The sequence below is a fragment of the Coptis chinensis genome, chromosome 6 (genome assembly GCF_015680905.1).
Source record: "Coptis chinensis isolate HL-2020 chromosome 6, ASM1568090v1, whole genome shotgun sequence".
NCBI lineage: Eukaryota > Viridiplantae > Streptophyta > Magnoliopsida > Ranunculales > Ranunculaceae > Coptis > Coptis chinensis.
The window spans coordinates 58,807,315-58,876,607 of record NC_141461.1 but is presented as its reverse complement, the minus strand read 5'-3'; the positions used below and the strand labels follow the sequence as shown (position 1 = coordinate 58,876,607).

Here is a 69,293-nt window from a genome sequence, read left to right as displayed (position 1 = left end):
CAGGCATTGGATTGAAGGTTGATAAACTCAAATTTGCAAATACCACAGGGTTTAATGATGGATATGAAACAGCAAAAAAAGAGACATAATGTTGATGAAAAGGACCTTGATAGCAGTTGTCAAAGTTTCTCCAACAACCCCTGGTTCAGCCTTCCAAGTCCCTAGTCCAACTGATGGCATTTTCGCTCCAGTATTGAGCTCAAAATATACCGGTGCTTTGTTGCCTTCCATCTTCTATATAAAGCAAACGTGGTGATATAAAACTAAAACTTAGCACCAAGATGGTGAAAAAGCATATTCAAACAAAAACACTACTAACATAAACTCTAGGATCAAATGGTACAAAGATGACAGATAACAGATCACTATGTAATACCTGCTATTATTTTTCTTTTCGTTTTTTTTTCTCCTTGTTTTGTTTTTGTTTTCTTCTACTTTTTCACCTCTGTTAGATATGCAGGGGAAATGAAGTAGCTTGTTTCCACCAAAGGTCACCTCATGAAATAAGGACAAACCACAGATATATTACGCACTAGAATAGGCTTTGGACTTGCTCATAGTAAAGGAGGGGCGTTAATATCTTCCTCAAGATATCCTCCTACTACTTAGGATCTTATTTTATGTATGAGGTAGAGACCACACCATTTGTATGGGTGTTAATATCTACCTCATACAAATGTTATGGTTTTTAATTTGTACACTAACTGAATATCCACACCAATGTTGTGATTTCAATGATCCTACTGCCATAGATTGAGCACACTCAACGCCCATGCCTTCAGACGAACTCAGCTTTTTTCTTGGCTGGCACAAGTCACATAATACTTTCCCCCCGATGTTTTTTCTCATTTGAATAAAATATATAGTAATTCACAAGATTAAAGAGCATTGAATCACACGTCTAAGCAAGTATACATATCCATAGGATCCTCAGTCATTCATCAGAAAAATATGGAGTCCATGAGAATTCAAATCTTAAATCACAGTAGACAGTTGGTTCTTCTTGGAGAGAACATATATTAGTCAAATAATTACAAAAATTTACGCGTGCCGTGCTTTAAATGGTTGTATCTTTCAGAAATGATTGCGGCTTTACCACACCAATTGTAGAGGTTTGGTGTTTTGCGGTGAACAACCTGATGTTCTGTTTGATAAGGAATGGCTGCACTCTTATTGGGACAAGAGTTGCCTACGTATCAAATTTCTAGGGATAAACTTGAATAAAGTCTTACGTAGTTCATCTCTCTCTACTTATAGATGTTTGAGTTGACCTTCCTTATTTGCTCCAGGTCGTTGTCAAGGGTAGATCCACATTGTGTGCTAACTTGATGATTCGTCATTACTCCTGATGTTACAAAGTAAATGTCTCTTTGATTGGTGCGGTGACTGAACTCTAGGATTGCGCTAGATGATTTGCTTCCATATATGGCTGTAATTGCTGTTTGGGACGACCTGGGTTTAGGTCGTTGGTACGTTCTAATGGCTTGGTACGAGCTGGTGAGGAACAACCTGGTGTGTGGACACGTGTGTTGTAGTAATATGAAATGCAGAACGGAGGGTACTTACACAGTCCCCTTTGTTTTACTTATTGTTTGGATAGCTGTGGTATGAAAATAAAAGTTAAAACAAAGCTTTTTAACACGTGTCCGTCTGATGGGTTTTTTTTGTATTTTGGAAAAATGTGCAGGAACAATTAGATCTGACCCATGGGCCCAAAATCGCGACGGTTTATGGGCAAGTTATGATTGTGTTTTTGGGAATACGAAACGTTTGTCTCTTCTCGAGGTTTGGGCAGCTCAGGGGTTTTGGTGTGCGAAAGGTTTTTCACCTCCTCATTCTATCAACCAAGGAAAAGTAGAGCGAAAGAAAGAAAGAAAAGAGAAAAAACTTTTCCATCCTTTGTTATCAGGTGCGTGCTTTCGAACTTAAAAATTTGATCTTTCTACTTCTTTTGTTTTTGCAATGTCTATGACCAGTGATGGTTTGAGTGGGGAAGTTGAGGTTGATCAGTGGAGAGAGAGAACTTTGAGTGAGGATGATGAGGTTATTAGGGCACGTAGTGGAGGTGAGGCGTCATTGTCCACTTCATTGGAGATGACGACTGACGTGGCTGTATCTAGGTCGGTGTGGGACAACTTTGGGGATTTGATAAGGGAGTTTGGGATTGATAGCCCCGACCTGATGATATACGACCTGAGTGGTGAGCAGAATGTGTTTGGCTGTGATTATGTGCCTCGAGATGGTGGGGTTGTAATTATGTATGACCAACTGAAGGCGGGGTTGAGGTTGCCATTCTCACGTCTGACCTTGGACGTTCTGAACTTCTGTGGTAAACCACCCTTGTAATTTGTGGGAAATAGTTGGAGGGTGCTGCACGTGCTAGATTTGTTGAGACTCAGAGATTATAATATCTGTTTGTCTGATGTGCTGGAGCATTTCGCTATAAAAATTTCTTTTGCTTTGAATTTTGGTTTTCAAGTGATGAGGGGTAAGTCACCTATGATTGTTGGTGTGAGTAAAGAGGAATGGTGGCATAGGCATCTGTTGATTGTGGGGAATTATTGCCCTCCTGGGTGTGAGGTGCAGAATCGTAGTGTGAGGACTGATGGTAGGTCGTTTATTTGATGTGGGTCGTTTTTATGTTGTAAGGTGTAGGCTGTAGGTCGCTTGTTTTGGTTATAAGTTTGATATGATGACGTTTTGATGTTTGTTTGTTTTGCAGAGGTCGTAATTCGAAATTGTACGTCCTCGGGGGCGATTGAAAAGTTTGCTAGGCTGACTTTGGAAGAGAAGGCGTCTTTGTTGGGGGAGGTTGCGCACTACTTCAATAGTCGAGGCGGTGCGAAGATTAACAAGAAGAAAGCTGAGCAGAAGAAGGGGGCTCTTAAGCTTGTTCTTGATATCTCTGATTTTAGCTCGGACACTTGGATGGAGAGGGAGAGCCAAAGGAGGCAACTTGTTTCTGGAGTGAGAATGGTTGGAGGAGCTGCTGATAGCCGTTCTGCTTCAAGACGTTCTGAGGGGGGTGATGGTGGGCGAGCTGGTCGTGGTGTAAGTGTTGGTGGGAGTGGTGATGCTCCTGGTCCTTTCCGGAGGCCTCAGCTGAAGAGGCGCTTTGAGGTGGTTGAGCCTGAGGGGGTGAAGAGGACCTGAACTGAGTCTGGGAATGACCTGGTACGGTGGAAGGTCGTACTTATTCAGGTCGGGCTCTTTTGAAGAAGATGAATCTGAGGGAGTTGGCTGTTGATGTGGGGGTCGCTGATGCCCGGGGCAAGAAGAAGGGTAGTGAGACTGAGCCTGCAGTCCAAAAGTGCAAGGGGTCGGGGAGTGTGGCCCTAAGTGACAAGGCTACTGAATCTGACGTCCTGGACCGGCTGGTTAGCTACTACGACCCAGTAAGTGGGTTGACCAAGCTAGTGAAGAACTTGGATTGTAGTTTCAAGTCTTCATTAGTTGTTGGAGGGCTGCTAGAGAGTATTGCCCTGGATGAGGACAGGCTATAGCTGGAGACTGGGAAGGATTTGGGGGCGAACTTGAGAGATATGGATCGCTCCTTGTGCTTCGTAAGTGTCCATCCGATCTGTGTTTGTGCTTTGCTAGTATCTTTCCGATATGATTTTTTTTTTTTTTTTTTTGGTTTGTCAGGTTCTGGCCATGTACAGGAAGTTGAGGGAGATGGCCACTATCTCCGACCTGTACAAGACGGAGCTGGTCGTAGCCAAGGAGGCTTATGGCAAGTAGGTAGATGTGCAAGAGGTGGAGAGGGCTAAAATGTCGGGGGTAAGGTTGTAGGTCGGGGACCTGGCTGGGAAGGTGGCTTTGCTGCAACCAACAATTGATGCTTCTAAGGTGGAGGTTCAGCATTGGGTTAATGAGACCAAACGAGCGCAAGACGTTGCTGAAATAGCTTAAAAAGAGTACAACGACCTGGTCGATTTGGTAGAGAGTGGGGATGTTTACGTTGTAGTGGATGACTACATGGAACTGGAACGTAAATACAAAACCCTCAAGAGGTCGGTCGAAAGTGGGGCTGCAACAGCAGATGTGGATAATGTTGTTGTAGATGCTAGTAGACGACTTGATCTACCATCCGACCTTGGTGTTGCTCCAACCGTTCAGCCAACTAAAGAGGTCTCCACAAAAGTTGTGAATGCAAGTTGTGATCCAGCAAGTGGTCCTGTTGGTGAAGAGGGCCGCCGCCCACTGGATCCTTTGAATGTGGAGAATCTTCCTTGTGTGAATTGATTGTGTTTATAACACCCCGTGTTTTTTTTATACGTATTTTTCTATTTAATTAATTAATTTAATTGTTTATTTTAAAAATTCGTCGGATTGGACTCGGGATACGTGAGCTTGGTTTTGGGCCCGAGTCGGTGTTGGGCTTGGGTTTCGGACCCAAGTATATAAACACATTGTTCTAGAGAATAGGGTTTTGAAGATAATAAAATATAAAAAATGGAGGCAGAGAAAGAAGCTGGTTTGCTGGAGAGGTGGAGCACGACGATTCGGGCTAGGAAAATTCGTCGAGCTGTTAGTTAAGGTGAGTAGATTTTATCTTTCACTGACTACTAAAACTATGATTTTCGTCTGTTTAAGAATTTACGGATTTACTGTCTAAAATATATAAGTTTTGTTCATTCTTCCGGTTCATTTTATAAGATGCCGAAATATTCTGCCGGCTGTGAAAAACCAACTTATACTGATAAAAAAATGGAGGCGACTACTAATTAATTTTAATTAATAATCCACATATAATCAACTGTTAGTGTGAGTATCGTTGTTTGGGTTATCGGTTTTCTTAGTTTTGGGTTGGACTGTGTTGATTGGTTGTCGGGTTAGAATTGGGGGCTGGTGGCCGGACTTGAGCAGTGGGAGGTAGCTGTGGAGGAAGGGTCGATACAATTTCAATTAGAAATTTGTCTCGATGTTGGTTGAGAACTGATGGATTGGTGATGGGGCGCGGATGTTGGTTTACTGGGCTGTAGAAGCTCGGAGAAACCATTAATGGCGTCGGTTTGAGATTTTCGCAGTATAAGGAAATCTAAATTTTTGGATATCGGCATGTAGGGTTTTCGGAGGAGTGGAACCGATATGATGGAATTGGAGGAGGAGGAGAAATACGGTGGTGGCTGGCGGTGGAGAGGAGCTGCTGGAGAGAGGTTGGAGGAAGAGGACGACCTGTTGGGCAAGTTGGGCTTTGGGCCGGTTTCTTATTTTTTTTGTGGGCTTAAGTGTTGTGGGCTTAAGTTATTTTGGGGCTTAGGTTATTATGTGGGATTAAGTTATTTGTTTTGACTTTAGACTTTTGGGCCTCGATTTTGGGCCTTGGTTTTTGGGGCTGGTCCATAGTATTTTAAGTGGATCTTCAGGTTGGGCCAAACCAGTTTATGGGCCGGGTTAAGGCTTAAGTTATTGAACCTGGTCAGCTTAGATAAATCGGTTTTTGGGACTGGTTGACTGTTGTTGACCCTTGGCAGGTCGACTTTGACTTTGACCAGAGTTGACTTTGACTTTGACTAGAGTTGACTTTTGACTAGGGTTGACTTTGACCAGTTAACCAAATTTGATCTTTTAACTCGGTTTATGATTTGGGCTATTCGGATAGGTCTAGGGCTATTAGCATGCTTGGCTTTAGGCTAAGACCTGTATATATATACGTGTGTACGTGTATTAACTATTATGTGATATTTCAATCCCTTATGATATACGGCGTTATGACACTTATACATCCATGAAATTAATAACGCGTAAACCAAAAATACATGAATAAAGATACTCTTTCGTTCTCTGAAATAATATATGAAATAAGGTTCAATAATGCGTAAACAAATTACCGCAATCTTTTAGAACTCTCCACGCCTAAAATTTCATAATTTAGTTTTATGACTGTTGATGTCATATGTTAGGTGGACATTTATTGAATGTGCCATAAATGGCCCGTTAGCGTTATATATGGGTATTCATTGAATGTGCCATGAATGACCCGGGTATTCATTGAATGTGCCATGAATGACCAGATCGTTTGGACTGCCCTAGAGAGGAACTAAGGTATTCGCCTTGCGGGTTAGTGATATTAATTTGATTATGTGAGTGTTTGGGTTTTCTTTTGAATACCTAATATAATATCTACATATGATATATAGAAGTTCTAACTTTCTTTTGCAGGAGGGTAGGACTTAATAACATTTTGTCTGAGGGGCCGGTCCTACCCTTATACAAAGAATGGATATCGGGTAAGTTTTAATTAAATGATTTAGTTATTAAAAGCGAGTGATTTGAATGAGTGAAAATAAATGGAAGTCTTGCTTGGGAAGAAGCTATGCGGTTGAAATGACGGAACTACTGTCTTCCAATTTGTGAATGCTTAAGTTATGGGAAAAATATAAAGTGATTGTTTGGAAAATTAAAGTATGATAATGTTTATATGTGGTTAGTCTACTCATACCAGCAAATTCTATTTTTGTGACCCATGTTTGTTTGTTTTGTTTTAGCGTGGGTGTGTTCTTGGGAACATAGGTGGAAGGCGAATGGAACCGGGCGTGTGATTGGGATTCTTGCCTGGAGCCGTCTGGGAGTTTAGTTTATTAGGTCTGATCTTTTGGGAGGATGTAATAACGTAGGTTACATTTTTATATGACATGAGAATACGATGTTGGAAATTTTTATTCTTAAAGTTTGTTTATGTTTGCATTGGGATGGAAGAAAGTTTTTAATAAAGTGATGGTTGAGGAATTTTGGAGATTTTTGTTGTTAAGATTCTTTATGATGTGGGTTTTAGGTTTTGACACGTGTTGTATCCACCCCGTCATAGCCTGGGTTTTTAGACAATTGAACCAAGTGATGTTTGAGATATTTATATTTCAAATATTCATTTATTTTAATTGTTTAGAAAATCGGGCTGTGACAGTGTTCCTCTTGTAATGTGTTTGATTGATGATGAACTATATTTTCTTACTTGCTGTGGTGGATACTAATAACTGATATTAACAATTTCGATTTTTGATGGGGGTACTGAGGTCGTTTTCTCAGGATAACCTGGGGGCCTCTAGTATCTAACCAAATTTTGTAAGAAGTAAAATATTTAAATTACTTGTTCTGCATTGATATTGTCTTTGAATTTGCATGTGTGTGATTGTTTTTCCTGTGTTTTGACTTATTGTTTGTCGCTCTGTGATGTATAGTTGTAGATTTTGATGACCTGTTGAACTGTGGTAGACCGTCTAATGTTTGAAGGTCGTAATTGTTTTTTTCACAACCTGATTAGATGAGCATAGCTGTCACCTAGGTCTCCTCGTATGTGTTGATTGGGTCGTTCTTTTTGGGGGAACTTCTTATTGACTGATAACTAGCATTTGAATGGTAGTTACAGTTGAGCTAAACTTAATCCTTTTCAAAGGCCTTAAGTTGGCTTTGGGTCCTTTTGGGGGTCCCTTATGTTTGTATTTGACTGATAATTGCATGACAATTACAGTTGAATCATGCTTAACCTTGGCGTTGGTGTTAAGTTGATTTAGGGTCCTTTTGGGGGACCTTTGGTTGGATTTGATTGATAATTAACTACTGCGTGGTAATTGTAGTTGAGTTGTTCTTAACTCCGGCTTTGATATATGACCTGACATTGTGATGTCCCAGATCATATAGCTTAGTGCAAGATGCGTAGTACTCATGTAATGCAAAGATGACATTTGTACGCGAAATGCTGATGAAATTTTATTCATGTTGAATGATACATCTGGAGAAAGATTATTGATAAAAACGCTTGAGGAGAGATGTATTCCAAGTTCGGAGAAGCATATCACCGAGCTAAGTTTTAATCCAGTATGATCCATTTTCAACGACTTTGTCAACAATGTAGGGGACCTTCCATGCATGTTGGGTCGAGCTTGGCTGGAGCTAGTGTCTTTTTGAGGACTAGGTCGCTAGCTTGGAAAGATATTGGGATGACCTTCTTGTTGTAAGATCGTTGGATTGTTTCGTGGCATCGAGCTAGGGATATTGCAATTGTTTCCTTTTGCTCTTCTAGGAGATCAACTTCTTTTGCCAAGATGTTATCATTTTCTCCTGATTCGACGATGTCAGATCGTGTGGTTGTGATTGTGAGCTCTGATGGTATGACTGCTTCTATTTTGAAGCATAGTGTGAACGGAGACTCATTGGTACTCGCTCTGGCTATTGTTATGTATGCCCATATAATGTTCTCGAGTTGTTCTGGCCATTGACTTTTCTTGCTCTCCAACTTCTTTTGGAGATTTTCTTTGATTGATTTGTTGATAGCCTCTGCCTGACCATTACTTTGTGCATATCTAGGTGTAGAAAATGCTTGAATGATGTGCCTTTTTTGTAAAAAAGCCTTGACTTGTGAGCCCGCAAATTGGGTTTCGTTGTCCATGACAAGGGTGTGGGGTAGACCAAATTTTGTGATGATATTGGTCCATATGAAGTTGATGACGTAGACTTCTTTGACTTGAATTAGTGGGATTGCTTCAACCCATTTGGTGAAGTAATCTGTGGCTGCTAGGACGTACTTGAGTCCTGTTTTCTTTTTTGTGGAATGAATGGTCCCATGATGTCTAACCCCCACATATGAAAGGGCCATGTGCTGGCTATGTTGATCAATTCTCATTCCGGACTTAGATGGTTGTGTCCAAATGTTTGACATTGGTGGCATCTGAAAACATACTTCTTTGCCTCGATGTGCATACCTGGCCAATAATAACCTTGGGCGATTGCTTTATGAGCCAGAGATCGTGCTCCTGCGTGGTTGCCACATTCGCCTTTGTGAATTTCGTCGAAGATGAGTTGGCCTTCGCGTGAAGTTATGCACCTTAGGTGGGGTTCTCTTGCGGATTTACGGAACAGTCATCCGTTGATTACGGTGTATCTGGGAGCTCACCATGTAGGATAAATTTCAGAAATGGGCCTATCCAAGATTGAGCGATCTCTTCTTTGGATGGGGGCTGAAGGTTTGTGAGGCTATTGACACTTTCTTGCTGGTAGGTGGGCCTTTCTAAGATGTCAATGTAGATTGTGCTGGGACATGCCTCTTAGGTTTTTTAGGCTAAAAAAGCCAAACTGTCTGCATGTCTGTTGTCTTCTCGGGGAATGTGTTCCAAGGAATTTTTTTTGAACGAGCTAATGATATCATTGACGACCTGAGCATATTTGGCTAGGTTTGCTCCGTTTGTGACATACTCCTTGGTGATTTGCTTGACGATTAGCTGTGAGTCACTCTGACCTTTGAGTTTTTGGACTTGTAGCTGTTGTGCCATGCGAAGGCCTATGATTAATGCTTCATATTCCGCTTTGTTGTTGGATGTTGCAAAATCGATTTTGATTGACTTCTGTAGTTGTGTTTCTTCTGGTGAAGTTAACACAACCCCTAGTCCATTACGGCTATTGTTGCACGCTCCATTTACATAGAGGTGCCATATGTATGGGGTGGTTGGTTGATGAAATGAAGTAATTGGCTTGGGTTCCCAGTTGACATCTTTGACGGGGAAGTCAACAACGACCTGGCCTTTGCGAAATGTTATGGGAACGAATTCGATGTGATGCTCATCATGTTCTTTAGCCCATTTGGCCATGCAGGCTATTTTGTTGTTGGAACTCAAGGCCTGTTTGATGGGTACATCTGTGATGACCTTGATGCTATGAGCCTGGAAGTAAGGTTGGAACTTTCGAGCAGAGTACAGCAAAGACAACATCGTTTTCTCCATCGGAGAGTAATGCTTTTCTGAATCTGTCAACGTCTTGCTGGTGAAGTAGACTGACTTTTCGAGTTCCTCGCTTTCGTGAAAGAGGACCGAGTTGATAGCAAAGTCGGTAGTTGCAAGGTAAAGCCCCAGTGTCTCTCCTTCAGTTGGTTTGGATAGGACGGGCGGAGTTGATAGGTAAGCTTTCAGGTCGTTGAAAGCTTTGTGTCATTTGTTTGTCCATGTGAATGTTGCGCCTTTCTTCAGTATTTGCAGGAATGGTTTGCACTTGTCAGATGCACGTGAGATGAATCTATTGAGGGCTGAAACCATGCCAGATAACTTGTAGATTTGTTGTTTGGAAGTTGGTCTGACATTTCAAGGAGAGCTCGTATCTGTTCTGGGTTTGCTTCGATGCACCGTTGTGAAACGACGTATCCTAGGAATTTCCCTGAGGCTTCCCCAAATACACATTTTGCTGGGTTGAGCTTCATTTTGTTTTGGCGCAATCTTTCAAAGGCTTCTTGCAGGTGAGAAATGTGATCTCTGTCCTTTTCGGTTTTGACTACCATGTCGTCTATGTAGACTTCCATGGTGTCGCCCAGCAAGTCTTTGAACATCTTTGTGACCAGTCTTTGGTAGGTTGCACCTGCGTTCTTTAAGCCGAATGGTAGGACGTTATAGCAGAACGTTTCTTGTTCGGTTATAAAGGACGTCTTTTCTTGGTCTTCCTCTGCAAGTGGTATTTGATTGTACCCACTATATGCATCTATGAACGATAGGAGTTCATGTCCGCAAGTTTGATCTACCAGTATATCAATTCTTGGTAGGGGAAGCTGTCTTTGGGGCAATGCTTGTTGACGTTGGTGAAGTCTATGCAGAGTCGGACCTGGCCGTTTTTCTTAGGAACGGCTATGATGTTAGCTAGCCAGGTCGGGTATTCGACTTCTCTGATGAATCCAACATTTTTGAGCTTTTTTATCTCTTCATTGATGGCTTTTTGAAATTTGAGTGCAAGCTTCCTAAGTCGTTATTTGATAGGCTTTATATTTGGATTGACATTTAATTTGTGGCAAGCGACCTGAGGGTCGATTCCTGGCATATCGGTATACGACCAAGCAAAAACATCTTTATTGAGATATAGAAATTTGACAAGTTGCTCCTTGAGCTTGGGGTCTAAATCAGCCTCTACATAAACAAATGTTGGGTCATCATCTGTGCCCAGATTGACTTTTTCTCCTAATTCTATTTGTGCTTGCTTCCCCTTGAGCTTGTCTGCTTCTGATGTTGGAGGGCGGGAAGCTTGAGGATCTTGCAGCTTTGGGTTTTCTTTTGCTTGAACAACCTGAGGTTTGGCCATGGTTGTTGTGCTGACTTGATTGCATCGATGAGCCTCTAGTTGGTTGCTTCTGAGCTCCATGATGCCTCGGGGTCTGGGGAACCGCAGGACTTAGTGTAGAGTTGATGGAATTGCTTGGATCTTGTGAATCCATCGGCGTCCTAAAATGGCAGTGTAGGACGACTTGACATCGATTACACTAAAACGTGTTGAAGCTCTGACAATGTCTTCTTTTTCTCCAATGGAGACTGGTAGGATGACGTCCCCAATGACATATGTGCGGTCTCCGTTGAACCCATAGAGTGGTGTATTTGATTCTATCATCACCGAGTCTGGCAGGTGCATGTCCTTGTATGTTTGATAGAAAAGGATGTCGCAGGAGCTGTCTGGATCAATGAAGACTCTTTTGACTGTCCAACTGTTGATTTTGATGTGCACTACTAGGGAATCATTGTGGGGTAGGCACACCTTGTCTAGATTTTTCTCGGTGAATGAAATTGTTGTTGTTGTTTGAGGGTTGATAGGATTGATCACCTCAGCGTTGTGGGAGAGGTGGTAGATTTCTTGAAGCGCTCCTACCCGTCTGCGCTTTTCCCAACTTGAGATTTCGTCGTTGGAGATGTCTGTAATCATATTGATTACCTTTTCCTTGTCGTGGTTGGAAGAGTGTTGCCTCCTGTTATGCCGCAACCGACCTGGAGATTTAGATCGTCAGGCTATTCTGCTCCTGCTTCTATTGTTAGTAGGTCGTTCATGGCTTTGGCTCCTGCTTCTGTGGCGGTTGGCATCCAGCTTATGCCTAAGGTCGCTTTCTGGCAGAAACTCTTTCAGTTTGCCATCTTCGACTAAGTCTTGGAGGTAGTGCTTGAAGCTCCAACATTCATTGGTGTCATGGTGGTGGAGTCTATGAAAATAGCAGTATGGACGTTCTAGTATGGCGATCACCTTGTTGATGTTGGGCTTGAAGTATGGTGTTGTATATATCTTCTTCAGGATTTGGCTTAGCGTCCTGGAGAAGTTGGAGAATTCCCATTTTGTGTAGGAGGGCTTGTGGGAACTGGAGCCTTTGTTGTTGTTGTTGTTGGTGTTGTTGCCTGAGTAGTGATTGTTTTCTTTGGGTCCTCGCTTGTCGCTTACTGCGAGGACTTCTTTGCAATTTCGCTGGGCTAACCATTCTTCGTACTTGATGTACTTGTCAATTCTGTGGTACAGGTTGTCTAAGCATTTTGGTTTGTTGCGCATTAGAGACCCTGCTAGGTCGGAGTTGTCCAGGAGAGCGTTGGTGAATGCAGAAGTTGCAAAGCTGTCATTTAGGCCTGGCTCCATTGAGAGGAGTTCCTTATTGAAACGTCCTAGGAAAACGCAGATCGTCTCGCCATGTGCTTGCTTGAGTTGAAACAAGGAGTCCAGGTCGGCTTGTTTCTTCCTATTGCAGACGAACTCTGCTGCGAACGTCTCAGCTAGCTTGTCGAAGTTGCTGATTGAATCAGGGGTGAGCGTGTAGAATCATTCTAAAGCTCCATCCTTCAGGATGTCTGGAAAAAGTTTGCACTTCAGGTAGTCATACTTTGGGATTGTGATAGTGTGAGGATCCGGGTGAAACGAAGTTACGTCTCGGGCTGGACACGAAGCTACCGCCGTCAAATGGGAACTTTGGTTGGATGAATTCTGAGGGAGGCTGCTTGTCCCTGATTTCAGTGGTGAATGGTGACGCTTTGTACGTCTGGAGTATTTTTGAGCGATCTGGATCGCGTTGGCTTTGTCGTTTGACTTCTCTAACCTTTGGGCAAAGTCTTCTAGTATTTGATTGGTGGTTTTGGTGAGGGTTGTGACCGCGTTGTTCTCTATTGCGTCTGGAGTGCCATTGTTGGTGTTGGAGGTAGCTTGTTCGCGCATCGTTTGGTTTTCTTGTTGCAGGGTGATGAAGGCCTCCTGGAGTGTCTTCATCTGATCTGCTAAAACTTGAAGTGATTGGTCCATGGTGGTTTTTCTTACCAGCTTCGTGGGCTTGAGAAAAGAGTGTGTTCTTTTCTTAAGGAAACGAACCGGCAGACGACACCAATGTAGATGTTTGGTGTTTTGGGGTGAACGACCTGATGTTCTGTTTGATAAGGAATGGCTGCACTCTTCTTAGGACAAGAGTTGCCTATGTATTAAGTTTCTTGGGGTAAACTTGAATCAAGCCTTACGTAGTTCATCTCTCTCTACTTATAGATGTTTGAGCTGACCTTCTTTATTTGTTCCAGGCCATTGTTAAGAGTAGATCCACATTGTGTGCTATCTTGATGATTCGTCATTACTCCTGATGTTACAAAGTAAATGTCTCCTTAATTGGTGCGTTGACTGAACTCCAGGATTGCGCTAGATGATTTGCTTTCATATATGGTTGTAACTGCTGTTTGGGACGACCTGGTTAGGTCATTGGTACGTTCTAATGGCTTGGTATGAGCTGGTGAGGAACGACCTGGTGTGTAGACACGTGCGCTGTAGTGATATGAAATGTAGAATGGAAGATACGTACACCAATAAAAATAAATCATCATTAGTTTGTATATAGATAACAATAAAGTTTTGCTTCATTGATTTTCGTAGTATAACACAATTATTTTTATATAAAACAATAAATATCTAGGTTTCCTGTGGATCTCAGTAATGAAAGCTGTTTAGAGTTTGGATCACTATTTGTGATTTGAATAACAATATAAAATACAAGGTCAACGCAAATTGCATTTTCGTGAAGCCATAAAAAACTTGTGCTTGAGAAAAACAGCAGAAATCATCACGCAATGTTAAAATGTCCTTAGGCTGAGTCCAATAGCTCCCTATCCCTTTAAAAGTAGTGTTAAAGTCAATAAAGTAGAGCTAAAGTCAACAAAATAGAGCTAAAGTCAACATATTTTACTCTCTATTATTATTTTTCTATGTATATATACAAAGGATTTTACTCTCTATCTCTATTTTACTCTCTATATATAGAGAGTAAAATAGAGAGTAAAATAGAGATAGAGAGTAAAATTTGTTGACTTTAGCTCTACTTTTAAAGGGATAGGGAGCCATTGGACTCAGCCAAAGTCCTCAAGACGTCCTCCTTTCACTAGCTAACTTTACCAGAATTTTTTTCTCAATGTGCCAGTAAACCAAGCCCGCAAAAAACTGCACACATTTATCATTCTAACGTTCTGGAAATATATAAAAGGTTGGACCATTTCCGCAAAGATAGTGACTTCTGTTGAAACACACCTAGGCTATTCTACTGCATTAGAAACTAATCACCTATTCGATGGAGATCTCCTTGGATTCAATAACAAATTGAAGGAAGAATATAGGATAATTCATGAGGAGGAAAAAAAGAAAAAATGAGATTTAGATTTGTAAAATTGAGCATGCCATGAGTATGTGCAGAATCAAACTCTCAACATGACACTTGATCATATTCAGATTGGGCTGAGGGTTATCTAATGAACTGACCTGGTCACCTGGTTGAATGAGAAATTAACAAGCAGGTCTGAACTCTCAACTACTTGCTGTTGACATCATCTCTGACGACTAGCGTTTCATCCACAGAGAAATAGAGAAACCAGATGCTAGGGAAAATAGATTAAAAGCTGACGAGTATGAAGTTCGTACAGTTTTGTGCATATAATTAAATTCAAGAAGCAATATATGTATAATCAAATTAAAGAAACAAATAGAAAACAAATTGACTATCAATCATAAGTTCTATAAGGAAGGCATACAGCAGTCTGATGTTGGGCAAAGTTCTGGGTCTTCTTTACTAACAAGATACGATTCTCTTATAATTCTCCATCCCACACATCTTGGAGACTGCTACAGTCATCTTCCACAAAAGATATTTCAACCAAGGCTTTGTTCCCCTTAGTTGTAGACATCCCACCATATCCACAAACCGGTAGAAGATGCAAGTATTGTCCATCGAATTCAATTTAACACTATCCAGAGTGGTATTCGCCCTCCATCTAAGCTGATGGCTCAGCCCAGGCCCCTCCCCTGCTCTGGAAGGGAGCCTTCTTCACCCTCCACCTCCACCTAAGCTGCGCAGGAAAGGCCTGCAAGCAGTAGATTCATAGTGTCTCATTCATTCAGGAATAAGAATAGAATCAGAACAGATGTCATTCGCTTGAGAAAATAAACTAGCGAACAGATCTCATAATGATATAATAACTCTTGTGAGTTTCAAAGGTGTATTCTAGATTGTTACATGTGCTCAACCCACACTACTGAAATAAACTATAAGATAAACGTCAGAAAACATGTAAGCTAACAGTAGCCACGAAATCTGTCATACTCAAAGAAGGTCTATTTCTCAATGAACTCCTTCAGATTCTTCAACCACAACAGATACTCCCTGGTGTCCTTGTCGAGCATGTATTCATACAGGTAGTTAGTCACGCTCGGTTTGATTCCTCTTATCTCAAGATACTTGTTAAACGCCTTTTGCAAATTTTCATCCAGATTCCTTAACAAAAAAGAAACGACATTCAACATAAGAAAAGATGAAAAAGCAAATCTAGTTTGAGACACATGAAAAATGATAGCTTACGTAAAATCAGGCCCTTCATAAGGAATCTCGTTTTCAGGATCATCTGATGGTTTCACAGACATACTATCAATAGCAACCTCATCTGGGAAACCTGTGCAAGCAAACTCCAAACACGGTCCAGTTGGTTTGGAAACAGTTACGACAAGAGGAATGCCGGATTGGGTAGCCTTCATATTACCATCATCAGCATCATCAGGATCTACACCGTCGTCACCACCAGTAACAAGAGTGGGCATCATCACTTGGACTTTGATAGTCTCACTTTGGTATTGTCTTGTTAGCACTAAAATTTGCTGTCCAGGACTATCTTCAATTTTAAATGGGAAGCCATCTGGAATGTTGCTTTCCTATCATACAAGTCAAGAAATTGCTCAAAAACAGTCAATTTCGAAATCACTCCCACGACATTTCTAAAAAACCTGTAAATAAAACAACACATATCGGAAAATATCAAAGAAATATTGAGGGAAAAACTAACCCGGGAGGGATTAGTGGAATCTTGGGTACACTGAATTTCAGATTTTAATATTCCAACTACAGTTTCATCCCAAGGAAGTGTTGCAAACTTTTTATGCTGATGATGATGATTCAGAGTAGATAGATACGAAGGGGCATAATAGTAATTTTTCTTACACCCAATAGCACCAACTACTACTAGTGATCTACGCAAAACTATTCTACAAAAATACAACGCCATTTTTTTTCTTTTCTGTAGCAAAAATTTTAGACTGGTCTTTGCTTCTTTGGGCAAAGAGGTTTTACCGTTTTAGGTAGGGTTTTAAGTCATCACGTGCGATACACGTGTGTTTTCGTTGGGACCGACAAAAATCCTGTCTTCTTTTTTTTTTTCTTTATTTGTCGGGCCCACGTGCCATAAATGAAGTGATGGAGTTTATAGTAATAATATTTTATGTTTTTGTAGTGAAGATCCATTGCTTTTTTTCGCTTTTGGATTGAGTTTGTCTTGAGAAAATATACGTTGAAATGGTAAGAAATTGTTTCTTCTACTAGATAAGAAAACATGAAGAAGATAGTTGGAAGTCCAGGGACTAAGAGTGGACTAGTTTTAAGGATGGGGCAGTTTTTGTTTGCTGCTGCTTCTATAGCTACTATGGCCTCTGCTTCTCGTTTCGCTAACTATACTGCTTTCTGGTATATTCTTTTTTCTTTCTTGCTCTACTTATATATTCTACTCTTGGTGTCAACTAAATGGGGCCATAAGCAAAATGTGCATACGAAATGGTCAATGTTAGTTTTCTAATATCTCAAATGGAGATGTCTGTTCTTCACACAAACAAGTTGAGAAACCATTAAGCTTAATTACTTAATTGAATACATTATTGATACTTGTAAATACCAGCTAGTAGTTACTTATTATTCATTTATTCAGGGTATTAAGTGTTTTTTTTCTTCTATTTTTATGCATATAGAGGCTATTTTGTTGATTCTCTCGTTTTTACATATTGAGTTGAACTATCCTATAAACTTATTCCTACTCAATTATCGTACCTATCTATCCTTTGGGCAATCTAAAATCCACTATTGGTGCAAATTTGCTGGATGACTCTAATGCAACTTGTTCTAGATTGCTACGATTCATCCCAGTCACATTATTTATAAGGTGTAAACAGCCAAAGTGACTATTGCATTTGTGGTAAGTGAATTGGCAACAAGAGCAGGCCATTGCAGTTAGGAAGTTATTATAGTTTGGAGCCCACATGGGCACTTATTGCAACAGATCAAGTGCCCCACCTATGCCTTGGTTAGTACACGCTGTTTAACCAAGCCAACACCAATGTTGCCTCACCTGACAGGTTCTCCTTGTTAGAATTTTGGTCATTCGTGACTTTCTTCACTTAAAGAAACCCATTTAAGCGGTATTATTGCGAGGACCAAGTTGGATAGATTGACTTTAGTCTTTGAACTGGTAAATTAGATAGATTCACATTGTTCTAAGGAAAGATGATCGTCAGAAGAAGGGATTCCACATTCCAGGTATCGTATGCAACACTGATTTGATGAGAAAGTATATAATCATGTATCATAGGATTTTCTTGACTTCATGCTTGAGAAAGTGGGATTCGGGTTGAAATGGATGACATGGATTCATGCGGGAATTATAGTTGGATTAGGTTCTTTCCATGTTCCTTTAAGTAGCATGTTTTGGTCTTTTTGGTTGTTATATTTTTTCCACCCAGATTGCCTGGTTGACCCAACCAATTTTCTGTCCAATTAGAGGCCTAGGCAAATCAGTCAGGCTGCCTAGCACCTGGGGACCTTCTAGGTGGGTGCCTAGGCCGGTTCTTAGAACTTTGTATGTGCATTTCCACAGTGCATTCTCCTTTTACTCAATAAATTGTTGGCTGGGCATTTCTCGACCACGATAATTTTGAAACAAGGCGAACCACTCTCACCGGTTTTGTTTATTACTATGTTACATGGACACGCCATATTTTAAAAATAATCTGTGTCGGATACGTATCCGTGTGTCCGTGTCGGACACAGATGGACACATATTGTATGTAACATACCTCAATTTTTGACATTTCGCCGTGTCCGACACTTCATATCCGTGTCGGATACGGACACACATGTCCGTGTCAATGTAACTTAGGTTTATTGTGGTTATGGAAGCCTTGAGCAAAATTGGCCATCAAGCTTGTGAATACCAATTTGCTAGGTAGACCCAAGATTGTATCAAGAGTTAGCACTATGTGCATTTGTCATCTAAAACTTGCAGACTCAACTTTGGAGAGTGCAAGTTATTTGAAAGTCCTTTGGATAGAGTTGGTCTCCATATACCAAATCATCCTTGCTATATTGAGTATTTATGGGATTAGAGATTCTACTTGCTTCCCTTTATAGCTAAGTACTTGGCGTGTATACACTAAGGGTACTTTTTGTCTTATTTGTCTTTCTTAGGAGCAAACTTCTCTTAGTTTCGGGTCGGTTGACATTGGGTAAGAGCACACTTCAAAATTTTCCAATCCACTACATTCCCATTTGCACATAATTAAAGAGGCTTTTCTTTCAAAATAGCTATGGAAGTATTGAGAAGAAGATGATAAGCTTCGTCGTTCAATAATTCTAGTCAAGTTTTCATAACCTTATGATAGGTGGAACACATGAATTTCTTCTTTCCCCTATGTGATGTGAAGAATTTATGAAGGAGCATATGCAATCAATTCACCATGTTTATAAAAGGGATTTCTTATAAGCGGACCCGATAGAAAATTATAAAGTTTAGGGTAGACATCTGGCTTGATACCATTCAACTTCTGATCTTCCGTAAGAGATTTATGATATACACCATAGTAAAGAAGTTTGCATTGCTGATTATTTGGTAAAACATGGTCGCTTCGTTACTTGGGATGTTACCTTGTTCTGGAATCACAAAGATGAAAAAGTCGTGGTCCTTGAAAATCTTATTGAAGCCATTAAGCTGGTTGGTGATTTATTTAGGGAGGAAACAAGATCCTCGAACATTTATAAGCTTAAGCACAATGGTTAGCTTAAGCTTATTCCCATCACAAGTTAAGATAACTTGGATCAATTGTTGATTGACTACAAGGAGTTGCGGGCCACTTCAATGCTTTACTCTATAACTTCTTTTTTCGTTGAACAGACGCATCACCGAAAATCCTTACAGTGGACATGCTTTGAATGAGAGGTATGGTCGTTCCATATAGGTGTATACTATGTGCAAAAAGGAGGAGGTAAATAGTACATTTCTTTTCTCTTGTTAGCTGGCTAAGGAGATAATGGGATATTTTCAGGCTCATTTTAAGCCATATTGGCCAACTTCTTGTTGGAATTCATAGATATTTTTATTCTGGAATTTTTGTGGTTCAGCACTTCAGCTAGGATACATACATAATACGAGATTCAGTTAAAATCTTTAGTATTATCAATTGGTCAGTCCAAAAGTCTGTATGGATTCACAGATAAAGCATAAAGGGGCATCCTTATTATTCATTTATTCCTAGTATTCACTTCTAGTGATCCTTGATCTCATAACGAAATTAAATGTAAAGTTACAACTTAGCTCATCTATATATCTAAGATGATAGTCATTCCATTTTTGTGATGCGTGGATGAATTATCATGTAGAACTACGCAGAAAGTACTTCACTTTTAGGCTCTGCTTGGTGTGCCCCTAAGTTACTGCAAATTGCTGTAAAACATTTCTGTTTTTTTTTGAGAAAGCTCAATGGAAGTTTTAGTGTTTTGTTGCTTCTCTCTGGCTAGTCCTTTCCTTTCCACCCCTTCAGAAAGTGCCCACATTTGTTTGCTGTTTTTTTTTGTCATACAGCTGATAACGTATCTATATGCCACTTTTCATGTTTTTTTGGATATTCACAGTTTTGGCAAGCAGGATTTAAATTAGTCTTTGAATCAATGCTGCTCTTCTTGAACAACTTTCTGACGGTAACATTTATCTTTTTGCATTTAGTTATTTGATTGCTTCAATGGGGCTTCAAGTACTGTGGAGCTTGGGACTCATGTGCCTTGATATCTATGCTTTGAGGATAGAAAGAGACATTCAGAATCCTGTCCTTGTGAGCTTATTTGTTGTTGGCGACTGGGTATTTTCCTCTCTTAAACTCATTTTCAAAATTCTGCATGCTGTTTTGAACCACGTACATAATGGATTTTCCTTATTATTTACTTGTAGTTTTGTGGCAACCATTATTTGACATTAGTTATTGGTGATCGTTGTAAAGGTGATGATTTTGCTGCAAATATGGATACTAAGAAATGAAAAGAGAAAATGTGAGAGTAGCCTTCAATGGTTATAAAATATTATGTTGCTCGATCATTACCCAAAAGAATTAGTACATTGCATCTTGGGTTAGGAATGTCTCTTGAACAAAGTATTTCTGGATGTCCAGGTTCCAGTGTCTAATATAGTTAGAGGATAAGAACAATGTGAATTAAGGTTAGAAATGACACGGATACACTAATACATGTATGACATGGCCGTAGATAGAATTAGAAGAACATTATTCCATGCTGACGTCTGTGGTGGCTCTTCGTATGTTGAACACTATTTTGCTCTCATCTCACTGGAAAGGTGGTCTTTGTTCCTGCTGTAACTGCAGGAATGCAGGTGCTCTTTTGCATGTTAGGAAGATGCATGTGCATTTGAAGAATGAGCCCCCATTTGACACAATAAATCTCAGGGAAGGGGCGTGAGATCTCAAATTCGTACCATGAAATCACCTTGAGTTCCGCATTTTGTACTATGCAGTGCATCGTGTGCCCTTGAAACACCATGGACTTAGAAAAAAAAAATGAATTTCCACTTTTGATAGATATTTGTATGAACACCTCTTACAACCTCTAATCTTTTATGTCCTAATACTCTCCTCTTCCTCTTTTTCTCCTCTCACTCTTTTTTTTCCCCCTCCTTTTTTTTCTCCACTATTCCTCTTTATACTGCCCTCTCTTCCTTCCTAGCCGTTGATCCCCCCTTTAACCTTTGGTCCATCTTGGCACACCTGTATTTTTAGGTTTCCGCGGCCCCGCTCTCATGCCCCCCGTTCCTCTCTTGTTAAGTTGCCTCCCCTTTGACTCTGTCCGCGTTGTTCTGTCACATGTTGTCGTACGGCTCTTCCACTTTTGCAGAACCGCGGCCTCGATACGGTGCTTCGCTCCCTCCGGTTCTTATGTTACCTCGGGCCAGCAAACATGTCATCTTCATAGCCCAAAACGGGGTTGACACAAATGCCCCCTCTCGGTCCGCGGATCCAATCGGATTCGTGGGCCGAGACTGCCTCGCTGTCAGACCATCACGCTATCTTGTCACCCATCAAACACTCGAATCTTTTCGACCTTTCACGCTTTCTTTGCCGACCCGCGTGTCCCTAGGCACGTGTCCTGCGGCGCATGCCTATCTAGCCCTACCTCCTCGTTTCTCGCGATGCCACGCGTTTGTTCCTCAATGGCCCTCCTTTTCACATGCGCCTCCCTCCTTTTACCATTTTGCCCCTGACTACTCGAATCCCGCCCAAAGCCTTTATTTTGCACTCCTTCCTCTCCTTGACTCCTCACTTCTCACTCTTCAAACTGTCCCTTCAACTCTTGTCTTCTCCAGTTTCTTGCGTTTTCTTGCGTCTCCAAACTATTCCTCACACCTGCCATTTCTTCTCCGGTGAGGTTTCCTTCACATATCTCATTCGCTACGCGCGCGGAACGTCTCCTCGACCCAGGTTTGCGCTCCTCCTCCGTTTCTTTTCCTTGGTAGTGTAAGTAGGTGGGTCGTCATTTTCTTTATCTCTTTATTTTCTTTGTTCTGGTTCTTGCCCATTCAGACAACCATCCCTTTCTTTCTGCTACTCCACCATCTCTCTTGCCCCGCCGCGGATTTATCGGTTCACCCTACTGGTGGTGGTGTCATATCGGCTCCAACCCTGGCGGATCCTCCGCCGCCGGATCTACTAGATCTGTGTCCCCGACCTCCCAATCATCCGACTCTGCGGCGGGATCGGGATCTTCCGGTCCCTCCGTGGATCACCCAGAATCTATTTCCACAGAATCAACCCTTGGGGCTGTTGTTCCATCCACCTCAGGTAGACCTTCTGCACTGCCTCCTCCTCCATCCTACTGCCGCAGACCTAATCTGGCCGCGGTAAGGGCGGCCTACGACATCCCCGAGGATGTAGTCCTGGAACATGTGGTCACCCATTTCCCTCATCTAGTGCCGCCGTGGCCAGGGTTCCTGGTAGCAACCAGGAGGCAAATAGCGGCTGGTCTCTGCTTCCCTTTATCCTTGCTAGATGTTGCAGTATGCAACCATTTCAACATTCCGCCGTGTCAAGGCATCGACAACTTCTGGCGAATCATGTACGCTACCAACTACTACAATACCACGAATACCCCTCGCATTTCCCTTCAAGACGTCATTTCCCACTATTTTATCAAGAAGAGCACCAAGCTCGGGAGCGTGGGGTACCAATCCTTCTGCGTGCGTCCGCAGAAGAAGTTTTTCGTTATCCGCGTCACCTCCTCCGACAAGGCCTGACATCACTATCCCTCATTGCGTGCGGGAACTACCTCTCCGCGCTCTTCCCCGAATCGTCTTTGAGGCACTCCCATTTTATCCGCGCGGTGAGTCGCGTCGAATGCTTTGTTGGTTTCCTTTACTATCATCCCTTGACATATCTCTATCTTCTCTTTTTCAGGTTGGAACCCGGATTCCCACTCCCGGATCTACACCGGTGTCACCTCGGAGATTTTCACCGGACTCTGCGGCCTAGGGGCCGGCCGGTCACGGCGTCCCGGCATCGACCCGACAAAAGAGTCCCTCCTCCGAGATCCATCCCCGAAAAGATATTGGTAAATATCGTGGGCTCTATACCTACGCCCCGCCAAAAGAGGAAACCCAAACCGTCTCCCCAAGAAGCGGAAGGCGAAACCCACCATCATCGGTCCTTTGGGTACACCACCAAGATCTCTCGATCAAGCACTAGCCCATGAACCTCTCCGGCCCGTAAAGCCCTCCGGTGGTTCTTCCACGGTTCCTCTATCGCCCCGATCCTACTCTTCCATAGCTGATTGGGACGACGATTTTGCTCCCCTTGCAGGCACTTCTGACAACATGGACGTCACCAAACTTCAAGTGTGGACGGCGATTCCGATGGCGATCGCCCGCCAATCAGCCCGTCGAGGGCCCCTCCGCTAAGAAGGCCAAGACTACAGCTCCTCTGCCCCTCGCGACCGCCCTCAGGCCTTCATCGCCGCGGTCATCCTCCCGCCGCTCTGGTAAAGAAGCGATCCAGATTGGTCCTTTGGCCGACGGGCCCGCGGAGCTCTGGCATCCTCAATTCAAAGCCAAGGACCGTGATGTCACCACACGTGACTCCGCCTTGGATAACCCAGTAGTGGCTGCGTTCCTCTTCTTCAGCTCCCATCTCCCTAGGGACCAGGTGTACGGGGATTCTGGCTCCTTCGCTTCACCGAAAGCGGCGATCTATCTGGTGGGAACGGGCAATGCGCATCTCGTCTATTTCTTTCCTTTCTTTCCTATTCCTTGTCCTCTAACCTGACTTGTATCTTCAGCTGAGCCTGGACGTGGGCTATGTGATTCGTGGCCTAATCAGTACCCTGGAGGCATTTGACTCTGTGAAAGCCGAGATTCACGGGCCTAATGGGTGGAAAGCAAAATGTGCCCAACTTGAGAAGGGCGGGATGAGGCTCGTCTCGCTACCCCGGACACCACAAGGAGTTCGGTTTTTCGAGGAAGTCTATAAGGATGCGCGTGGCGCCGTGATCTCGGCTTTGAAAAATCGAGGAAGAAGGCCGCCGCCGCCCGCCGACTTGGGAATCGGCCGCCGAAAAGGAGCTGCCGAACACTTCAAGGTCCTTGCCGCCAAAAAGATAGCACGGGGCTGAAGCGGCGGTTGAAGCTCTTATCGCCGCCGGCCGGCGTCTTCTCCTTGACCCATCTCCCGCTGATTTCAACCGATCCCGGCTCCAGTATCCCCGCTCACGAGGCGGAGGCCGCCATCCCTCTGGGGGTGTCTTCTTCCCCTATCGATGTGGATGGATCGGCCGGGACGGATCGGAGAAGGCGGGCTTGCTAACCGATGTTTTCGGGCGAGCCCGATGAAGTCGCGCTAAGTTTTCTTTTGTTTGTTGGCCAAACCATTTGCATTATCGTATCGATATTTTGATACGCCGACTTTTAGTTTCACCCCAGGTTTGGATTTAAGGTACTCCGGCCGGACCCATGATGGGTCCTGGTTCGGTGTTGCTTATGCGCAGGCAAACTCTCAGTAATTTAAGTGTTCATCTTCCGTATTGTGTTGCCGCCCCTCCTTTTTTTTTCTTTTCGTTACTGCCTTGTTTCACCGCGGCGTCTATCTCCGCCCCCTTTGCTTGGGTGCCGTAGGAGGCCGTTGAGTATGCTGGCTGTGGAGATATTGGGGGTAGCTGAGCATGCCCGAGCCACTCAGCTTGCCCCTAAGTTGATTGAGGAGATGTTGAGGGCCGCCGAGTAAGCCCGGGCCACTCAGCGGGCCCTCAAGTTGGCCGTGGAGATGTTGGGGGTAGCCGAGCACGCCCGAGCCACTCAGCTTGCCCCCAAGTTGACTAAGGAGATGTTGAGGACCGCCAAGTAAGCCCGGTCCACTCAGCGGGCCCTCAAGTTGACCGTGGAGATGTTGGGAGTAGCTGAGCACGCCCGCCACCTCGGTTTGCCCCCAAGTTGATTAAGGAGATGTTGAGGGGCCAGTAAGCCGGGCCACTCGGTAGACCCTCAAATTGACCGTGGAGATCTTAGGGGTAGGCTGAGCACGCTGGGCCACTCGGCATTTCGCCCCAAGTTGATTAAAGAGAGGTTGAGGGCCGCCGGAGTTAGCCCCTGCCACCCTGAGCCCCTCAAGTTGGCCGTTGAGATGTTGGGGTAGTGGAGCATGCGGGCCACTCAACTTGCCCCCAAGTTGATTAAGGAGATGTGAGAGAGCCGAGTAAGCCCGAGCCACTTTCCGCGTGCCCCAAGTCCACTACACATTCCATCGTTGATGTAAAACCCCTTATCCGGCCGCTTCGCCTAACACACGCGAACGAATGCACATTCATCGGATGGGAAAAATTGATTATCGCTTTCATTACCCACAATAGCAAATTCAAAATAGCATTACTGAAGCTTGAATGAAGCAAATACAATTTTCTTTAATTGAAAGTACTCATAGTCCAAGTTACTCATGAAATTTTTTCAAAGATCCGGATGTTCCACGGCCGCTTGATGCTCTCCCCTAGGGTAGGGTGAGCCTTTGTAGGTTCGGACGTCCCTCGCTTCCACCACGGTGTAGGATCCTCCCGGTTGGGTCCCAACTTTCGTCTCTCTCTCCTTAGTGGCGTCGGGGTCACTCTCCAAGACCCGATCCCCCACACGGAATGTCCGCGGCTTCACCCGTTTGTTATACTATCTCTGCAACCTGCGGTGATACTCTTCCAAACGGATGCGCGCAGTGTCTCTCTTCTCCTCTGTGAGATTCAGTTCCTCGGCCAGAAGTCTTTTGTTAACTCCCCTCCTCTACGCTTTGGTTTCCGTGCGTCGGGTCACCATCTCTATTGGGATCACTGCCTCCACCCCGTAGGCCATTGAGAAGGGAGATTCCCCTGTAGAAGTCCGTGGCGTAGTGCGATACGCATACGATTACATGATTTAACTCCCGCCAACACCACCCGCGCTCTCTTCAAGCTTTTTCTTTAAATTGTCCATGATCACCTTGTTGGAAGACTCGCGACCATTCCCCTCGGGATTGTATGGGGCTGAAAAACCTTGTTTCACTTTCGATAGGCCGGAGGAAGGCCTTCACTTTTCCCCGTGGAACCGAGTCACGGTTGTTGCGATAATAATAATGCGGCCCAAACCGGCATATTATATTTTTCCCACAAAAACTTTCACTGTTCCTCCTCGACTGGCTGCGAAAGCCACGCCTCAACCCATTTAAGTAAAATAGTCGATTCGCGGCTAGCATAAACCTCCGCTACATCGCGGCCATGGGACGAGGGTCCGACAATATCCAACGCCCACATAGCGAATGGCAAGTGGTCAAGACCTTGTGGCAACGGTTCGCAGAAAGTGAGTGTATCGGGCGCAAAGATTTGGCATTTCCGGCATCTCTTGGCATACTCAATCGCATCTCACTTCATGTGGGGCTGGAAGTATCCCTGAGATAGCAACCGATGAGCCGTTGTCCTCCCTGCCGAGTGGCTTCCACCTCGCCGTGAACTTTTCCCTAACACCTCTTTACTTTCTTTGCGGTCCTGTGCATCTCAGAGTGGTCGGCTGACGTCTTTCGATCTAACTCCTTCCACGCCGAATGTACCTTCTTGACCTCTGTTCCATTCTCCTTTTCTGATCCTTGTCCCCGGTATCTATCCCCGACAAGTAACGCTTGATATGTTCCATCGACCACCCCTGCTCTTGCTCGGTGGTTAGGCACACGTCTTCGTCCTCCGCGGTGCTTGGTATGCTTAGCACCCGGATTTCGATAGACCTCCTCCGTCCGGGAAGAAGATCTGCGCCACGTAAAGCTGGCGTCGGCATGCCTATTCTCTCCCCTACCTAGATGGGCAAAGCTAATTTTCTCAAACTTTTTGCCGCTTCTCGCGCACCACCTCTAGATATTTTGCCATCCGAGGGCACCGTGCCGCCAAATCCCCGTTAACTTGACATACTACCAAATTCGAACCAATACACCGCGGAGCTCCCCGCGACACCCAAATCCCCGGCGGATCCATCCTCGCTATTATCGCCTCATACTTTCGGACTTCGTTGTTCGACGCCACGAATCCGGTTTCATTGATACAACTCAGCGAGTGTTCTCGGCGTGACCCCACCTGATTCCGTTCCGTTCCAAGATCCGTGGTTGATCCATCCGCAAATACCCTCCAACCATTTCGCGATGTCCCACGGATCCAAGGGGTCGTGATTTTGGTCTGTCTCTTGTTCCATCACCATCTCTTCCCCCCAGGTGGGGTCTTCGGCCGGGAATTCAGCCAGGAATTCAGCCATTGCCTGAGTCTTTTCTGCGGTTCTAGCTTGGTACTCGATCTCATAAGAGCTGAGCAGCACGACTCACTTTAACATTCTTCCTGATTTCTCGGCCTTCAACGCCTGCTTGAGTGGCAAATTAGTCACCACCACCACCACCACCGAATGAGCGTCGAAGTATGGTTTTAACTTTAGTGCTGAGAAGACCAATGCCAGGGCATACTTTTCGATCCTACTGTACCTAGTTTTCGCATCCAAAGATGGTTTTGCTTTGGAAGTACACCGGCCGGTCTCGCGCTTTCCCCACTATCCTTATCAAGATCGAACTAATCGCGACACTCAAAACCCCAAATACAAAGTACGAGCTTTTCTCCCCGCCTCGGCGCGACAAGATCGGAGCCGCCCAAATATCCTTTCAATTCTGGAATGCCCTTTCACATGCCTCGATTCGGTGGAAGTAAACATCCTCTTTAACAATAGATACAAGGGCCGACACTTGTCGAAAGACTTGGATATGAACCTATTGAGAGTCGTGACCCTACCTGCGAGCCTCTGAACTTCCTTCACATTCTGCGGTGATGGCATCTCTATCAACACCCTAATCTGATCCGGGTTCGCTTTTATGCCGCGGTATGTGACTATATACCCCAGGAATTTCCCGGACGTCACCCCAAACGTGCATTTCTCACGGGTTCAAGATTAGCTTGGGTCTTCGCAATATGGCTTAACGCGTCTCTTTCAACCCTCCAAATGTTCCTCTTCGGTTATATTTTTCTCTACCATGTCATCTATATAAATTTCCATCTTCTCCCTGATTTTATCCTCAAACATCTTCTCTCCCACTCTCTGAAACGTGGCCCCCGCATTCTTCAGACCAAAAGGCATCCGGGTGTAGCAGTATGTCCCCCCTTCCACTATGAACGTTGTCTTTTCTTGGTCAGGGCCATACATCACCACCTGATTGTAGCCCATTGACGCGTCCATAAATGAAAAGAACTTATATTCCGCGGTATTGGGTAACAATCCTTTGGGCATTCCTTGTTGACATCTGTAAAATCAACGCACATTCTTACTTTCCCGTTCTTTTTAGGCACGGCTACCACATTGGACAACCATTCGGTGAACTTGCTTTCGCGGATGATACCTGCATTTCTCAACTTCTGTACCTCCTCTCTAATTCCCTGTGCATACTGCGGCCTGACACTTCTCAGTTTCTGCTAGATCGGGCGGGCGCCATCTCGCATGTGCAATCTGTGGCATGCAAACTCTGGATCCAACCCTACCAACTCCTCGATCGACCATGCAAAACATCATCGTCGCGCGCATTCGGCAAAGGCATCGGTTTTCCTCTCCACTCCTGCCGCCAACCGGCTCCAATGTTCACGAACTTCTCCTCCTCCGCTATTCCAATGTTTACCACCCCAACCTCATCTATCGTCTTGCCCTCGATGGACGGCCTCTTCTCTTCGGCCGCGATCTGTAATTGCTATGCCGGACCGTCCCCTGCCTCCGGTGCTCCCTTTCTAGGTGCGCGTACCAGACCCTTCGCCGCCACCTGGTGTAGGTTCTGTGCCGCGACCTGATCAACCCTTATCTCGTACATTCCTCCATTCGTTGGGAACCGGATCACCTGGTAATACGTAGAAGGAACTGCCCTCATCTCATGAATCCATTTTCTTTCCAGGATCGCGTTGTATTGTGAGTTAGTATCCACCACCATAAACTTGGTGAAAATGGTCACCGCCCCCTGATGTCACCGGCGATACTAAGCTCCCCATCGGCATATCATGCCGCCGTTGAACCCGAACAAATTAGTCAGCGGAGGCTTCATCCGCTCCTTTTCTATTCCCATCTCTTCCGGTGCACCTGAAACGGCAAATCTAATCGAACTTCCGCGATCTATCAACACCCTCTTCTTCACCATGTAATTTTCATTGCTACGGTAACCACTAGGGCATCTTGTGGCGAGCTCATCGACTCGGATCTTTTCTAAAAACTCTACCCGGTCACTCCTCTACTACTTACTCGAACTGCCGGACCGCTCCTTGACCGTTTATCTCATTGGAGTTTGGTGGTCCTTCTCACCTTATCCCGGTGAGCGTTCCTCCCCAGCGTTTCTCCGCTGAATATTACATTTATCGTGCCCAGGATTCTTGTTGCAGTCGGGACCCTCTCGATCGGCTGAGCTTCTTTGACATGTTCTTTCAACTATCCTCTCCCAATCATTCTTTCTATCAACCACTGTAAAGCAAAGCATTCGTTGGTAGCATAATTCCTAACCTGATGGTATACACAAAACGGCTTTCCTTCTATCTCCTTTGCCGAGCTCCGTGGCTCTTCGTAGTGCCGCTGTCCCTTGATCAGAGGCAAGATCTCCTCCAACAACTTGTTCAGCGGTGTCAAATCTATCTCGCGATACGGTTTTCTTTCCCTGTACTCCCGTCGAGCCTGGTCTCTGCCCCTCTCTGTTCTCGGTATCTCCCTCTCGTAATTTCCTCTGTCCCTAGCCGCGGTCCTATTCTTGTCTCTTCTGTCCTCCGCGGCCACGACATGTATTGACTTGTCAGGCTTTTTGTGTTCCTTGCTGTTCCTCCGCAGAATGTCCTCATACCTGATGTAACGTTCCACTTTCAAGTATAAAGCGTGTAGGGTGGTAACTTCAATCTTGGACACGGATTCATGTACTTGTGTCCCCTGCTTTAACCCGTGCTGGAACGCTATGACCGCGATGCATTCATCCAAATTCTCCACCCTCAGCGTTTCTTCCTTGAACCTGCACAGGAAGTCCCTGAGTGTCTCGGCGGACTTCTGCTTGACATTAAAAAGGTCCGCTACGTCGACCACTCTCTTCTTCTGATGGATGAAGTGATTCACAAAGGCTTGTTCCAACTCCTCGAACCTCTTAATACTCCGCGATGCCAACTGATAATACCAATAAGATGCTCATCCCTTCAGGCTGGCAGGGAACATCATGCACCGGAGACCGTCGTACTTCGCCTCTTGCCACAACGGCATCTGCTGCCTAAAATGATACAAATGGTCAGCCGGGTCTCCTTTCCCGTCGTACCTTTCAAAACCGCGGCTGCGTGAATCTCTTGGGTACCTCCGCATTCCGGACCGAGTCACCCGGAGGATTGCGTGCGCTATCCACCACCTTTTGGCGCGCCAGTGTTTTTCCCCTGCTCCACCGCGGTTGGTTTCTCGGTCTCTTTCAATCATTTCTTTCACCATTTCCATGGTAATGCCTCCACCCGGTTAGCCTTTAACGCCGCACGAGCCCCCTCACTTTACACCTCCATTTCACTTCTGGGCGGGCTGTGTTTCCGCTCCCCACGGGTGTCTTCCCTTTCTCCTCAGCCATCATTTTCTTCCCTAAGCCCGCCTATCTCCTCTTGAAGTAACACGTTTGCCTCGGCCCTTTGAATCTTCGACTTCCTCTTCCCCACCTCTATGTTTTCCCACTACTAGTCTGCGTTCATGCGGCCTCCTCCTCCCTCGTCAGCCTTCCTCTACCTCGTCCTCTCTTAGCTGGAGCCATGCTTGGCAACTTCCCGAATCGTGGACCTACCTCGTCCCCACAGACGGCGCCAAATGTATGAACACCTCTTACAACCTCTAATCTTCTATGTCCTAATACTCTCCTCTTCCTCTTTTTCTCCTCTCACTCTTTTTTTTCCCCCCCGTTTCTTTTCTCCACTGTTCTTCTTTATACTGCCCTCTCTTCCTTCCTAGCCATTGATTCCCCTTTATCCTTTGGTCCATCTTGGCACGCCTGCATTTTTAGGTTTCCGCGGCCCCGCTCTCATGCCCCCCGTTCCTCTCTTGTTAAGCTGCCTCCCCTTTGACTCTGTCCGCGTTGTTCTGTCACATGCTGTCGTACGGCCCTTCCACTTTTGCAGAACTGCGGCCCCGATACGGTGCTTCGCTCCCTCCGGTTCTTATGTTACCTTGGGCCGGCAGACATGTCATCTTCATAGCCCAAAACGGGGTTGACACAATATTCCAGCGAATTTTGATTGTTATTGAAGCCTGTAGGTTTATGTATCTTTTTTCTATTTCTAATGATTATAATAATAGCGGTAGTAGTAGGAACACAAATCACTAATTGTTGTGCTAATGTTATAATAGTGGTAGTAGTAGGAACACAAATCACTAATTGTTGTGTTAATGTTATAAAGTGCAGGTGACTGCAACTCTATCATTGGCAGCAGCATGCTCTTCAGCTGGAGTGACGGTTTTGTTTACAAGAGATTTGGACTACTGCAGATTACTACCCCACCACCCATGCAACAAGTTCCAAATTTCGATAGGTTTATCCTTCGTTTCCTGGTTTCTCATGGCCATATCTTCCTATGTTATGTTTTGGCTCCTTGCCTCAGTTTAAATGGCTCTCTCTCTCTCTCGCCACCCTGAACAGAAAGACAGAAAAAAGAGTTCTACACTGTAATAGATTGTTTAATTTATGTTGTGCTTTTTGTATGAGGGCTGAGATGCCTTATTTTCTAATAGAAATGTATTTTCCAGTACATGCTACAAATGCATTTGTAAATGGTGTATTTTGGTATGACCCATACATTTTGAGCTGAATCAGTATCCTATCTCCGATGTTTCTTTTTGTAGGGTCAACCCCGTGTTCATTAATCCGACCTTGGTAAGTGGTGACTAACGAAATATAAATGAGGTGACTTAATTGTAAATAAGTATCCATTTATATCAATTTAGCTTAGTTTTGTTGGATTTAAGCATGGGCACATGGCCACCTGCAATCGAGGTTTGATTACAGTACCGACAGATTATAACTAACAGGATCAAGCCATTATTTACCATACATTTATTTTGTTTTGTGTAAACACTACTCCGTCACTGTTAACTGTTAACTAGGGGGAAATGTTAAAGATTTTCTTCTCCTACAGTTACAGGTTCATTTCCATTCTCTCCCTCCCATTTATGTATAGTTTAATAGTTGTCACTTGTCAGAGCTCCAAGATACACTGACTTGGAGTTTAGAATCACCTGGGATTAGCATGCTGAGAATGATACTAAATATTGGGCAAGAAATGTGTTGTGAAAGAGTCTAGCTAGCCAAATTATTTGTCAACCAAATATTTGCCATTATAGGAATATAGTTGTTTGTCTCAGATCCAATTGATTGTGTTACTCAGATTCTCTTCTGGGTTTGTTAACTCTAATTCTCACAGGTTCAAAATAGCGGATCCCGATCCCAACCCTTAAGAGGGACAATTTGCCCGGAACAACATGAAAATGCAGCATTGATAGTGCAACGTCTGCCTACTTAAATGGCATACAAACACATCAGAAATTGAGGTTAAGGAATCTATTTCTTTTCCACGAAACAAACATACCCTCAAAATTTGCTGCATCACACATGGACTGCCACTGCTGCAACCACGAGTTCAGCAACTTATAGAGATTGCACTTCGTAGTTCGAACCTTATTTACTCCATGTCTCCAAGTCCCTCTCGAGTCTCCAGCGTTAGTTCTGCAGATTGTCCAGCTGGTCCTCTACCATGTACTCCATCCAAGGCTAACTTCAGGAGTTCAGGTGGTGGTTTCCAAACTTGGACAGACATAGGTATTGAACTATTACAACCCAACTGAATATTAAACTATACTAATTCCGCCATGATATGAGAATGGTGAATTAGACTCCTCGGACAATAACCCAACTTAAAGAAACAAAAGGACTGCTTGGGGACTTCGATCTCCTCCAAAGACTCGTCGGAATCCAAGACACTTCAGTGCATCCTCCACTGAACATGCAAACCACACTCCGACAATCAGAACACACTACAATCTTTTCAATTCCAAGCTGGCTGCAATACTTTGTCCAATCCGGATTTTAGCTCTTGCAGGTCTGATTCTTCTAAAGACCTTGCACTGAGTGGCTTGCTTCCTGCAAATATTATCTTGTCATTCCACTTCTTTAGGGTAAAACCAATCCCTGCCTTGTTTGTGACATACTCAAAACCTCCACCTGTTGCAAGCATGAAGGTTAATGGGTGGCGCTATAGAAAGGATGGAATTATCCGTTTGGGCTAGGATGTCTGAGATGTTTGGGGGTTTGTAACTTCGGTCAAAGGTTTGATTATTTCCATCCAACCAATAAAGTAAGCAACATTAGCTAGAACAGTTAAATACTAATATTATGACCACCGGTAAGTAACCAACAAGGAATACAATAACTAGAAGCTCTTAATTTAATGTAACATTCTTCCACCATTTGGAAGCAGCCCTCCTAGCCTTTGCATGCAAAAAATAACTATTAGGAAAAGACTTGCATTTTAAAAGCTTAACCCAGAATAAGTTTCTTTCAGAGATGAGCTTTCAACAAAATTTTGATATCAAGGTCATACTTTGAGCATAAGTATGCTTGAAACCACATCGTCCATTACTCTTCTTATCACAGCACCTAATCCAATTTTAAAGATAAATTTTATTATGGTCATTATGGTTAGTACCCCACCAGAAATTAGAGATAAGAATATCAAGATCATGACAGAAGGTTTTTGTAAAAAGATCAGTTTGCATATTCTAAGTAGGTATAGCACAAACAACACTCTTAATAAGAGTTCCTCTTCCTGCCTTAAAAAGAAGTTTGTTCTTTCAAGAGTTAATCTTATAAGTAACACTCTTAAGGATCTTAGAAGTACCGATCTGGTTCAGTTTCATTGGATTGAAAGTTACACCTATATAAGTATTGTTAGAATTACTAAAGGGTATCCTAAGAATTCTATAATCAATTTTCTATGTCTAGCATGCAATTTATGACTAAAAATTAAAGAAGATTTATGAAAGTTAATTTTCTGAGCTGACATATTAAAATAGTTATTTAAACACTGTAAAATATTATGAGCTTCTATAAGATTAGCTCTTAAGAAAATGAAGCAATCATCAGCAATCATAAGGTGAGTTATTGGGGCAGCATTCCTGGAGATACAAACACCATGTACCTGTATGGTACTCTGAAGATGAGCAATATTTCTTGACAAAAACTTAGTGCAAATGATTAAAAGAAAGGTTGGGGGGTAAAGGGTCACCTTGGCTTATCCCCCTAGAAGCACTAAACTTACCAAAAGGAGAGCCATTCAAATTAAAAATTAATAGAAAAGGATGTAGTAGTTAAGCAAACATCAATCCAATCTTGACAGAAACTAACTGCTTCAAATTTTTAAACAGAAAGGACCATTTAATATGATCAAAGGCTCTAGGCATATCTAACTTAATAGCCAAAAAACCATGAATACCTTTCATTTTCTTAAGTTTTTTGCAAAATCTCTTTAAGTATAATAGCATTATCAGTAATTTGTCTATTCTTAACAAAGGCAGACTGTAAAGGTGAAATGATTTTGACTAACGAAGGCTTAAGACTATTTGCTAATATTGTAGATATAATTCTCCAACTAATGCTATTACATAAACTAATATGTCTAAAATTCTTAACCTGATTAAGGTTAGGAATCTTAGGAATCAAATTGATATTAGTATGATTCCAGAATGAAGCAAAGAATTAGTATGACAAACAAAAAATATGTGTTGGACTTACGAGGCCACATTTCTAAGCCACCTTTCACATAGTCTTCATGCACTCACCTATTAGTACTACCAAATCATATCACGTAAAGAATTTTTCAACATAAAGATTTCAAACGAGCAGATGAGAATGAGGAACAAGAATGCCTTTATTTAAGCAAGCATAGAATTGATATATCATTCGAATTCACACAAGACACAGGAAATACTAAGAACCGAGCAGGAAGATCACACCATTTTATCAATCTGCAGAACTCTAAGACTATGCATCAATCAAGTAGAGGCAAACAAAATAACAAAGAGCCAATGCGAAACATAACTGACAAATTTATAGTTGTACATTTGAACATTATACAACTTTTACTAGCAAACAAACATGACCTAGTAAGAAATAAAAATCATCATTATTCCTTGTCCAAAGAATCCAATGAAGGTTTTCAACAATATTTGTATTTGATCACAGAAGAACGAGAGCATAAACTAATCAGGCACAAACTTCTTACTGTGAACACACTAAACAATGACAAGCAGAAGCCAAGTTCTCCAGTTCAACCTCACATGACAATCTCAGGCTTCAAAATACTACATTTGATCGCCTTATGGGGCAGAACGACACCTCCATTGCTGTAAATTTCATCACAAACATGGACATCTTTGCCGAGGATGGACATATTCTCAACACGTGCCCACTGCCCAACTGTACAGTGCCACCCAATGATGCTGCTCTAGATACATGCATGCTTTTTTATACGAACACCACGCATGACAGTACACCTTGAAAGTCTCACTCCTGGTTCAACAAGTTATGCTCGCTCGGGCTTTTGCCTATCTTTCCTTTTGCTTTGGACGAGGATTCTTCCCATCCAGCCACCTAGGCAAGGAAGCCTATCCAGCCTCAGATGCGTCTCATGAGTCTAAGACTATAGAACTTACTTGATACCTAGATATCTAGCTACTAGGAACAGCCTAGCTAGTCAGATACAAAGGAAAGAGCAGATAAAACAACGGATAAGTAGAAGCGGAAACCTATTATACTAGATATGCGTTGCTGTTCTTGGAGTCTAAGACTTCTAACTCTTTAGCCTCATTGGACTCAAGGACATATCAAATATTAACTCAATGATCGGGGCCACATAGTGCAAAATGCACTTTGGTGAACCTTGCACCTTCCCTTCCGTTCGTCATCTGACTTAGAAAGAATCCCCTCCTGGGATTCAAAGAAAACCAGAGCAACGATTTTAACTCGGTAAAGAAAAAGGTTTTTGTTCATTCCAGGCACAAGAACTGGACTCAATTCGGGTTTAGCTACAATGCATACTAGCTAAGCTAACTAAAAGAGCAGTTACCGAATGCTAGAATAATAACGTTTGTATGCAAAGTGGGTAAAGTCCATCATCAAGAGCATTAAAAAGAGGGAAAGACAAGCCCAAACTTGTGTGTGTGTGTGTGTGTTTAACAATTTGCAGCAGAAACTGTATTTAATAAAAAACAACATATGAAAATAAGTAAATAACATCATATGAATGTTCCTCGTACCTTGTCGTACACTGCCCAGTTTATCTCATATGAGAACAGCTCCTCCTTTGTCTTAGGAATCATGTCAATCAACTACTTTGCATCCAAAAGTTTTTTGTTATCTTGTGTCTTAACACGTTCACGCTCCCTGTCACGGTCAGTTATCTTCTCCTTGTAGTCATCCCTCGGACGATGTCTGGCCTCATCATTTCAGCTTCATTTCGTTCTTCTTTTGGTTTAACATTTGAAATGCACTTGGCAAACTCCGCTGCCACAGCCAAATCAGGTGGTGGTGTCCTGGAACTGGGAGTTTGGACATCTTGCAGTTCCTCCATTGAGTAATCAATAGGAACCAAGGGCCTCACTTTCTTGTCTTTATCCCCATCATCTTCATCTTCTTCATGGAATATAGAAGGTACAGCCGTTCGTTTACCTGAACCCACTAGACCGAATCCCAGTTTCTTAGTAGGAGCATTACTACTCTGCCTGTTATCTGGTAAAGGAACTGGCAAGACAGTTGAATCATCCCCAACGCTGCTTTTTAATATCACATCATCTGTGAAAAGTAAAGTTGAGATTATAAAACAGATAAGAAAAACAAAAGAGCAAGGAACGTAGAGCAAATAAAATAATTAAGGTACTGTAACTAACCTGAATGATTCGTAACTCCAGAGACGCTCTCATAAGACTGTTCAGCAACAACACTGGATCTAAAATCAGCAGTAGCTTCTTCTAGCAATGCTGATTTTTCATCTCCGTTACACTGTTCTACGCACATTTACTGCAGCATACTATACATATTCCACTCCCTTCTCAAACTTTGACCGGTTATCAATTGGAACTCATGCATCACATAACAAAGAAAAATCAGAACAAAACCATGAAAGACCAACAATACAGTTGAAATAAAAGTCCCCCTACTTATTCAAATAAATGAGTCAAGCCAGACTACGATTCTTGGAGACTGAATGAGAGGGAGGAAATAAAGAAATCAAATTGAAGATGGATCACTGTTTACAGTACGAGGCACTGACCTTTTTCGAGTCTAGATGAAAATTGACACGACTTGGAGATGCATAGACAGTCTTTACAACCTGCAGTATATAAAACAAGATCATTTGCATGCTGAAATCTTGCTGGTCAACAGGCAACTAAGTACTTAATGGATACTGCATTATTCTTGAAGGATAATTCCCTAGCCCATGTGTATAGCATAAAATAATACAGCACAATGTAACATAGAAAGTAAAACCAATAAATAGTCCAGCCTACCACCAACTCTTGCCCATCAACGTTAAATTTACTTCGCATGCGTAATGCACGAAGAAGACCTTCGGCGGACTCAAACTCACAAAACCCAAAGCCTCTTGGAGTTTCATTGCTTGGATCTTGGGCACGTTTCCAACTCTTTACAAGTCCACAAAGCTACACGAGAAATAGAAACAATAATATTTAACGGAAAAAATCTTCATTACATCCGGAGACATAAAATAAAATAAAATAAAAAAGTAAACACCTACCCTGAGAAGAGTGAGTATAAAGTCATTTTCTACAATTGAAGCTATCTTGCCAACATAGACCGTAGTTTGTGGTTTCTTTGTTGGAGCAACAATAGGAATGACAGGCCTGACAACAGGAGGGACTCCATAAATCCCTGGAATAGGAGGGCGGACCAGTGGCTGAAGCATACCAATTGCTCCAGGCATACGAGGTGGATAGGCAGGGCGAACCATAGGCGTATAAGTAGTAGGATAGCGGGGTATTCCTACACCAATTCAAATAAAATCTAGCAAACTTGTCAGAAAAAGGCTAATAAAACCAAGTAATAGAGTCTCAAAACAATTCTGAAAGGAAAATATTTTTACCCATAAAGTAAAGTACTTAAAGTAAATAACTTGATGGTGTTACCACAATATAACCATATCAGCAAAGGCATGGAAACTAGCACCAGATGCATAGACAACCTGAAGCGACATGGAGAAAATAGCATCTAAAATAGGTGTACTACTTCAACATATCAAATTGTACCAATAACAACTACCTCACAGTCAAGTATTAAAATTCATCACCATCATATTAAAATTCCATGTATTCAATCTTTCAATTGCTATAAACTAAGAGATAGGAGTTTGTCAATATGCAATTTAAGAAGAGAGAAAAGATTACTTGATTGAGGCGTAAGCTATAAGAGAAATTCTCTTATTTTGTCCTTCAGTTCTAGTTCTAACTTTATTTTCCAAAAATAATATTCTTTTTTTTTTGCTTGATAATATGATAACTCCTCAACTTATCATTATTTGTTTCTAAAGGGATAGAGATCAAAAGACTTAAGCTGCTATATTCACCAGGCCTAGCATCTAGTTGGTCATGGCCCATAACATATCAAGGTGCGTACACACCCTCCACACAGTTGCAACAAACCAGAAGAAACGTGAGTCGCAGTATCAAAGAAGCACTGCAAGATTCAAAATCTAAATCAGTTCTTTCAACATTGGTTCACTAATTGAGACAAACTGAAATCTTAATGTCTAATGCAAAAGGAAGCAAGCGTAGAACCAACCTTGCAACAACTTTAGCTAAGATCAGCAGGTCATCTACTAGATGAAATTCCATGTCCCTTTAACCCACCCCCACATTACAAGAGGACTCTCATGAGCAAGTCAACCAATTTGCAACCTCCACTCCAGATTGCCAACAAGAAAACAATAGCAGACCTGCCATTCAAAACATTCAGGTGACATAGCGTACTATATACAAAATAATTTTATGTTTTCAGACAATGCTCTACTGTCGCAGACTATATACAAAATAGTATGTATCATCTAGATTGTTACTTTCCCGAATGAACTTTGATATACAAGGCTGCGGCATGTATAAAGCTGTCAGAATCTATTTACCTTTTGGAGGACTATCTAGTGCCCATGCAATGCCCTCATCCCACTCTGGAGTAGGACCTGTTGAAACAACCTGAAAAGTGAAAACAGACAATGAGTTTTATAAATGTTACATGTACTGCAAGCATATAAATTAGTTTAATTCACTATAAGGTGCCATACCTTTGATATACAAGTCTTTATGAAGTAGTCACCTTTCTCTCTCCTCCTTTATCCGGGCTTGCGACCGGCAATGCAAATTCTTGATTAGTTGCATTGGCGGAGTTAAAAAAGGGTTAGTATACTCAACTCTAAACCTGCAAAAGCAACCACATGCAAATACATATGAACGATCAATGGTAAGGAGCGTACACACATATATATAAACAAAAAGTGTTCATTCATTACTTAAAATATCCATGAACAAAAGGTCCATATATACAAGCCACAAAATAACCACAGATAAACTGTCTAAGTTTCCATACACTTAACATGAGGTTTCATACCACTTGAGTTCCAAACTAAAACAGAACGAAACAAAAAGGAAGATAAAGAGTTTATAATAGCAAGCATGCAATTTAATCTTCATATTGCAACCTACCTCCAGCCCAAATCAAGAAACCTCCAGTAGCTATATCTCGTAGATACGCGATATCATCTTGGGGACCATCATACACAGGAGCATCGCCAACCAAGACATTGGTAACATACACAACCTTTTCATCTCCTACAATATCTCTAAAATGACATTTTTTGCTGTCAATCTTAACATAGTCATTAGCCACGTGTTCACCTTTCCTCCCCAATATCTTCACATTAGGGTTAGAAGACAATCTAGAATGAGGGTTCAAATTTGGGACTTGCTGAGTACGACGGACAGAAGTAGAATCAACTTCAGTTGTATGCATGCATGGTTGGCCATTTGTCGATCCATTATGTCTCATATTTTCAAGAATAACCTATACACATTGAACAACAACAATTAGCTACAATAAAAAAAAAGTTACAACTATGGAAAAATAAGAAATAGCACAGGGCACGCCATAACTCACTGCCATCAGAGTCTCCATTCTTGTTTGACCAGCCAAGAGGTTCCCCACTGTAGACTTCACCTCAGATAATTCATTCTCGAGCTTCGAGTTACTTGAGCTCTCCTGTTCAAGTAGCGCCTCTGCTATAGCAAACTTTTGCACTTGTTTGTTGGACATGCAAGAGCTATATCCACGAGTACGACTCCCTTTATCATTCCCAAAAACTCGAGCAAGCGGATCACGTGTGATGTCGTAATCAGCATCACCCCCTCGTTCACTTGACTCTTCTGCCATCTCTTCTTCAACACTTGTAACTTGTTCCTAAAATTTTTGTAAGTGATATGACAAAATAAGATCTACAAAGTGTTTTGGGCCTATACGTGAATATGGACGGCAAGACTTAATAAAGGTACATAAATAAGACAGTTTTTTACAAATTCACATATAACTCTCGGGCATTATTCAAAACAGTCCCATCTCGATGTTCATGACCATATTTCCAACCATCCGTACGTCTATGTTTCTTCCCTGGATTTGCTTCGTCCTACACAAACAAGTATACAACAAGAGTTAGTAAGTAGTAACATATCAAATGAAAACAAAATATGAATTAGTTATAATAATACATACAAGTTCCTCCAATATTCTGCTATAAGGTTTTCTCCCACAAGTATGGTCAACGAAATTCATACTTCTATTTTGAGCATTCTTAGCGCAAAGATCCTTGACTTCTTGTCTGCTCTCACGGATTGCAAATGCTTCCCAATGACTTGGATCAAACCCCGTTCGACATGATAAAATAGCATCTTGCTCAGATTCACAATTCTTCAAAATTTTATGTCGCAAACCATATTTCCAAGATTGCAACTTAGGAGAAAACCATTTCTGTATATTTTTGCGCGCCATTGTTGGGTTTACATTGAGTTGGAACTCCTCCTACAAATCACATATATACATTTATAATATATATATATATATATATATATATATATATATATATATATATATTGAAAAGAAACTACATACAATGAGCTAAAACGCTGCTGCATGGTATATGGTCTTGACTATCAATAGGTGGGGAATAACTAACTACAGATGGTCCATGGCTTGCTCCATTGGGTTAAAATATGGTTATAAATGAAAAATAGGCAGATAAATAACTAACTACAGATGGTCCATGGCTTGCTCCATTGGGTTAAAATACGGTTATAAATGAAAAAAGGCAGATAAATAGTTACCATTAATTTTCCCCAAACTTCATCTTTGAATGTATCATCTACTGTATCCCAACTTGCATAAGAAATTGGAACAATAGCTCGTATCCAATGCCCGACTCTACTGCTCCATTTGCCACCATAAACTCCTGTTACCCTACCATCGGCTTGCACTATGACTGGCAACTTAGTTTTCTTAGATTGGGAAGTACTTGTCTCCCGTTGAATGAGATGGTTGGGACACACTAGGTTGCTGAGAACCGGAAGGAGACGATTGGGACATAGTGCGGTGCTGAGAACCGGAAGGAGAAGATTGGGACAAAGTGCGGTGTTGTGAACCGGAAGGAGAAGATTGGGACACACCACGGTGTTGTGAACTTGAAGCCATTATTTAACAAATAACCTAATAATTGAAGAAAGTGAAGTCAGTTCATCAAAACAAACATAGCACAAACTTGGCACATATAATTAAGAAAAATCATAAATGAAATACCTAATTAATAGACTTGATAAGATATATTGGCACAACACATATATATACTCAACCAAAAAAAAAGAAAAATAAAGGTCATGAAGTATGCATTACCCAAAAATAAATAAATAAAGTGCATATTTCAACTATTATCATTTCTTGAACTTTCGCATCGGGGTATCAAGTTAGGTTGGTCTTCAAAAAATATTTGGACTTCCGTTGGCGCTTCTAGTTCATCTACGTTACTACTCAATCGAGGAGGAGGATGTATGATCACCCACCAATCAGGATTTTTCAAATCTTTCGAATAGAACACTTGACTAGCCTCAGAGACAAGAATGACTGGCTTGTCGAGTTGATGATGGACACTCTTGAGCCTATTAAAGTTGACCATCACCAAATTAGAATCGGGACAGAGTTTACAACCATTAGTTTTGTCCTCAACCCTCACCCAATCACAATAAAAGACCACTTCATGGAATGTTGTGTAGTCCAACTCCAAAATTTGCTTGATAACCCCATACCATATGGTTTCTGAGTCAACCGGATTTTTATCTTTCCTACTTGCTGTAAATGAGGTAATAGCCTTCATGCAAACACCACTATCTTGAATGACAACAGTATCATCATGAGACTTAGTAGCGAAGACAAAACCATTAATGCGATATTTCTTATATGATTTAGCCTTGTGCATTGACCCTTTAACTAACTGCCACAAGTCGCCTTGCGTCCTTTTAGCCTTCAACAACTATACAACAAAGAAAAAGATAATTAACAAAAAATCAACAAAACTAAAAGGCTCACCCTAGCTTAGCTACTATAAATGCAAAGTAAGAGAATACCTTATCGTATAACCAGACAATGAATTCTGTCTGAATCTCCACTTCTAACTTTGCTATTCCTTTTCCCCTACCACGAGTAGTGGGCTGCAAGTTCCGATACTCACTGCAATTCATTCATGGAAGTCCATACGTGATTCTTCATAAATTACCAAAAATATTAAATTCCAAAGCCAGAATGAACAACCCACCTGTAAAATTCATCGAGTCTTTCAACTTGTAATCGAAAAATAAGCCATCTTCGTATTTGTATCCACTGTGTCGTTTCTAACATCACAACTTTGAAGTAAAGCAAAGGCCCTTCATCAATGAAATCGCCATTTTCATCAAGGTAGTGTTTACGAGTCAATTTTTTATTTCCTCCACGCGGCATGTACTCCATGGCATATCGGACAGATTCAGAAACTATGTAGGACTCCACAATTGACCCTTCAACATATCGTTTATTGCTGGGTATGTTTTTACACTCTTTCATCGCTCTATTAGTATTAAGAAATTTAGAAAATATACGTGTTAGTGCTGTTAAAGATTATCTTTATAAAAGAAATTGAACTAATATATAAGACACATAGTTGACTTACTGCTCGAAAGGATACATCCACCTAGGCCACACAACTCCACAAACCAACGCTTCATCGGCTAGATGAACCATCAAATTAATACTAATATCGAAAAAAGATGGTGGAAGATGCTTCTCCAAGACACACAACGCTACTACAATTATGAATTTGGCACCTTCCATATCCTTACGACTTAAAACCTTTGAGCACAAGAGTCTGAAGAATAAGCTTATCTGGTGTAAGGCTCTTCGCAAGTCGCGGTTTTTCGGAAAAACATGTTGAAGCAACACAGGCAGCACATATTGCATTATAACATGATGGTCATGAGACTTCATCGTGAGCAAAGAAGGTGGGTTGGAACCGACAATGTTGCTTTCGGGTTAGGCTAAAACCCGAAGGAAGCTTCAAGTCTTTCAAAATTTGGAAGAAATGTTTTTTCTCATCAACATCTAAGACGTAGGAGGCTTTTGGTTTTTTTTGTCTACAGGTATTTAAGTCCTCTTGCATCCACAAACTACTACGGATGCCCTTCATCTTCAAATCCTCTCTAGCAGCAACTGTATCCTTTGATTTTTTCACATCTAGGATCAAGTTCAATATATGTTCAGAAACATTTTTCTCATCATGCATCACATCAACACAATGTCGAACTTCATGACTTGGCCAATATTCCAGTTCAAAGAAAATGGACCTCCTATAAAAAGCCCCTGTAACTTCAACACCAGCGTTGTTGTTGTTGTCGTCATCATCATTAGCAACATTTACACTCCCATCAACTCTTGACCGTTTGGAACCTTTTTGGATCTTACCAGGTACATATTTAACGCAGGTTAGCATTTTGTCAATATCAGTTTCTTTAAGACGTGTTGGAGGAAGGTTATGTTCTTGCTCCCCATTGAAGTGCTTACTATATCTGGAGATAGAGAGTGTTAGAATTGCTTACTATACATAACTTGAATTCAAAAAAGTTAGCCAATATTTAAAGTGTTTATTATACCTAAATGGGTGATCCAGATCAAGAAACAAGCGGTAGTATGTGTACACAATCTTCTTACTACAAGGTAGACGCTCTGAGGGGGTGTTGTCACCACAAGCAGGACATGCTTTATAACCATGTGTCACACAACCAGATAAGTTTCCAAAAGTCGGAAATCGTGTATCCCCCACATCAACATAGCTCTCAGAGTAAAGTGTTCCCTCTTATGCATGTCATACGCAGGGATTCCTTCCATCCAGAGTTGTTTCAACTCATCAAATAGTGGTTCAAGGAAAACATCGATGTTTTGTAGGTCGCCTTTGGTCCGTATCAACAAAGACATCATTTGAAAGTCAGATTTCATACATAATGAAGGTGGGAGATTGTATGGCACTAGTATGACAGGCCAACAACTGTAGCCAGTTGATTGAATACCACGAGGATTGAAGCCATCAGTTGCAACTGCGAGCCAAACATTACGGCCCTCATTAGTGAATTCTGGCCATCTCTCTTTACATTTTGCCCATTGGATTGAATCAACAGGATGTCGCATATAATCCCATGAAGGTGTTGCTCGAGCATGCCATGTCATTTCCCGTGCTAATGATGGTATCGTATATAATCGTTGGAGTCGAGGACCTAAAGGAAAATGTCTCAATACTTTTTTAGGCACTTTTGACTCCTTCCCTGTTTTACCCTCCACTTTATATCTGGGCGAGTCGCAATGAGGACATATCGTCAAATCTTTTTTTGTCCCATAATACAAGATGCAATTGTTCTCGCATGCATCGATGCGCTTCACTTTCATACCTAGGTCAGTCAACATTTTTTTCATTACTGGCCACTTTTCAGGCAAAGTGTTTTCTTTTGGTAACCAAGTTCTTAGCATAGACAAGAGTGCACTCACACTATTTCCGGACCAACCATACTGTTTCTTTAAGTCATGAAGCTCTACAACTGCAGATAGAGTTGTCACAGGCCCCTCACATGAAGGGTATAATTTTTCTTCGGCTTTTAGTTTGTACTCCACATACTTTTTACCCAAATCTGGTTCGGGAACGAAAGGTCGTTCAAAATCAGAAGTTTGACCGCCATCCCCTCCATGCACATCACCCCTTCCACCTTCATGTACACCATAAAAAGCATTAACAAAATTCCCTAGCCCAAGCTCTCTATCTTCAATGTTTTCATCTCCAACTATGTCTACCACAGGATACTTTGATCGTTTTTCACCATGTAAGGACCATACCGTATACGTTAGATCAAAACTATTTTGAACTATATGCCTTCGGACTTCATCAAACACCAATCTTTTCCCATTCCGACATGTTGTACATGGGCAAGGACATGTTGTAAACCCTTCATACTTTTCTTTTGCTAAATCAATAAAATCGTCTACCCCTTGTCTGTACACGGTGCTCACTTGGTTTGGTTCATGAATCCAGTCCTTTTGAAAGGGTCGTGACATTCTACCCCTATATAGATAAAAATTTAAGAATGGAAACAAGAAAAACAACTCTAGAGTTAGTTAATTTGAAGCCATCATAAAGTTTAAGCTAATTGTCAGTACCATGAATAGGTAAAGGAAAAAAAAGCATACCCCCATTTCTTGCAATAACATAGCCAACTATAAAATAGGATTAAAGAGACACTACACGAAAAAATAGCATATTAATCAACATGCGAATTCTTCAAAATAGTTCAAAATAGCATATTAATTTCCTATTGAGGAGGTTAGCCTTAATATAGTTCTATTTCACAGTAAAGCAAAGAAGCTAAAAAGCACACATTTGATTAAGTATGGCCATTCAATATAGTCCGTGATCCGTGAGCGAACTCTTGAGGTCGTTTTAGAAGTCACCTAAAAAACCACTTTGTTGGTGTCTGTCTGTACCCCCCAAAACAAACCAAAAAAAAGAAAAAAAAAAGAAAAAGAAAATATATATATATATTTCCCCCTTACAGAATTCTCTCTCCACATTTTCTCTCCTCTCTCACCTCATCTCACTTCTCCTCTCTAATTTCTCATCTCCCGCCCACGAAAAATATTGGGTTCCAATATCTCTATTCCCGCCGGTGTCACAGAGTCAACAAGTTTGTGTGCCGTTTGCTGGGTTTCGATTTTGTTGTGGCCTATTGCTGTGGCTTTAGCTTCTTTAGTAGGAATCTGTTTAGGTTTTTTTCTTGGACTTTATACTGCTGCTGTTGCATATCAGGTTCATTTTGATCATCTACTTTTCCTAACGTAGACTCTTTTTTCCCTTGATTGATTTTGCCTAAACTTCTTGTACTTCAATTGTATATTTCATAAGTTATTTTTTCTATTTTAGGAGAACTCTACAAAGAGTGGTTTACTCTATGTCGTTGTTGTATTGGCCTTGTTTGATGAATACACCAATGATTTCCTCTACCTCCGAGAGGGGTCGTGCTTTCCTAGGTATGTTATATATCTTGCGAGTGGTTCATGTTTATTCTTTTTTTGAGTTGGCTGATTGAATTTTTGATGGAATTTCATTGCATCCTATGTTTTACTATATGATAGTTTTTTGTTATGTGTCTAGCCGGACCTAGGTATCGTGGAGGTAGCCGACAAAGATTGTAGGACGTTTGTAAAAGTGGGCGGCGAGAAGCCTAAGGTTGTTCGCACCAATCAACCTTCTATAAGGATGTTGTCCATGCAAATGCAGGAACTGAAGGATGTGGTGGTAAATATAATTTGAATATGTGGCATGCACCTCCATTCTTAGGTTCTCTTAGACTAGTTTAGTTTGAACTTCTGTAAACAGGCTTTTGGTAGCCAACCATACTATCATTTAGTTCCTCACTCTTTAAACACCTAAGATCACCTTGTTTGAAACACAGTTCTGTTTGGATGGAGGGATGGTATGAATGTGGCTGGGCGGCGCTTACTCTTTTATTTCATATTACATTTTTTTTTGTTCCTTAAGGGATGTCCTCAAGAAATGCATATCTTGAAATAGGTGTGGGCAGTCACATTTTGTATACTTACTCGCTTTTACATTTTGGTATCAGATATGGGATAATTTTTTCAAGGGCTGGGGGAGAGAGCTTCTTGCTGCTGGAGCCATTGGCGTCAAAGATTTGGAAGTATGGCAATATTCGAAGAGCAACATAGTTAACATTGGAATTCCTGCATATACATTTTTACGGTGCTTTTTCACTCAATTGAGTGTGAGTCAATTGGATTTCTCATGCGTAAGTATAGTATTTTGCTGATTATACATATCATTTTTGCATCAAAGTTTAGTGTTGTCCTTATACTGAGTTGTGAATCTGCCTAAAGTATGTCTTGTGTAGTACTTGAGCTTGGTTATTGAGGTCATTCATTCTAAATAGTCATTAGCTTAATGGGGAATACACCATACAGTTAGGATTTTTATTTGTCTTTCTTGTTGTTCAGAGTATTTTTGCTCTCCAGTTGGTACAATTAATGTGTTCTCACCATTTCTTCCTATTCGAAGAGTCACCCGTTACTGGTGAGCCAATCACCAAGTTATATATTGTGTTTGCTTGGTTTTACTGATATGCCGATTACTAGATTTTGATAACGTGGTGTGCAAAGGGTCATTGTGTTTGTTGAAAAAAATAAGTGATCATAGTAGAATGTTACAACAAGAAGGATAGAGCGGTTTGTAGTTACCACTCTTGTACATAAATCCAAAAATTTGTAATAAGTGAGGCTCTCTTGGTCTACCTTGTTTTCAAGATCACAATTCTTCCCTCATATATCTACCGCTATTGCTTATTGAAATGTAACCCTTTTATGTTACATCGGGTGACAATGTTGAACCGACTAGTGTGAATCGGCCGAGGGAAGGGTTTTCTTGGCTTTTTAAGCCCATGTCGGTCATGAAAGAGCAGATTAAGAGTCCGCATTTGAAAGAGACAAAGGAACTATATCCGTACAAAATTGTGTCTCTATTGTGGTAATGAAGAAAGAGTTAATGCTTGGAACAATGGTGGAGTTCCACCGGTTGATGAGATCAAAAGTGCTCGGATGCATAACATTAGTAGAAGGTATTGCAATATCTCTCTTATTTTAAGCCGAAAGTGGCATTATGTGGTTTAGGGTGTCGTATTCTTAATCTGTCTTGTATTTTTCATTTCAAGTTGCAAGGCTTTTTGTTCAATGCTTTCTAGATTGCCAAGCTTCGGTATTTGGTTCCATGAAGTGGTAAAAGCACTAGTGCAAGAAGAAAAAAAGAGGGTGGATCTTTGGAACCATTTGACCGTGATAGGAGCATTTGTGTATCATTCTAATCCTTATTCATTAGATTTTTAAGTAATTTTTCTTTTCTATTTTTATAGAAAAAATATGTAATGCAAATGGTCTTCCTTCTTCCATGTAGAAGGAAAAAACTATGAAAAAACTCTCCATTTGGTGTGTTTTGTTGGATCTTTACATAGGCACTTGAATTTGATTATAGGCAGAAATGTTTAAGGAGCCGAGTGTTATCTTGCCAGGAGATCGGATAGACTTCGGGATTCAGCAAACACAAGAGCAACTCATGTATCGACCCAATAGTTTTGAAGTGAGGATGATTTTCTATTGAATAGGTTATAGATTTATAGATGACTGTTGTAGTATCTTTAAAATCACTACTGCAGAAAATCTTTGAATTTGTCAATTGTTTGAATCGACAATTGTTTTAGTTTATTTCATACAAAGATGTTGCAGATGGATATTTGAAAAATAATTGTCTCCATCTATATGTATTACACCTATTTATAGGTCTATTTAATGAGAGTTTGGAGTTTAGGGTATGGTATTACGTAGTTGATGCAAAGAAAGGCTATTAATAACATAATATTCTCAATCAAGTTTAAGGATTGGTCAATAACATGTTGACTGTTAAAAGGGAGATGAGAAAAAAAACCAAAAGTTTGTTAATTTTTAAGTGTGCTTATTTGAGTACACTGTACACATGGAGGCAGTTATGGTCTACAAAAAGATTCAATCAATACTGTTACATTTGAATAAACTAGACAATGATATAGTCTATTTTTCTTAATTTATCTGTCTAATTATCAAAATATTAATCTAAGTCATGGAAATAAATAAATAAATAAATAAATAAATATATATATATATATATATATATATATATATATATATATATAACCAAATAAATAAATATATACTCTCGCCCCATTGCAATGCAGTATACTAGTATATCCTCCAAGAACCATAAAAGAAACCAATACATAAGATGTTCCGAAGGGAAATGCTCTAAGTTATGCACTAACAACAATTAGAAATAGGAAAAAAATAAATGAATAAATAAAAAAATAAAAATAAATGGTAGGCACTATGATTGAAGATATTTGTACCTGAAGTCAAGCAGTAGGAGCACAATCAATGTCGAAACCTAAAGCTCCAAGCTAAGTGTAAGAAGTTTGTACTTTTCCTGCATTTGAAACTCATCTTCAATTAACTAAGAAATGTTGACTAAAGAAAAAAGTATGCAAAAAAAGGGATAAAACGCATGAACAATATCTACCTTGTCGACTCTCAAGCCACCACTTTAAAAACACCAAATCTGTACGGCATCTTATGTGTAGGGAAACTAGAAAAAAAAAATAGAATAACAAACAAAAGTTAAAATAAACAAGCACACTTTAGAGTATTCCATTTTGTGTATGTCAAAAGTCAAAACCAACAAGCATATAAAAGTATCTGACTTAATATCTTAGAGGAGAGTGCTTTAGATGCTTAACTATGGGTATAACAAAGCTTGTACTTTTATTCAGCTTGTAATTAAACTCCTCCATCTAATTGACTGCTACCACGTTTAAAAGGTAAAAACATAACATACTACAAACTCAGAAGAAAAACTATTCTTACCATTATAATAACCAACTTAAACAAACTATTATAAACAAACTCATTCACCAAGAAAATTAAAAACCCTAGAAAACGAAATCAAGAATTGCAAACCCAAAAACCAAAATCGCGAAAAAACAAAAACTAATCTTTATAGAAACTGACCTTAAAAGATCGGAAAGATGGTAGCTTGGCTTAAGATGAAGAATTTGAGATGATAAAACTACCTCCTTTAGTTCACTTTCATCAAGATGAACGAAAAATGAGTGGATAATTCGAATAGATTGAGAAAAGTGGAGAAGAGTTTTCAATGGGAAAGGGTTTCTGTCTTGAGAAGAAAAAGAGAAATTGCATAGATCGGAATCTGATGCCTCACCTTTTCGCACACGCCAAACACGAGACTTTGGATCTTTATTAAACTCACGCCTCTTTGCCATCACTATGTTTTAAACAAATTTCATAAATAAAGTAAAACTAATTTTTGATTTATTGTGACACCAAGCAACAAATACGGACGACAATTTGATGTCACAAATTTTCTGACGCCTATTTGGCGTCACAAATTGGGAAAAGTCCCTGTCACAAAAAAGCTGTTATGGTGTAGTGCTTTTTCCCGCAGAAATCTAGCAAAAAAATATAAACTGTCAAGCTGAAAAACACTCAGTTCTCATCTTCTAACTTGGATTCTGCTTACGTCTTCAGAAATCTCTCATCGAATTAGACAAAAAATATATGTATGTATTAAGAAAATTATAGCTATGATTCAATAAAATATTCTAGCTATAATTTTAACTATAACAAACCAAAAACTAAACGATACATAATTTCAAAGGGTGTAATGGAGCAACAGATAGACTTGCTAACAATGTTATATGTACTCATCACTAATCACACATGGTAGTGCACAATGGCAGACTTTATATATAGCTCGTAAGATATCTAGAGATTTGTAAGGATATAGATAGATACATAATAGATAGATTCCCATGTGTAAAAGAATCTACATAATCTACAAAAAGATGTACACAAAGCAGTATCTACTGAATTTACTTGAAAGAGCAGCAGTTCTCACACATTTCATTCATCACCCAACACATTAGTTTTAATCGTAATAGTATATCAAAGAGTTTGAACATGAAATACTTGAATGAACCTGAATGATTGAATTGAAGGGAGCTTGATCAGAAAGAGTGATAAACAAACAAACAAAAAATCCACAAAATTAAAGTTAGTATAAATACTTCATATCTAAATGAAAATTACTATTACTGCAATATAAACATTTGAAATATATATTATAAATATCAAACAACACATATTACTCAGGAACATTAGCATTGTGGTCTTGCATTGTGGCCGCAGTGCAATGATTCGATCACTTGCACACGATAGTTAATGTTAAAGGAAAGATAGCTTAACAAAATAAGGCGACAATCCAAAATAAGAATTAAGGGTGGATGCCCAACATTTAGAGACAAAAAATGGTATGAGTTGATGTTATACTTGAGGCCCAAAGAAATAAACAAGCGTTTTTTAGGAACATGGAATCCAAATGATATTGACAAAAAATGTGCCGGAAGGGATTTACAACTAAACAGATAATGTTTACAACAAAAACTAATTTACAACTAAAGGGATTTACAACTAATAAGAAAATCTCAGATAATTGCAACTATAGTATGTAACCATTATCAAACAATTTCAAACAGTCGAAGTCAAGACTCTTGGGAAAGCAAATATCAAGTGATTGCTTGAGCACTATGGTATATCAATGTACATAGTCATATGCATGTGCTGGCTTCAAGTACTAACATGCCTAACACTATACGTTCAAAGGTCCTGAAGCAAAGACAGTGATGAGTAATAAAAATCTAAAATAATATCTTATGTCAAAATCATTAAAATTGGAAGTTCAAAATCATAGATCATCAAAGATTTTCCAAAACAAAAGGGAACATACTAAATTTTATAGTTGTGCATATTACTTGCCTACAATAATTTGAATTTGAGTAGATCGATTTATGCAAGTACCAAAATCAGTTGGAAGGAAGAAGAAAAATTTACGTGAAATACCAAAATAAGTAGGAAGAAGAACATATAAGTGCCTAACAATAATTCTCTAAAAACTTTCTCTAGAAAGGATACATATTAAGTAGAGAAAAGATAGTGGTAATACTCATGATGACATGGTACTTGCCAAATTTGAAAGCTGACCTTTGTTATTGTAGTTTGTGTTCGAGTTAAATGTTCGTGTTAGGAAGGCTAATACTTGGAGGAATATGCCACATTCACCTAGCTGATTTTTCAATGGAGTATATATGGGACTTCTAGAAAACTAATCCAACCAATTTAGTAGTCAACAGATTCATTAGAAAGTAGTAAAATACTGATAAAATTATGTCAGCTGTACCTCCAATTAGTTTTTTCGACTTTTGTAAAATTAAATATATAGAGACATAGAGTTCTACTGGAACTAAACTGGCCATAAAGCTACATGATAAAATGGGTAGTAAAATTTCAATGCAAGTTCAATCTAGAACACCAATACAAATAAATTTAGAAAATTGAACATAGTGTCACAACACTCTAGCTAAAATTGCGATTCAACTATGTGCTCTGCTCAGTCTCAGTGTGGCTGAGTTCCTTTCCTCTCTCCATCCTTACCTGTTTTTTAAAAAATAATAATAATGTTAGAATCTAGTATGCAACCGAGACAATTCCTAAACTATAATTCTTTCAATTACACAGGATTAAACAAAGAAAACTGATATATATATATATATATATATATATATATATATATATATATATATATATATATATATATATATATGTATATCAAAGAACCACAAAGAGAGTACCCGTTATCTCCACTATTTGAAGAAGGTTATTGAAGAAGTATTGAAAGAGTTGAATTTGGAATGTTTTTTTAAGAGTGTTTTTTTTTTGGAATGAAGAAAAGGAAATATAGGGTATTTTTTTTTTACCTTAAACTAATGATTGCATCTGGAGATCCTTGTGCTCGAACGTGAGAGGGCGAGAAGAAGGAGTGTGCCACCAAGGTGTTAGGTTACTGGTTAAGAAGAAGAAAGGGTTGGCGAAAAGGGTTTTCCACTTTTCCTTTTGGCGAATTTTTTCTTTTTTATTTATATTTTTTCTTTTGGGAATTTTTAATAAGTGGGACTCTTAAAAGAAAGTAGTTCATGGTTGTAGGATCTCCCAAAACTATTTTTTTTTCTACCGCTCGATATAACAGCATAAAAAACCAAGCTGCTTTATTATAAGTCATAACATTATTCATTTTTTTATTAATTAAATTAAAAGTTGCCAAAGAAATACAAAAATCCAATAACTATTATTTACAAAATTAATATTGAGTGCTTCTGGAGGGCGTATGCTACTTAGATTGTTTTGGATTATGATGACCTTTGTTATATAAACATATGCATCAAATTCATTCATTTATCAGAAAATTTAAGAAGTCATTATCCTATCAAATATTGTATTTTTTTTTTATCTAAAAATATCCAAAAAGCAAATTCCTCTATCTAGCAAAATGCGATGACATAACAACCAGTCAATATTTCACACTCGTTGTTAGCTAATCTAGATTCAAATCCTCACATACAATGAAGGGTTCCTTATTTCCTAACCATATGCATAAAAAGAAATTGAGAAATAAACATCAAAGTTCAAAAGTTACGAAATACACCTTCTCTCAAACTAAAGCAGGACTTCAGGATACACGATAATAGTTGTGTGGTTTAAAAAATCAGGAGGGAGGATGACACTAATTCGTTTTGAAGAAGTGCATCTTGATAGTGCCACATATAATTAACCATGACTAAACACCTGGTTTCGCAAATCAATACCAACATACTTAACAGACTGCCCTTGTGATTTGTTTATCGTCATTGCAAACAACAATCGAATCGGAAACTGTCGTCTGGTCATTTGAAATGGTATTTCATTGGTCGAAGGTGTTAATGATATTCTCGGGATAAATCGTACATTCCCTGCTTTTTCTCCAGTTAAGATTAGAACTTGCACCACGCGTGGCTTTGTGCACACAATCATCAGGCGCGTTCCGTTACAAAGTCCATCTGTTGGCGCTATATTTCTCAGCAACATTACTAGGCATCCCTTCTTGAGAGTAAGATTGAATAGAGGCAACCCAGCAGGATCGAGTGAGTTCAAGTACTCTGTCGGATAGCTATTTGCGTTACTACTATCAACAACACTGGCATCGCCTAACTTGTCAGCACCTAAGCAAACAATTTCTTCCACAGGAAACATATCTAGTGCAGTATCATTTATAGTGCTAACATCATCGTTGCGTGCTGAAAGGATAGTCCGCTCGGTCAAATAATTTGGGTCAGCTTCATACTGCTCACTTAGATCGGGATATACATTATTTAACAAGTCATGAAGATTGCTTCAATTTTGAATCTCCGGCGGCAATTGAACACTTTCTTCTGGATTAGATTTATATAGCGTTGGATCAATCAGTATCTTTGAGTAGTAGTTTCCTAATTGGAATCAACTTAGATTAGATTTATATAGATATCAGATATAATTTAATATATATATATATATTTATAAGGATTTATATTGACTCGAGTGGCGTAACCCTTTAAAAGATAAAATTGTTTTTATCCTTTATAATAGCTTATTCCTTTTTAGTTTAGTTTAGAGTAAGTAGGACTCTTAAAATAAATTGATTTATGACCGTAGGATCATCCCACTGTTTTTCCCCTCTTCACAGCAAGAAAAAACCCCTTCCTCTTCATGCCCAAAAAAAAAAGGTACTCTCACTACTAAAAAAAACGACTTGTGATGACGGCTTTTAGCCGTCATGAAATAGGTTTAATGACATTTTTTTCATTTTAAAAACAACCGTTATTATAGAGCCCGTCATAAAAGTTAACAAAAAGCGTCATAAATTTGATGATGGTTCTTGAGAAGCTGACATCAAAGCTCGAATTTAATATGACAAAAATTCATTTATAACCGTCATAACTGGATCCTATTGCATGACATGTTTTACTTAACCATCATAATTTATTAGAAAAAGCGTCAAGAACTAAACCTTCATTTATGACTGTTTTTATTTAAGCGTCACCTTGATAAACAAAAGCGTCAAGAAATTAACACTAAAAACTGTCAAGAATTGATATGTAGCACGATAGTTCTTTGGAAGCTGTCATACCTTCTTCTTTTTTTTCTTTTATTTATTTATTTTTTTTCCCTGTAAATCTGAAAATAAATTCCTGTAAATTTGAAATTCTTACACCTGACAATTGAAATCCATTACAAAAACAAGAATCATACTTTTATTACCAACATAAATCATTCCAAGAATTGAACTTGTTCATATTACATAATTTATTCAGGGATAAAAAAATTAAATAACTCGAGCACTTCCATAAAATACACAAGCACACCATCAATCACATTCGAAAATAAAACATTCATTCCATCACTCAAAATTATCAAGTCACTTGTGAACATCATGTACTTCCATTTTCCAAGCGAAAAGTACAATACAAAAAGTATATTACATTATGCTTACAACTAGCTAGAAAGAAAGTCTTCTTATTAGAAAGTGTCCAAGTGGCAATATCAACCACCTCTATCCTTCAAGGTCGGCAACAAACAAATGCCACATGCATTATTACCTGTTTCATTTAACAAAAGAGTTTAGATAGATTTCTACCTTTTAAAATGTAATGATATATATATATAACAATAGGTTCACTTATACTAATTAAAACTCAGTAACATAGTTTCTAGTCTACCAAATTAGTAACATAGCAAGAAGGTAACCATGCCACTAGGATATCAAAGAAGCTATAGGCCATTACTGTTTGACAACACAACACTAATACACAGTAAAACACCTATGGGAGCCTTTTTAGCCCTAGAAGCTATATGAACAACAATAAGGTGACATATATACAACTAAACGGGTATTGCCTCTACCTTCTAGTATATAGCCTGGTGTCCTATGACATTACAACTGGCTTACATTATAACAGATTAGAGTGGCATAAGTTCCAACTTCCAACCTTGGTTAAAGTATCAATGTAGAAAACGAAATGAAGAAATAAAGCAAAACCTTGAGGTTCAACTCAATAAAAGAATGCACTAACAAACCATCGGTACTACTAACAGTAAAACAATCCTAAACTACTTTTTTTTTTCCTATTCTTCTATTATCCAAAATATAGAGTTACACAGTTAACCACCACATCAGTTTTCCTCTATCAAATTCAAAGACAACAAAGATTAAATAATGTTGACTTGTAAAGTGTATTCTACCGGGAAATTGGTAGTGGGACCCCAGTACTTCATAGCAGCTAGATCGATCATAAGCCCTTGTTGCTTTATCTTCCTTGTCATATCCACCTGAAATATACAACAGAAATAAGTATCCAACTCATATCACGCTAATAAACTTCTGCGCTGATTACTAACTAAGAAACTAGCTTTTAAAGTTTCTATGGTTCCAAACAATAATTCTATAATGGTACAAAATACCCAAGATTCATACTTCATACAATTTCAAGTCCTAGTAGAGTAGCTTTATAGTTCTAGAAATAACAGGCCACCCTTGTAAGGTCTCGTCACAACGCAGCAGTAACAAGGAAAAGCATACTCAATCTACACTTTGGGTAGTTAAAAACAATATGACAGAATCCATTCTTAATAATAAAGGTGATACGGCCTCTGACTAAACATTAACCAAGTGAATCACAACTGTGCATAATAGTCAACTCCAGAAGTTCAAGACCACAACGGCCTATGCGCAACCACAAATAACTGTACATTAAGTAGGAAGCGTTCTTACCTTGACCTTTTGCAGATCGAGCACATCTTCTTCTCTAAAATTCTGCAGAAAACCCATTATTTTGAGACATTTTCCTTACTGGACTTATACCAAAAGGATTTCCAAGTCTTTTGGTGTACCTTTGAACATTCATAGCAGGTAGCACAGTGACCTCAAGGAACAAAAAAACCGCTCGTTGCGTTGAAAGCCGAAGAGCAAATGACACAAATCTTCCTCTCATACAAAGTTTTAAGAGCTACACTTTCGACTCTCAGATCTTCATTTGTTCCATGGGTAAATTTTATTGATTTTTCTGGCTTTAAAGGGTAAGCCTTAGTTGCACCATCTGAGGTTCTCTGTCCTTCACATGCTCCAAGGTATTTCAAGACCAATAATACAACAAACACATTAAGTCCTACATGGAGAAAGACATGTTTTTAGCTTTGGTGGTGTCAATAACATTCATCACAATAATGATGCTTCTAGGATTCTTATCATCAACACGGATGTAGTAAGTATCATGTTCCTCTACATACTCAACTTGTCCATTTACCTTAGAAATAAAAATAAAAAAGTAAAATAGGTTATGATTACAATTTGCAGCCAAATGCCAAGCAAGGCCAACATTATTTGAGGTGTACATTTTGTCAACAACTAGTTCTTTGTGGAGGCATCACCACCCATTTAATGAGATGAATAAAGTATCTGTAGATCTTACCATAAGTTAGACTGTTGAAACCAGGGACTTCAGGGGAATTATTGGGATTTGAAGGCCGCAGCGTTACAAAATTATGTTCTCCTATATATGAATGAAAATCATATAGTTAATTAAGTGCATAACAAAAAAGAAGTATGAAGCATGACATTTAACACCACCTTTTACCAAAGCAAATGAGAGATCTTTGTATTCATTAACGTGTGCTTACCATGCCACATGGATGCTTGACCCTTTATTCAACCAATGTAAGTCCTTGATTAGCCAAAAAGAATATACTCTCCATTGTTATGATTTTTAACCACTGTAATTATAAAGAAACAAGAATGAGCAGTATATTACTCACCGACGATTAGTCCTAATAAGTAAACTCAATTTTTGGCTTCTTGGAAAATCCATAGAGAATTCACAGGTCCTAACCCAAAACCAAAACCAAACTTTAATTCATTTCCAGAAACTAAATTATTATAAACAATTGAAACAAATTTAAGCAACCTGAAATCTAAAGGAATACAAATTAAAGAAAAAAAATACCCAGTTTGAAAAAATTGAAGATTAAGTTTTTTTTTCTCTAGTGGTAAAATTAATTAAGAGAATCAATGTGTAAAATAAAACCATACCACAGAGAACAAAAATTAATGAAGTCGGAATAAGAGAACCAACATTGAAAATCAAAGCTTTTTCGGATGTGGAGGAATAAGCATAAAAAAACTGACTTTTTTCGAAATGGGTTATCATAAGAAAGAGAGGGCAGATTAATCACAAGGGCTTTCATGGCTATCGTCCAATTAAATTAGTAGCATCTTTGAGCGTTGTGCCCATCTCCTTCTTCTTCAGCGGGTTTTCCTTTGGTACCACTAGAACGAATTTTCGAGACTTACTTCAATCATTTCTAGAGTTTGTTCAAACTTTGTTTCTAGATTTCTGTGTTCTAATCGAAGCCGGATCTGGTTTAGTAATGGGAACTGGAAAGGAGGGTAAAGAATAGAGGAGGTAGTTGGGACTTGGGAGAGATGGGAACTGAGTTTTGAGTTGTTATTTATTTGAGAGAAGAAGACACGGTCCCTTACATTGTAATTTCTTGCATTCTAGACACATTGACACTATCTTGCCATCACAATATTTCTTATAATTCCTCAAAAATTAATCCAGGTTATTATCAAATTATTGGTGACGGCTTTAGCAATTTAGTGACGCCAAAATGGTGTCACAACAGTCCTGATGCCAATTTCCCCCGTCACTAATGAGAAAAGCCCAGTGTTACAAAAAAATTATTATGGTGTATTGTAGAGAACTTCGGTTCAATAGGTAACCATAGACTTACTGTGCGGCGTTAAGGGAGGATGGAGAAGGGTCTGGTTAGTGGAGAAGAAAGGTTTTGGGTTTTTCTTTGTCTCGTAAGTTTTAATTTTCTCAACTGAATCTATCTACCAAAAATACCCTTTTAGGATTTGTAGGAGGCGTGGAAATAATAATGTAACCGTAGATGCTAATAGAATCTAACGGTATGGATTTGGAGTGAGATTGGAGTCTAAATAAGTGGAGTCTACCTGACGGGTACCATACCCTAATTGAATGCCATTTTTATTTGTTAAGTTGTTGATGGTTTAAGTGAAAGCCAAAATGGTCCAACCCAGCTGGTGCCCAAAAAATTGTGAGAAGGTTCACGGTTTATTCTATTGCTAATTTGACTGTTTTAGAAACACCATCATATTTCTATTTTCTTGACGCTTGTGTCATACATGATATAATGCTGCAACAGCATTCATAAAATTATTATATTTTCTTGACGCTTGTCTCATACACGACATAATATTGCAACCGTCGTCATAAATTTATTATATTTTCTTGACGCTTGTATCATACACGATATAATGTTGCAATAGTCGTCATAAATTTATTATATTTTCTTGACGCTTGTGTCATACACGACATAATGTTACAATAGCCGTTATAAAAATATTACTAAAACACTTATCTTGACGGTTTTTAACAAAGTCGTCAAGATAGATAAAAAATAAGCGTTATAATATGTTATTTTTTTAGTAGTGTCTCTAGCAAGCTCTAGGTTCAATTCTTCTTCAGTAAGCTTCTTCAATGGAGATAATAGGTACTCTCTTTCTTCTTTTTTAATTATAGTGTTGCAATAGTCAGTCAGTCTGGATTAGATTTATATAGTGTTGGATCAATCAGTATCTTTGAGTAGTAGTTTCCTAATTGGAATCAACTTAGATTAGATTTATATAGATATCAGATATAATTTAATATATATATATATATATATATCTATGAGGATTAATATCAATGGAATCAAGACGTACTAAAAGATAAAAGATAAAATTGTTTTTATCCTTTATAATAACTTATTCCTATTTAGTTTAGTTTAGAGTAAGTAGGACTCTTAAAATAAATTGATTTATGACCGTAGGATCATCCCAAAACTGCTTTCTCCCCGACCGCTCGATATAACAGCATAAAAAACCAAGCTGCTTAGATTAGATATATATATATATATATGAGGATTAATATTAATGGAATCAAGACGTAGACTTATTCCTCTTTAGTTTAGTTTAGAGTAAGTAGGACTCTTAAAATAAATTGATTTATGACCGTCGGATCATCCCAAAACTGTTTTCTCTCCGACCGCTCGATATAACAGTATGAAAAACCAAACTGCTTAGATTATATATATATGAGGATTAATATCAATGGAATCAAGACGTAGACGTACTAAAAGATAAAAAATAAAATTGTTTTTGTCCTTTATAATAGCTTATTCCTCTTTAATTTAGTTTAGAGTAAGTATGACTCTTAAAATAAATTGATTTATGACTGTAGGATCATCCCAAAACCTGCTTTCTCCCCGACCGCTCGATATAACAACATAAAAAACCAAGCTGTTTAGATTAGATTTATATATATATCAGATATAATTATATATATATATATATATATATATATATATATATATATATATATATATATATATATATATATATATATAGGGGGTGGGATAGAGGCACAGTCACTGTAGCCACATTCTATGCATAGTCGATCCAATCCACCGATCTGTTTCGATATAGTCTATTCTCGGCCGTTGATATTTTTAGAGTTCTAAAAATCAAAACAACTCAATAACAAAATCGATAATCTTACGAAGGGTTTTCTCTCTCCTTCTCTCTCCCCAATTTGCTCCGAATTCAAACCAACGCCTCCAAATTCAACACCTCCAACACAAAATCAAACAACGAATCTGGCATGTGTGCTTCTCCATCTCGCATCCTCCAACAAACTCGTGTTGTTTTGAGTTTTACATTTTGGTTTTTAATCTTTGCATAGATCTCTTCTTCATCTCCGATTGTTAAATAAAGTTTGCATTTTTATTTTTATCATTTAATATATACTAAGTGGGCTCATTCTATTTTTGTAAGTTGGATGGATATCATAACTCTGTAGGTGTGGCATTGCTTTTAAGATGTTCTTCTGATTCATTTGGGTTTTACTTTGTTTTAGGTTACAGCTCATATTTGTGCCAATTAATGCGTTTGAACTCATTATCATCAAGGTAAGTCAGTGTAGTTAAATAACTACTTGTAAATGCCTAATTTGAATGTTGGCAATATGAAGTTGGTGCGTGACATTGCTGTTGTTTTAGTCTATATATGACAAACTCATATATTACACATTCTTTGGGACAAAGGCTATGTTGAATATTGTTATGCACATCATATAGTGTTGATGTGCACATTGTCTTGTAGAATGGCAGAAAGTTGTTGTTGGAGTTTTATTTCTTAGTTTGCTTTGCAAGTTTATGTGTATTTTTTGATCCAAGGGAGCTAGGTATGCCCTTTGTTAACTTAATAAACTATTACATATCCAGTCACTAGCTCAAAGCGTATAAACATAATGGCATTTATCAAAGATAAAATGGAATACATACACAGTATTATAAGTGAACTCTAGAGCAAGAAACAAAGGGAGCAACTGTAAAGAAAAGACGTGATGTCAACCATTTGTTTATTAGGATTTTCTTTTTTCCCCTAATTTTTTTTGGCTACGTGTTGTTTTTAATTACTCGTGTTGTTCAGCAGATTTTGTTGCAAGTAATACCTTTTTTCATTTCCTATGCAGGTTATTTTTTTAGGTGCACAACCAAGATACTTTACGCTAAGTGATTGCGCTTCTCTCCTGTTACTAACTTATTCTTGAGAAAGAAAGTTGGTCTTAATGCAAGGGCAAAGGAGTACCATTGATTCCTTTCCTGAACGCTCGAAAGTTAGAACATGGTTCTAGTCAGTGTGGCACTTGTTGTTGATCAACAACTGTCTTGGAACAATATGCTAAATCCAGTAGAGAAAGCCGATTAACGGATTGTTTATGACTACCACATGACTCAAATTTTGCATTTTCTAATTCTGTTGGTCATGAGGGGAGGAGCTTGGGTGGCTGGTGTTTAGGTGAAGCTAGCTCCAATGAGAACGCTGGAAACCACCGTAGCGAAGCCAAAGTTGAGCATCCATGGCCATCCTTGAATACTTGTCTTTGGCTCGGTCGAGGTGTTGGATGGAAGGCAATATGAACCAACCAATATTTTATCTCTCGAGAGTGTTAATTTAAACCTAAGTAGCAATCAGGTCACAAATGGACCCTTATTCATGCAGAATTTCAGTTCTCCTGTTCCTCAAAGCTTGTACTTAAATGAAGGATATTCTGGAAACAGTGGTGGTCGGGTTGCTGAAGCAGTTGTGTGTCCTCCTCATCTATATAAACCAAATTAGTTTTAACACCTTACTGGTTGAATGGGTGCAAAACTCGTGTTGTTTTGAGTTTTACATTATATTTCTTTTGGACTTTGAAAGTTGTTGTTTATTTATTTTTATTTTTTTTCAATAAACAAAAGTTGTTGTTTAATGTACTAAAGAGATGGTTCCTTTTTTTTTTTTGGTTAATTGGAATTAGTATTTATCAAGGCAAATATGTCGGTGGAGATTGAATACATGGTTCTGTTGCTTAATGCTTGTTGAGGGTCAAGAAGTAGGAAAACACTAAGCTGTCAGAAGGTCCTGACATAAGCTCTTGGCAGAAGGCCTGCAGCAGTCCTGTCAAAAATTATGATGATCTGTCAGAATTTTGTAGAGTTAGTTGATACACTCCTTGTAGATACTTCTTCAATGTGATGCTTCTTTTTGTTTCATTCATCTAGTTTGCATTTAGAAAGTTTCTGTTATAAGAAGTTCCAAACTGTTTTTGTCACTATATACGTTAAGAAAACCTGCTAAAAAGGAGTAAAAGACAAACGAGTTGGTTTGATGTTTTGTCTGAATTTACTTTGAATAACAAAATGAAGGAACTTTGATGATAAAGACTTCTTCTACATTCCTTGGCAATCAGCCAATCAATATCCAAAGCAACTCAGCGGAGAAATAAAATGGACTTTCCTACTGCCCCAAAAAATTGTAACGAAAACAAATAGAATCCAAACACCAAGCACACATAGCAATAGAAGAAGAACTATAACGTTTAACATTTCTTCCATATTTCTTTCTCTTTCGAGTTTCAACAAAACAAAATAGCTTCCAAAGTAAATAAATGAAAGCTCATAAAGAGATAGATCCTCTCTCTTCTCTCAGTACACAAAGGCCGTATACATACGGCTATGTTTAATATATCTACAGTCAGCTCTACTACTACTACAATACTTAAAAACACGAAGTCTTCACTCTTCTTTCTCTTTGGGCTTCCGAAATAATCTACAAGCCTCCAGAGATCATATGTACAAGACACCAGCAGTAGCGGCAGCAAAAGGAAATCAGCTCTGAACTAATTGCTTTCTAGTAGTAGCAGCGGCAGCACTTGCTTTCCAAATAAGAGGCAGCAACAAGGCAGCAGATGCTTGAGGCCACTTGTAGCCTTCTTATCAAGACCATAAGCAATAGCAGCAGTTGGCTCATTAATGATACACAAGACATTAAGTCCAGCGATAACCCCAGCATCCTTAGTAGCTTGACGCTGAGAATCATTAAAGTAAGCTGGGACACTAACAACGGCATAGTGACAAAGATCTAGAGGCAATATATACTTAGACAATATAGCACCTTGTTTTCAAGGAGAATTTCATCAGCTCTAAGTTTGTCATCCAATTTTCTCAGTTCATTCTTTGAAATTTGGACCCAAAAAAACCAAAAATTAGTTCCATAAATATGCAAAGGATGGGACAGAAAATTCTAAGACGTGATTACCAAACTTTTATTGGAAAATTGTACTGAAATCTAACATCATCTAATTATTTATCATAATTCCAATTATATGTTCAAAGTATATCCACATACTTTTCTAATATTGAATAGAACAGATGTTGTATATAAATTTTTTGTCTAAAAGCATAATACTGTGAAACATAATATATAGCTCTTCCGAAAATTAAACTAAAAGCATATGTTGAGGTGCCTTACAAGATAACGATACCAATTATCGAAAAAAAAAAACAATAAACAAAAAACTATACCTGTGTATATAGTGAGTATCTATTGAACTATTGATAAGAGCCCAAAACTGTAGTTTTAACCCCTTAATAATCATACTGTTAGACCAATTATGTGAATAATAAGTAAGAGTTAATACTGATTACGTGTTTTTATGCATTTCAGGCTTCAAAGTCCATTATGCAGAACTGCGTGCCACTTTAGCGAGATAAAGGAGCAACGGTCCGTGAGAACTTCGAATGCCATATCTTTGGACTCAGACCTCGAATTGGGCCTACCTTATGTCAAAACGACCGGCTCGGAAAGAGCTTTCCAATGGTCCAAGCCTTGCCCCAATCAGAGGAGCATAAGTGGACGAAAAGTCTGTTGAAGCGAACTGCAGCTGAAGAGGCCTTTTTGGACCGAAAGAATTGGGTTTTGGGCCTGATTCTCTGGCCCAAAACATGGCTCCAAGCCCATGCACGATTTTTGGATCTGGATGTATAAAAACAAAAGCTTCATTCTTTGTTAATGGTAGCTAGTTAGACCTAAATTAATATATAGAATTCTAGATCTAGTTTTATTAATTAAATTAAGTTTTAGTTCCATTTCAATTCCTGTTTTAGATTAAATCTTTGAATGATTGTTCTTGATTGATTAGATTAATAAAATAGTTAGTTGTCAATTGCGAATTTTGTCATTTCCATTCTAGATCTAAATTAAATTCTTGTTATTATTCCATTCCAGCCATTAAATTAGATTCATTATTGTTAACTAAGTAAATCTCAATTTCTTACATTATGTTTAGTTTAGATTCAATGGGAAATGTTGGTTTGATGACTCAAGGCTAAACCTCCATTAGAGGGGTTCTTTGAAGCCTTGATGAAAACTTAGTGGTTAGTATAGAATTTGGTAGTAGAATCTATTCCACTCTAGAAGGTCGTGTTTCGCCATGAGAATGGGTGGACGACCTCACATGCTAGTTAGTATCCGTAGGAATGCCATGAACACTAGGGATTAGACTCGAAATTCTTGCCGTTAAAACGTAAGAATCGAGATAACGACAATCTATACTAGGTTATTAAGTTGGATTCGAGGTGGATTTAATTCCCTCTATTTCTTTATCTAGAGTCAACAATCATTATTTCGTAGCTTCAGTAGATTATCTTTAGTTTATATTTTATCTTGTTATTTATTATATCTAGTTATTTAAAATAACGCGTCTTGTTAGCATAACATTTCGTAAAGCTCTCATTGACTTAGGACTGATTTCTTAGACTTAGGAAACAATCCATGCTAGGGAACTAGGAGTGGAACGAACTTCCTACTCCACTTAGTGCAATTTGCATCGAGAGTAGAAGATTTGATAATAGAAACAAAAGTTAGTTTAGTTTACTTACGTTGTGAATTCATCGTTCATTTCGTAGGTAGACTATACATTTTACATTTATTAAATGGCGCCGCTGCCATCTTAGTTGCACTTTAGCATTGTTTTCATAGTAGAAGTAGTCAATTTTAAGTCCCATTAAACCCACCCACCCTTGTTTGTTTCATACTGTGGTTGCCCATTTCAGCCAATTGACAAATTCGAGAAAATACACGAATGGCGCCCGCTTCAAGGAGAGCGACCCGCTAAGTTCTTGGAATTTTGTTTACCATCGAAGCCGGCGCATACCATACCAAGCGACCCGGCCAAACACTGGAACTTCGACTTCCATCGAGCCGACGACCCCCATTTGGGAGCGACCGCCCTAAAAACACCGTAATCTGAAAATTACTCGAGCCTTGGCCTCTATCTATCTTGGCCTTGGCCTTGGTTAAAATTTTCGGATTTCCACAGTTTTGATTCGAACTTTAATCTTTCATATTTTTCAGTGTTCTAACCTGCTATATACACTGAACAAGCGTAAACAAGACGCTATTCATAAGCGAAGCAAGGACGCAATCGTATTCCTTTCTTCCATACCTCGCATTTCCAGTTAGAGGTTTTCTACTAGTATATCAGAATTGTTTGGAGTGTTGCATGTTTAGTTAAGCTCAACTTAGTCTTGCATGAGATTAAGGTCTGGTCGAACAAAAACAACAAACGTAATTACACCGGAAACAAACAAGTCTATCTAGTACACCACCCACGACACCTCTAACTACTATCACACACACCATACCGGACATAATGGTGAAGAAAGAGAGACTCCTCTCTCCGACTTTTACAAAGCCTTGAGCGATAGCCCTAAATCGTGCATCGTTCTAGCGGACCGATTGGGGATTTTTCGAATCCCCCCAAACATATTTAATTTGTTACCCGTTTTTCATGGGTTAGACCATGAAAAACCTTATCAGCACATGCGTAGGATTGAACAAGTCCTTACAACATTCCATCATCCTACGGTAGGTGCGGAACAAATTAAACTGAGGGTATTCCCTTTCACATTAGCCGATAAGGCGCCTTGGTTAACTGGCGCCTAATAATTGTGGACTCGTGGGCTAAACTTGTTCAATTTGTTTATGGAACATTTTACCCACCCCTAAAGACGGATGAAATGCTTTCCAAGATTCATTTCTTTTCGGACGAGAATCCTCATGAATCATTTTCTCGAGGCATGGAATCGTTTCACCGATCTCCTTATAGAGTGTCCACATCATAACTTAGCTTAAAGACATGTTAGTTCGTGCCTTTTTCAAAGGTCTTCTACACCACCATAAAGAAGTCCTTGACATAATGAATGGGGTAGTTTCCTAAGTAAAGGAGCCTCGAGGCTTACAAATTTTAGAAGACCAAACTAAACGGAATAATAATGGGGGTAGTGATGATATCCCCCGCTTCGCTAGTTCTTCTTCAACAGTAAAAGCCGCCGGTATGTTTGAGAAGAAAACCGATCCAGAACTTAAAAATCTAATCGAATCTCTAACTAAAAAAGTAGAGGCTATTTCTGCTCAACAAAAGCCTATCCCCGTCATGAATGTAAACTCCAACCCATGTAATTTCTGTTTGAGTCCAGAGCACCCTGACGATTATTGTCCTCTAGCTTATGAACAACAACCACCAGAACAAGATAATGTTTACTCTATTAATAACTATCCTATTCCTAACGCCCCTTGGAGACAACATCCCAACTTCCGGTTGGAGAAATAATCAACAAGTAACACCTCCAGGGTACAATAATCAAAACGTGAGGCAAGCAAACAATTATAACCAAGCTCCACCTAGACAAGGACAAGGACAAGGTCAAGGGAATTATAATAATTATAACAACCAAGCGCAACCACGACAAGGTCAAGCACAAGGTCAGAATAATTATAATAATTATAATACCAATAGAGGTATCGTTCAGGTTAATAATAATAACTATCACAACCCACCCATAAATAATCAACGAGAGATAGTTCCATCCACACCACCCGTGACTACTACACCTACACAACCGGATCGTGATCGATGCCTTTTTATACAAGTTACCCAAAGAACTTTTCCGGACAATGACTCAATCAAACCAACAGATTTTACAATCCATAAATCGGGGCATACAACGGTTAGCCCAAGCGAAAGCCCAACCAAAAGGCGTGTTTCGGTGACAAGCAATACCAAACCCTAAAACAGCAAGAACACGCCTTTGAGGTAAACGGTAATTCTAGTACGGAAACTACAATCGAGGGTGACCTAAATGCCATCACCACTCTCCGCCCGGAAGAGTGGTTGATAAACAAAGTAACTATGCCTATAGTTACCCCATCCGTAATCCCTACACCGGATATCGAACTAGATACCGAAATAGAAACTGAAGAACCTACCATCGTAGAGGTCCCAGTTAAAACCACAACCTAAGAAACGAAAGCCAAGGTTACACTTCAAGTCGAGCCATACACTAAATATAGAGCTTAAACCACCGTTCCCTCAAAAATTAGCCATGCTAACTGGGGATACAAACTTTGAGGAAATTAGGAACGTTTTCAAGAATCTAACGATAAACCTTCCATTTCCGAAGCTATTAAAATCTACCTAACCACGCTTAAGTTTCTTAAAGAGTTGTGCACTACTAGGCGTAAGACCAATATACCTAAAGGCGCTTTTAATCTGAACAGGTTCCTAACGCGTTATCCGAAAACAATGGAATTGTTAAGTACAAGGACCCCGGTCGCCCCATCAAAAATGCACCTTAGGAGATTCCCACATGACGACCGCCTTTATTAGACACGGGGCGAAAGTGTTAACTTACCCCGTGATACTTGTATAAACAAATAGGTCTACAGAAATGCAACCTACAAAAATAACGCGTTGCAATTAGCGGATGTGTCAATTAAGTATCCTAAAGGTGTAGTGGAAAACGTGCTTGTTAAGGTTCAGGATTTCTACTATCCCGCTGATTTTGTTATCCTCGATACGTAAGTCGCTAATGACTCTCAGACCGATCATTTTAGGACGCCCTTCTTGGCAACCGCCAACGCGCTTTATAAATTGTCGCGATGGAAAGATGTCCTTATCTTTTGCCCATCTGTCTGTCGAGGTAAATGTTTTTAATATGATGAAACAGTTACGATTCGTCTGTAGATGGGGAGGTTAGCATGATCGAGCGAGTTTAGCTCAAGATTATTTTAACAACACGTTTCCTGAAAACAATATGTACAAATTCCTTTCTTTTGGACCTTCGATTTTGTAAATGACTCCTACTTAGAGGAAGTCAACACCATCCCGAGTCCACACCAATTGTAGACCCGTCGGTTGCTCCATATATCGATACTTAAGACTTGCTACCTAAGCAAGTCTTCATTACGTAAGATAAGGACACTTATGAAACATCAACGGACATTCCGGCCCACACGATGCTTAAACCTCTTCCCCGGAGTTAAAATATATTCAACTTGATCCGATGGTAGTCACCCGATAATTATATCTTCTCGTTAACTAAGGATGAAGAGACATGTTTAATAAGGGTGATTAGGGAACATCGGTCTGCGATTGGTTGGTCCCTAGCCGATATTAAGGGAATTGACCCCAATGTTTGCACTCATCGTGATCCATTTTGAGGATAACGCCAAGACTTTCGCGAACCTCGGCCGCTTGAACCCCGCCATGAAAGAGGTGGTTAGGGAAGAAGTCTTGCGATTACTCGACGCGGGTATTATATACCCAATCTCCGATAGTGAATGGGTAAGTCCCATTCATGTAGTTCCTAAGAAATCGGGAGTTACCATGGTGCGTGAACGGGAAGGGTGACTATGTTGTCACTCAAGGTCCTATGAAATGGAGAATCAGTATTGATTACGAGACGTTTAAATGCTATGACACTAAAGGATCACTTTCCCTTACCATTTATAG

General features: G+C 39.8%; 7 protein-coding genes and 2 long non-coding RNA genes across 33 annotated transcripts in view; 1 reads left to right on the top strand and 8 right to left on the bottom strand.

Annotated features, from left to right (window-relative positions):
- The window catches only part of LOC147493760 (NADPH-dependent aldo-keto reductase, chloroplastic-like), a 3,348-nt gene extending 2,852 nt beyond the window's left edge, over positions 1–496 (bottom strand). The window contains exons 1-2 of one of the 2 annotated variants that reach the window (XM_086565492.1): positions 377–496; positions 106–234 (exon numbers count right to left, since the gene is read on the bottom strand). In XM_086565492.1, the coding sequence (XP_086421618.1) occupies positions 106–231 (126 nt within the window). In that variant the 5' untranslated portion in view covers positions 232–234; positions 377–496. The remainder of the gene's footprint in view (positions 1–105; positions 235–376) is intronic. The other variant, XM_086565493.1, reaches the window with a different exon arrangement.
- A 14,120-nt stretch (positions 497–14,616) lies between these two features.
- Positions 14,617–16,343, bottom strand: LOC147493759 (uncharacterized protein At2g39795, mitochondrial-like). Of its 2 annotated transcripts, XM_086566076.1 has the most exons (4): positions 16,071–16,343; positions 15,593–15,939; positions 15,338–15,508; positions 14,617–15,098 (listed from the first exon to the last, which is right to left on the bottom strand). In XM_086566076.1, the coding sequence occupies exons 1-3, from the start codon at positions 16,287–16,289 to the stop codon at positions 15,349–15,351; spliced, it is 726 nt and encodes a 241-aa protein (XP_086422202.1). In that variant the 5' UTR covers positions 16,290–16,343; the 3' UTR covers positions 14,617–15,098; positions 15,338–15,348. The 2 variants fall into 2 exon arrangements, with proteins under 2 accessions (XP_086422202.1, XP_086422201.1); XM_086566075.1 differs by having other exon boundaries at positions 14,617–15,508.
- A 156-nt stretch (positions 16,344–16,499) lies between these two features.
- Positions 16,500–31,705, top strand: LOC147493758 (CASP-like protein 5B1). The gene is made up of 3 exons (XM_086566077.1): positions 16,500–16,744; positions 20,046–20,178; positions 31,282–31,705. The coding sequence occupies exons 1-3, from the start codon at positions 16,614–16,616 to the stop codon at positions 31,480–31,482; spliced, it is 465 nt and encodes a 154-aa protein (XP_086422203.1). The 5' UTR covers positions 16,500–16,613; the 3' UTR covers positions 31,483–31,705.
- Positions 31,706–32,210: 505 nt separating this feature from the next.
- On the bottom strand, positions 32,211–39,315 carry LOC147493757 (RNA-binding motif protein 25-like). 23 transcript variants are annotated; one of them, XM_086566406.1, is made up of 10 exons: positions 39,221–39,315; positions 39,062–39,131; positions 38,725–38,878; positions 38,510–38,619; positions 38,030–38,128; positions 37,685–37,929; positions 37,437–37,589; positions 37,199–37,258; positions 36,186–36,669; positions 32,211–33,093 (listed from the first exon to the last, which is right to left on the bottom strand). In XM_086566406.1, exons 5-9 carry the CDS (start codon positions 38,031–38,033, stop codon positions 36,607–36,609), a joined length of 525 nt encoding a protein of 174 aa, XP_086422532.1. In that variant the 5' UTR covers positions 38,034–38,128; positions 38,510–38,619; positions 38,725–38,878; positions 39,062–39,131; positions 39,221–39,315; the 3' UTR covers positions 32,211–33,093; positions 36,186–36,606. The 23 variants fall into 23 exon arrangements, 21 of the variants coding, with proteins under 21 accessions (XP_086422532.1, XP_086422542.1, XP_086422523.1 ...); XM_086566416.1 differs by having other exon boundaries at positions 37,685–37,950; positions 38,073–38,128; XM_086566397.1 differs by having other exon boundaries at positions 38,073–38,128.
- Positions 39,316–39,580: 265 nt separating this feature from the next.
- On the bottom strand, positions 39,581–41,473 carry LOC147493756 (uncharacterized). Its single transcript, XM_086568712.1, has 5 exons — positions 41,307–41,473; positions 40,699–41,004; positions 40,511–40,612; positions 40,090–40,389; positions 39,581–39,996 (listed from the first exon to the last, which is right to left on the bottom strand). The coding sequence occupies exons 1-5, from the start codon at positions 41,307–41,309 to the stop codon at positions 39,616–39,618; spliced, it is 1,092 nt and encodes a 363-aa protein (XP_086424838.1). The 5' UTR covers positions 41,310–41,473; the 3' UTR covers positions 39,581–39,615.
- Positions 41,474–41,896: 423 nt separating this feature from the next.
- LOC147493755 (uncharacterized) lies at positions 41,897–43,469 on the bottom strand. The gene is made up of 4 exons (XM_086567933.1): positions 43,175–43,469; positions 42,785–43,072; positions 42,597–42,699; positions 41,897–42,502 (listed from the first exon to the last, which is right to left on the bottom strand). Exons 1-4 carry the CDS (start codon positions 43,459–43,461, stop codon positions 41,897–41,899), a joined length of 1,284 nt encoding a protein of 427 aa, XP_086424059.1. The 5' UTR covers positions 43,462–43,469.
- Positions 43,470–43,474: 5 nt separating this feature from the next.
- On the bottom strand, positions 43,475–45,597 carry LOC147493754 (uncharacterized). Its single transcript, XM_086567932.1, has 3 exons — positions 44,496–45,597; positions 44,151–44,256; positions 43,475–44,066 (listed from the first exon to the last, which is right to left on the bottom strand). Exons 1-3 carry the CDS (start codon positions 45,595–45,597, stop codon positions 43,475–43,477), a joined length of 1,800 nt encoding a protein of 599 aa, XP_086424058.1.
- A 3,884-nt stretch (positions 45,598–49,481) lies between these two features.
- LOC147493753 (uncharacterized) lies at positions 49,482–50,276 on the bottom strand. Its single transcript, XR_015198655.1, has 3 exons — positions 50,140–50,276; positions 49,652–49,717; positions 49,482–49,558 (listed from the first exon to the last, which is right to left on the bottom strand). It is a non-coding gene; the product is annotated as an uncharacterized LOC147493753 (long non-coding RNA).
- Positions 50,277–57,084: 6,808 nt separating this feature from the next.
- LOC147493752 (uncharacterized) lies at positions 57,085–57,824 on the bottom strand. Its single transcript, XR_015198671.1, has 3 exons — positions 57,730–57,824; positions 57,522–57,602; positions 57,085–57,218 (listed from the first exon to the last, which is right to left on the bottom strand). It is a non-coding gene; the product is annotated as an uncharacterized LOC147493752 (long non-coding RNA).
- Positions 57,825–69,293: the final 11,469 nt, after the last annotated feature.

Coding starts and splice junctions, on each gene's coding strand:
- LOC147493755 (XM_086567933.1), bottom strand. CDS start 43,461: ATGCAATATGTGCTGCCTGTGTTGCTTCAACATGTTTTTCCGAAAAAC. Junction 43,073..43,174: donor TGGATGTATCCTTTCGAGCA/GTAAGTCAACTA, acceptor TAATACTAATAG/AGCGATGAAAGAGTGTAAAA. Junction 42,503..42,596: donor TTGTCTGGTTATACGATAAG/GTATTCTCTTAC, acceptor TTTGTTGTATAG/TTGTTGAAGGCTAAAAGGAC.
- LOC147493757 (XM_086566397.1), bottom strand. CDS start 38,121: ATGCATCTGGTGCTAGTTTCCATGCCTTTGCTGATATGGTTATATTGT. Junction 37,930..38,072: donor GCTGATATGGTTATATTGTG/GTAACACCATCA, acceptor GAATTGGTGTAG/GAATACCCCGCTATCCTACT. Junction 36,670..37,198: donor TTCATCTAGACTCGAAAAAG/GTCAGTGCCTCG, acceptor CTGTCTTGCCAG/TTCCTTTACCAGATAACAGG.
- LOC147493758 (XM_086566077.1), top strand. CDS start 16,614: ATGAAGAAGATAGTTGGAAGTCCAGGGACTAAGAGTGGACTAGTTTTA. Junction 16,745..20,045: donor GCTAACTATACTGCTTTCTG/GTATATTCTTTT, acceptor TTTTGCATTTAG/TTATTTGATTGCTTCAATGG. Junction 20,179..31,281: donor TATTTGTTGTTGGCGACTGG/GTATTTTCCTCT, acceptor TATAAAGTGCAG/GTGACTGCAACTCTATCATT.
- LOC147493754 (XM_086567932.1), bottom strand. CDS start 45,597: ATGTCACGACCCTTTCAAAAGGACTGGATTCATGAACCAAACCAAGTG. Junction 44,257..44,495: donor CAATCTCCCACCTTCATTAT/GTATGAAATCTG, acceptor ATGGTTATAAAG/CATGTCCTGCTTGTGGTGAC. Junction 44,067..44,150: donor GATCTGGATCACCCATTTAG/GTATAATAAACA, acceptor CTCTATCTCCAG/ATATAGTAAGCACTTCAATG.
- LOC147493756 (XM_086568712.1), bottom strand. Junction 40,613..40,698: donor GCAGAATATTGGAGGAACTT/GTATGTATTATT, acceptor TTGTTTGTGTAG/GACGAAGCAAATCCAGGGAA. Junction 40,390..40,510: donor ATAATGCCCGAGAGTTATAT/GTGAATTTGTAA, acceptor CAAAAATTTTAG/GAACAAGTTACAAGTGTTGA.
- LOC147493759 (XM_086566075.1), bottom strand. CDS start 16,289: ATGGCGTTGTATTTTTGTAGAATAGTTTTGCGTAGATCACTAGTAGTA. Junction 15,940..16,070: donor ATTCCACTAATCCCTCCCGG/GTTAGTTTTTCC, acceptor CTTGTATGATAG/GAAAGCAACATTCCAGATGG. Junction 15,509..15,592: donor TATGAAGGGCCTGATTTTAC/GTAAGCTATCAT, acceptor TTTTTTGTTAAG/GAATCTGGATGAAAATTTGC.